This window comes from Triticum aestivum, chromosome 7B (genome assembly GCF_018294505.1).
Source record: "Triticum aestivum cultivar Chinese Spring chromosome 7B, IWGSC CS RefSeq v2.1, whole genome shotgun sequence".
NCBI classification, from domain to species: Eukaryota; Viridiplantae; Streptophyta; class Magnoliopsida; order Poales; family Poaceae; genus Triticum; species Triticum aestivum.
In genome coordinates, this window is record NC_057813.1 from 612,576,504 (window position 1) to 612,648,592 (window position 72,089).

The following is a 72,089-nucleotide window of genomic DNA, read 5'->3' on the forward strand; positions in this document are numbered from 1 at the left end:
ATGAACATTTTAAAAGCCATTTGGACTTACTGAAAATATTTTAGGTGAACCTAGTGAATTCCTTTAATGCTAGGGTTTAGGCAATCCCCATTTCAACTTTAAAAGAATTTGAACATGATGCAACACATGGCTATCTAGCTCAGAGCAAACCAGAAGCTAGGGATGTGACATTTAGAGGCCACCATTATGGAACACTCTTGAAAGTAGTGTCACAGCTTCTGGGATGCCATGAACACCGCATACGCTATCTTTTGATAGTGTGGGTACCGGGACTTGCATGGAGTTAAGACAGTGGATACGTAATACACTGGTTTTTGAAGAGGGAATTTGTGCCCTTCTGTTTCTCGTTCGACGACGAGTGCGGCACTGACAACTTGATGTGTTGCCATGATGTATAATAACATAGGTTTGCACAGGTTGGGCGCGGCCAGGACTGGATTTGTTGCCAATATGGTCTTAATTTCTTCGAGTCCGGCCGTGGCAGCATCCGTCCATTCAAAGTGTTCGGTGCACCGAAGGAGGCGATAGAGGGGCAGCACCTTTTCTCCCAATCGGGAGATGAAGCGTCTTAGAGCCGCCACGCATCCAGTTAGTTTTTGTATTTGCTTGAGGTTTTTTGGGATATCCAATTGCGACAGAGCCCGGATCTTGGCTGGGTTTGTTTCAATTCCTCTGCCGGATACAATGAAGCCCAAGAGCTTTCTGGCTGGTACGCCGAAAACACATTTTTCTGGGTTGAGCTTATTGTCGTATGCTCGGAGGTTGTCAAATGTAAGCCTCAAATCGTCTACTAGAGTTTCGACGTGTTTGGTCTTGACGACCACGTCGTCTACGTATGCCTCCACTGTTTTGCCTATCTGGATAGCCAGACATGTCTGAATCATGCGCTGATATGTTGCGCCGGCATTTTTTAGTCCGAAGGGCATTGTGTTGAAGCAGAATGGTCCGTATGGAGTAATGAATGCCGTTGCGGCCTGGTATTTTTCCGCCATCTTGATTTGATGGTATCCGGAGTATGCGTCGAGGAAGCACAATGAATCGTGCCCTCCGGTGGCGTCGATAATTTGGTCGATGCGAGGGAGAGGGAAAGGGTCTTTTGGACAGGCCTTGTTAAGGTCTTTGAAATCGACACAAAGGCGCCAGGATCTGTCCTTTTTTGGTACCATTACCAGGTTGGCTAGCCAGTCTGGATGTTTTATATCTCTGATGAATCCGGCTTCTAAGAGTTTGGCTAGCTCCTCTCCCATTGCCTGTCTTTTTGGTTCGGAAAATCGCCGAAGGGCCTGTTTGACTGGCTTGAATCCTTTTAGGATATTTAGGTTGTGTTCTACCAGCCTGCGTGGGATTCCTGGCATATCTGAAGGGTGCCAGGCGAAAATGTCCCAATTTTCCCGAAGGAATTCTCGTAGTGCGGCTTCTACATCAGGATTTAACTGTGCCCCAATGGAGGCCGTCTTTGTGGGGTCCGTTGGATAGACCTGGAATTTGACTATTTCATCTGCTGGTTTAAAGGAGGTGGACTTAGACCTCTTATCAAGTATCACATCGTCCCTATCCACCGTGGAGCGCAGCGCAATGAGTTCCTCTACCGCTAGGTCTTCGAATAATGCCTCTAGGGCCAGTGCGGCTGTCTTATTTTCAGCGCGGAGTGCTATATCTGGATCACTGACAAGAGTGATTATTCCATTGGGCTCGGGCATTTTGAGCTTCATGTACCCGTAATGGGGTATAGCTTGGAAGATTGTGAATGCCTCTTGCCCTAACAAGGCGTGATATCCGCTGCCGAATGGGGCCACTTGGAACGTGACCTCTTCGGACCTGTAATTGTCCGGCGAGCTGAACACTACGTCTAGTGTGATTTTTCCTGTGCAGCATACTTCTCGACTAGGGATTATTCCCCTGAAGGTTGTGCTGCTTCGCTCAATGCGGCTCCAGTCAATTTCCATTTTTTGAAAGGTTTCCTCGTAGATGAGGTTTAATCTGCTGCCGCCATCCATGAGTACCTTGGTAAGACGAAAGCCGTCCACTATCGGACTGAGGACCAATGCGGCTGGTGCTCGAGCTGTTCGGAATTTAGGTTCATCGCTGGCATTGAAGGTGATAGCCGTGTCGCTCCATGGATTTGTTGTTGCTACTTGGTAGACTTCGGCGAGGCTGCGGATTGTTCGCTTCCGCATGCTGTTTGATGCGAAAGTCTCCAAGACTGTTAATACCGTACTGGTACTACTGGGCTGGTTGCCCGGGGCTAGAAAGCCTTCGCCACTTTTGGCCACCTGCTGTAGTATCCAACATGCTCGAAGGCTATGTGTTGGCGTGGTGCCCTCCGTACTGTGGATTTTGCAGGGTATGTTGAGCCATCCCTCCAGTACGGTTCCGTGCCCTTTAGGGGGTTTTTGCTTTTTGGTTTTGAATCCAGGTGCTTGAGTATGACGCACCCTTTTATTTCAGACTAGGGTTGTATTCAGGGCCGGATTGTCCCAAAACCTGGTTTTGGTTTTTCAGGCACTCTCCATCGCACAGTATTTTTGTACAATGGTCGCTAGGTCGGCGAAGCGTGTAACTTCGCGACGACTTATGGCGTTTATGATTCCCTTGTCCGTGCAATTGTTGCAGAAAATTGAAATCGCGCTTTCTTCACGGCAGTCCTTTATCCTGTTCATAACCAAGAGGAATCTGGCCCAGTAATGATGTACTGTTTCATCGGGCTCTTGCTGTATTTGAGATAGATTGCTTATGTTTGGGTGGGCGGGTGGAATTATGTTCGGAACCCCGCCCGATCTGAGGCTCAAAGGCCAAGAAGTTTCTGGATTTGGAAGCTTGGTTGGTTGGATGCTTTCCAACAAATCTGGTCTGATGCCTGACTTTAGGTTCAGTATTTGATTGACGTCCGTCCCTCCGCGTGAATCCGGCATGGAGGGATCGGGAATCGGGACATAGCTGGTTTTTAACATAGAATAAGAGTCGCCGCATTTTCCTCTACCACAACAACGTGGTGGGTAGCCTGGGGAGAGTTAATTTCTCTCAGATCGGTTTTAAGCTCAATCTGCTCGTAGTCTGTAGCGACTCCCAGGGCGGCGATGCGATCCAAGAGCTCGTTTACGGAGGAGAGCTCCATCCGATCTAGCTGCTCGGCGAATTCCGAGCTGACGTGAAGATCGCTTTTGATGACCTGAGAGGTCATTGTCGGAGCGGTGGCCGAACAGGCGGTCATAAGAAAACCACCTAGCCGGATAGTTTGGCCGGCAGCCAAAGCTCCCTTGACGACAGCGCTGTCTTTAAAGACGGGAAAAGGCATCCTTCCTGATTGCGACGGCACAGAGGAACTCTCAATGAAAGCACAAATGTCGGTGTCAAAACCGGCGGATCTCGGGTAGGGGATCCCGAACTGTGCATCTAGGCGGATGGTAACAGGAGACAAGGGACACGATGTTTTACCCAGGTTCGGGACCTCTTGATGGAGGTAAAACCCTACGTCCTGCTTGATTAATATTGATGATGTGTGTTACAAGAGTAGATCTACCACGAGATCAAGGAGGCTAAACCCTAGAAGTTAGCCTATGGTATGATTGTTGTTCGTCCTACGGACTAGAGCCATCCGGTTTATATAGACACCGGAGAGGGCTAGGGTTACACAGAGTCGGTTACAATGGTAGGAGATCTACATATCCTTATCGCCAAGCTTGCCTTCCACGCCAAGGAAAGTCCCATCCGGACACGGGACGAAGTCTTCAATCTTGTATCTTCATAGTCTTGGAGTCCGGCCGATGATGATAGTTCGGCTATCCGGACACCCCCTAGTCCAGGACTCCCTCAGCGACAATTAAAACTACTGTACCCAGACGGCCCTGGATGCATAGGCGCATTCGAATTTCGGTCACTTACGATTTTTCCAGGGGCTGGGCCCTGGGATTCCACTCCGGGCTGTTATCGGCAGCCGTGGTGGACGCCTCTGGGTGGGAACCTCTCCCCCTTTTGGGGGATTCGGCCTCCAGGGACGGGGAAGCCGCCCGCTTCTTCCCACCTTCAGAGTGAGGCTCATCCTCCTCTGCTTCCTCCTCTTCGTCTTCGGAAGAAGGAGCATCATTGGAGTCTTCGAATTTTGTGTCCGAAGCCTCGCGGCGACGGAGGCCACTTCGGGTCTTCTTGACCTTCTTGGAGGCCTCCTTTTTTGGCGCCTCATTAGGCGCAGGGGACCAACATCTTCGTCAGAAGAGGTCCGGCCGGTTCCTCCGACAGCGGAGCCGGACAATGCGTCTGCTCCACCTTATTTATCCACCCCTTAAGTCATGAAACACGATTAAAATGTCTCCCTCGCGACATGCCAACTAAAGCATGGAGGGACAGAGCGTGGCTGTAACTTACCGGGCTTGCAGAATGGGATAATTGGTACCCGCGGTCTTCGGCGGGACCCGGCCATGATTTGCCGAACTTAAAGAACACCTTCCATATATCCTCATGGGAGGATTCGTAGAGCTCCTGAAGGGTTTGGTGCTCGGTTGGGTCAAACTCCCACAATGTGCAGGCTCGGCGCTGGCAAGGGAGAACCAGGCGGACTAACATCACCTGGACTACGTCAATGAGTTTGACGTCCTTGTCGACCATGCTCTGAACGCGCGTCTGGAGCAGTGACAGCTTATCAGACGAGCACCAGTTCGGGACCTTCTTGGGCCAGGACGTGAGCCGCAGTGGGGCTCCGGATCTGAATTCAGGAGCTGCAGCCCACTTTTTGCCATGTGGTTCGGTGATATAGAACAACTGCTGCTGCCACTCCTTGACGGAGTCGTTGAAGGCGCCTTTCGGCCAAGCGACCTTAGGCATCTTGCTCACCATGGCGCCGCCGCACTTGGCGTGTTCGCCGCTCACCACCTTGGGCTTCACATTGAAAATCTTCGGCCACAGGCCGAAGTGAGGCGTAATCCGGAGAAAGGCCTCACACACGATGATGAATGTCGAGATATTGAGGAAAAAGTTAGGGGAAAGATCATGAAAGTCAATCCCATAGTAATACATGACTCCGTGAACGAAGGGGTGAAGTTGAAACCCAAGCCTGTGGACAAAATGGGGAAGGAACACGACTCTCTTGAAGGGCTCCGGAGTATGGACAATCTGTCCCGCCGGTGGGAGACGGTGGCCAATCTTCTTGGCCAGATACCCAGCTTCCCGGAGCTTCTTAATATCGTTCTCCCGGATGGTAGAGGCCATCCATCTGCCTCTCGCTTCGGATCCGGACATCTTCGGAAAACCTCTCTTCGATGGGAGAGAAGAGTGTTTGGGCATTAGGGCTCGAACAGAGGGGAATGAGCTAGCGGAAGGAGAAGGCGTGGGTAAAGAGGAAGATACCTTGTCTCTTTATAGAGATGGTAAAAGCTTTTGCGCCTCCCCACTTGCCTGGTGGAACCCGCTCATCTCCCGCTCGCCGCGATTAGCGGTGCGGTTGGATTAGCCATACCCATATTGACGAGAATCCCATAATGAGGGGACACGATCTCTGCTTTGACAAAACGTGTCAAGGAAACCGCCTTGCAATATGCGTTGTGGCTGGTCGAAGGAAACCGGTTCGAGTAATGACCCGACCATAATGACATATCACGTCGTCTAAAAAGTTGTCAGCTGAAGTATCATTCTCTCTACGGTGATATGTGAAGATCATTTTGCAGATCCGGACACGGTCTACGTGTTCGATAATAACCTTGGAGTATTCGGAAGGAGGAACCCGCCTTGCAATGCCGAAGACAAGACTGCACGCCGGACTCATCGTCATTGAAGCCTGGTTCAGGGGCTACTGAGGGAGTCCTGGATTAGGGGGTATTAGGACAGCCGGACTATATACATCGTCCGGACTATTGAAGCGTGAACATACAAGACTTAGGACTCCAGCCCGTGTCCGGATGGGACTCTCCTTTGCGTGGAAGACAAGCTTGGCGATCCAGATATTATATTTCCTTCCTTGTAACTGACTCCGTGTAAACCCTAGCCCTCTCCGGTGTCTATATAAACCGGAGAGGATGGTCCTTAGAAGGCCGATCACATTTACAATCATACCATCATAGGCTAGCTCCTAGGGTTTAGCCTCTACAATCTCGTGGTAGATCGACTCTTGTACTACTCATATCTTCAATATTAATCAAGTAGGAAGTAGGGTTTTACCTCCATCGAGAGGGCCCGAACCTGGGTAAACATTGTGTCCCTTGCTTCCTTTTACCATCAGCCTAAGACGCACAGATCGGGATCCCCTACCCGAGATCCGCCGGTTTTGACACCGACAGTCGCCGCAGTTCAGCTGGCCCGCATGTCATGCACATAAAGGCAAAGGAGCGATGGGGCCGAGAGGGATGAGGGGCACGTTGGGTCGATGAGGATCCCCTGACGCGAACAATCCTACCATTCTATCACTGACATGTGGGACCCATAAGCATGGGTCCCACCTGTCAGCGAAGGAAAGGCACGGCAAGGAAGTGATAGCCACATCAGAGGATCCATGTCCACGTCGGGGGACGTCATGCCGTGGGTTGGAGCGGCGTCGTGGGAATCGCGTGTGGGAAACCAGGAAACTGAAGGCAGCCCATCAGCAACTAGAAGAACAGCAACGCCAGGGTCGCCACAGCAAGAGTTTTCTTCATTCCAGCCTCGCAACATTGATCTTCCACAGAAAGATAAGGACGATTAATTGTCTTACATAATTAGAAAGATAATTAAAAAAGCCACATGCGGCTACGCCCAAAATACACAAGGGCAAAAGAAGAAGGAAGACAAGGATCTGGCTCGCTGATCTCTACTTTCTTGATGCGTTGCTGCAGGCCGCGGGAACTAGTCACCGCGGCGAGCGGCGATGAGCTCTTTCGTGTCCTTAAGACGCTGCTTGAGAACATCCACGGATTCCTCCACCAGCCTTTGGCCCTCGTTGTGGAGCATGTCATTCTCGTCCATAAGTTTCTTGACGATGACGACGGTCCTCTTCAACAAGGCACTGGTCTCCTCCTGCTGGTCTGCACTTCGGACGATCTTCTCCCTCAGCAGGTCGCGCTTGGCCCGGAGCCTCTCATTGCCCTCCCTTAGTTGCCGGATGACGCTGGTAGCCTGTTCAAACAAGGTTTCACGTCGTCTTGCAACCTCGCCAAGCCGGAGATTTGATCCATCTGGCTATGGACGATCGCATGCATGCGCCTGTAACAGTCGTCGCCTGCCCGCGAGAAATTTTCCCAGGCCGCCGCGGCGCGGCGGGACATCTCTGCTGCATTCGTGGCATGGCGGGACATCTTTGCTGCTTCCGCGGTGCGGCCGGACCAGTCTGCTGCATCGACGGTGCAGCGGGACCCCCGTGCTGCTTCAGCGGCGCGGCGGGACCTTTGTGCTGCTACTTCCGTGCGGTGGGACATGTCGGCTGCTCTCCCAGCGAGGCAGGACGTCTCTCATGCTTCTGCTTCCATGCTCGCCTCTCCCTGGTGGCAATCTCTCGACCCAGAACTCATGCTGCCATGGCAGACGCAAGGGAAGGATGCTGAATGACTTGTTTGTTTTTGTGGATGAGGAGTTGAGGAGGAATGTGCAGTCATCTTGGCATACTAGTATTTATAACCGAGTACTAATACGCTCCTAAGTGGGAAACCCTTTAGGTTGTGATCGGTGTGAACAGGTTTGGAATTCAATATAGCGTGGTACTAATACGCTCCGAAGTGGGAAACCGTTTAGGTTGTGATCGGTGTGAATAGGTTTGCAATTCAATATAGCGTGGAGTAATTTGGAAAATGTGACGCACTAAACCTATCTCTCGGGACTTCTCGCACGCACCATCGTGCCACTCACAAAAACTTGTACTCTGAGTTTAGTAGTACGTTATACAGGAAGAGAAGAGGTGCACGCACGCACTCGTCCTCTCACACACGCGTCTGTTTTTTTCGAAAAGGAGGATGATGACCCCCGGCCTCTGCATCTGGGAGTCACACACGCATATGTAGCTACGAATTGTAGTGTTCTCAACCATCCGATTGGCTCTATCAAGGATGTACCTATATACTAAAACATGTCTAGGTACATCTATATTTTGACAAATGGAAGGCATGTATTGTGGAATAGAGGGAGTGCTTGTCATCAAAATGGATAAAAAGGGACGTATCTAGAACTAAAATACGTCTAGATACATCTCCTTTTATCCATTTTGATGACAAGTAGTACTTCTTACCCAAAGGAACTTTATATCCAACAGACACAAAATATCCGTTCGACTGTTGGAAATTACTGATCTGATGTCGAAGTAATTGCTGCATCGCCGCCAACACCCACCATTTCTTAAGCTAAAGTAGACCAAGGTAATCCCTATATTAGCATATTACTAAGATAAACAGAAGGCACTGTAGAAACATTTAGGACATGAGCTTGTCAATCTGAATGTGGAGGGACACAAGCTTAGCCCCGGCCAGCAGCTTGGGCGGGACTGTCAAGAAGGTCAGCTCCTGCACGTCGACGTTGCCGGGATCCTTGCTGCTTGTCACCTCCATTTCCACCTTGACAGTGTCGCTCGTGCCTTTGGGCTCCCCCGGCAGGCCGTTCGCCCACTGCTTGGCCAAGTAGTGCGGCAGTGGGGACGCCACCGCTCTGATGTAGACGACCGACACTGTGATAGGCGCGCCAATGTCGAGCACGCCGCCGACCAAGAAAAACGCGCGGCGGTCCTCCTCCGTGAACAGAAAGAGTCGTGGCTCCGACAGTCGCACTTGCAGCTGGAGCACCTTGTCGTACTGGATCCTATGCACGGGCATGGGATGTGTGGTGCTGATGTGGTGGTAGAGCGCCGGCGGCGGGCCTTCGTAGCTGCAGACAGGCACGGGGCATTTGCAGGGCGCGAGCGGACACACGCTCTAGTGATCGGTGAGCTTGTGGTAAGTGACGTAGAGCCCACAGCCTTCGTGCGGGCACTCCACCCTCAGCGACGAAACGACGGCGTCCACTGCGGTGTTCCGCACGTCGAAGCCACCGCCACGCTCGCACTTCTGACACTGCCGCTGGTTCCCGGGGCGCTCGACGTGGCAGTCCGTGCAGGCCAGGTGCCCTCCCTTGCACTTTAGAAATCAATCGAACAGCACATCAATCAAGAAAAATGCACCTTGCTCAATCAGCCGAATGGACGAGGTGTATTCGAACCTCATACACTGGAGGCTTCAAGGGGCAGAGGCACAAGGGGCAGTGGAGCACGGTGAGGTCCATCGAGACCTTAGTGAGCTCCCTCGTCGGTTCCTATTCCGTCTGCATGATCTCGCCCTCCTCGTGCACAACCATCTCTCACTTGGGCCGGGGCATTACAAAGCTTTACCGTCACATATTTTATACTCTGCGCATAACTGTCCTCCCGCATACCAAGGAAGGCAGTAGTTTGAGTTTTCTGGACAAATTTGCCCCTGCGCATGAGTAAGCTGCATAAATATCGACAGTAAATGCGCATGCAACGGTTGGCTGGTCCTCCTTCCTTTTCACTTGAGTTGGCTTCCTCAGGCGGTCAAGCCGCATCCGGCGCTACATGCGTTTGCCTGTAGCCATTTTCTGCTTTGGAAACTGGTGCGATTAATGGGGGCAGAACTAATCGAGCGGGGGCATAGATGGAAACCAACGCGGACGCATGGACAAATCTGAGAAAAACAAGAAAAAGTTATACGCAAAGTAAAAGGAATCGGAGGGAGTACTGCTTCATGGTGCATTAAATCAACACATGCAAGTATCAAAAGGAGAGTCACGACATGCATGCATGCATTGTAATTAATGCATCGGTAACCCTAAATTATTGAAATATATCGAGTGCAGTGCTTTGATGTGTCGTGTCAACTCGTACATCAACGAGAAGTTTGATTATCCTCTCCCTCGCGGACTTAACTGCACCTGCCTTTGGCTGTATGACAGGTTGGCCACACACCTGTCGTGCCCACCTGTCATACACGCAAAGACAGGAGCGTCCCTCCCTCTCCCATGAGCGTGGTGGCTGGCAAGACTAGGAGAAGCTTTCGCTACACGCTCTCCCTCCCGCACGTGGTGGACATGCAGCAGTTCAATTGGTGTCAGATGGCCAGAAGCGTATTGTAGTACTCCTCTAGTGCAGTAGTACACCATCATTGTTTGACTTCCCGAAGAGGCGAAGAGCCAAGTGCAGCCCGGACACTCGTGTGGCAGTTTCATGTGTAGAGTACTCTAGATAGCGTGTACCGTGCGTGTAAGCTTAAAATCGTTGGGGTCGGCTCCATGCTATGTGGTCGTCTCGAAGTTTTTTTTTAAATTAAAATAGTCTTCTGGCCATACCTGTCACCCTGGTGATTGTAGCTATGTGGCACGCTCATCTGGTCAAGACAGGAATATATATTTTAATATATATATATTTTTGAAAAGGGGGGACTCCCTGGCCTCTGCATTAGAACGATGCATACAGCCACATATATTTTAATTTGTGGTGGGTAAATGTTAGAGGTTGCAGCAAATATATTGTACACTGCGGGTCTTTCAGCCAAGTTTAGAGGCAAGCATGTGGGGCCAGTGCTATGATGTGTCGCGTCAACTCGTAGAACGAGGAGAAGCTTGATTTTACTACACGCCTTCTCCCTCGCCCATGCGCGATGTTGCTCGCAAATGAGGACAGGCTTTTGCTTAGTAGTACTTCTACAACAAGCTATCCGTCCCGCTCGCGATGGACGGACATGCAGCAGTGGATTCGACACTGTAGAAGCAGTAGTAGTAACATCATTGTTCGTCTTCTCGAAGAGGCGAAGAGCCAAGCGCAAACCAAACGTTGCAGTTGCGAGCATATAGCCAGGCTCTTGCATGAGACAAAATTGCTATGTGATCCCACTATTGTACTAGTACGTACAACTACTTGCTAGTATAGCCCTGTAAACCAGAAAGGAGTATTTGCCCTTCTAGAGATTTCAACAAGTGACTAGACTACACCGATATGGAGTACATATGGAGCAAAATGAGTGAATCTGCACCGTAAATAAATACGTACTAGTTCTATCGTTTTCCTCTCCGAGGTGCACAATATTGAGTATACTGACTAGTCTCTTTTTGACACGCATTTACGTTTTTTTTGACACAGTACAGATGCAAGCGCTCATATACACGCGCATACAATCACACCTATGAACGCACACACGCACAGCACTATCATCTTGAAATTTACGAAGTCACCATAGGCACCTCGTCGTCGATGGGTCCATAGGTGCTTGAATGCCAAGGAGGAAGAGGGTAGCGGTTCCCGAGACGTTGAACGGTCAGATGCATCCTCAATTACATGCAGAGGGAATTAATTGGAGAAGCAGACTAGAGCCAGCATGATGTGAATGCAACAGAGTTTGGACTCTCATATAATAACGGCGCCCCACCACTCCAATCCATCTACTGCCAAGTCTCTGCGCAACACTGCTCACTCCAATCCAAGACCAAGTGACCAGAAGCCACAAGCACCTATGGAGGCGATGGACGCGAGCGGCAGTCGGATGTGCCAAATCATCCAAGGCGCCGTCCTGCGGCCCCACACCATGCAGTGTTTCCAGACGGTGCTGGCGACTGCGGGCATCGTAGCCCTCGCCGATGCCGGCTTCGCCTCTCGCATGGACGACATGATGGTCAACTCCATCCGCTAGTTCACCGCAGTCAAGAAGCGCGCGGACGACCTTGCCGTACTGCTCCAGCCTGCGCACCCAGGCTCCTTGTTGCCTGCCTCCCTCATCGGCATACATGGTGACGAACTCTTTCAAGCCCTGGTGGCCCTGCAGGTGCCGGAGGTCACGATGAAGAATGTGCACCTCGAGGACGCGCTCGCCGCGCAGCGCCTCTCCATGCAAGAAACCGTTGACCTGCACATCCACGTCTACGAGGAAATCGTCTACATAGGCCACTACAAGGCAAGCGAGGACAGAATGATGTTGGCCTTCTTTCAGCGGCTGGAATCTTTGGATGCCATTGTTCAGAAGCACGTCGACCTGGCCACGAAAGCCGCTACTACTTAGGCGCCGTTCGGTGGGCCGACGCCCTGAGTCGAGGAGGTGGACATCATCGATGGATGCATCTCTTCTTCTTGCCTCCTGTAACCAGCACTGCATCGCCTTGTGGCCTTAATGTTTTATTAGTATATTACTCCCTCCGTTCCCAAATATAAGTCTTTCTAAAGATTCTAGCAAGTGACTACTACATATGGAGCAAAATGAGTGAATCTACACTCTAAACTATGTATTCATACATCTGTATGCTATATTCCATTTGAACTAGTATCTAAAAAGGCTTATACTTCCTTCGTCCGGAAATACTTGTCATCAAAATGAAAAAAAAGGGATGTATCTAGATGTATTTTAGTTCTAGATATGTCTCTTTTTATCCATTTTGATGACAAGTATTTTCGTACGGAGGGAGTATTTATGAACGAAGGGAGTATATGGCATTTTTTATTCCAGTCGTAACGTTTTCACTGTGAGGTGGGGCCGCAGTTGAGCAAACTCACCCCACCCACCGGGCGTCGGCCGAGTTTAGAATTAGAAGAGAGAAACAAGGGAGGAGAGCTAGCTGTAGCACGGACGCTGTTGTCAGATGGGACTCATGTTTATAGAATAGGAGTACTAAGCACTCGTGCCTCTTTTTTTTGAGGGAAAAATTAGTCGTATGTCTAGTACCACTAGTTGGGTGCGTGCGACCTATAGCTGTCATCACTTTAGGTCTCCTTTTCGAACCATGGCTACGCTTCACAGTACATATTTTGTCACGCATTTATCCTCCTATAAGTACTCCTAGGCTATTTCCACGTGCTCCTATTCACCGACATGTGGGACATAGAGCATCTGGGTCGTAGTGCATGCACGACTCGGAGCATATGCCGGGGTACTTTACATTTCAGACCTCACAAATTACATGCAAACCCCCCGTAGAAGAATAAATAAATCAATTAATTACTACATGAAACCGAATTATTTTCGTGGAAACTGGAGCACGTTCATTAAATTTTGGACATAACGCGTTTATAAAAAATGACCGGACCTAAACCAGTCTAAGGGCCTCTTTGATTTTACCCGAAAAAAGGGCCTCTTTGATTCACAGGATACTGAAAACACAGGAATGGGGAAAGTATGATGGCGATGAACCGAGACGAGGAGAACTCTAACTCAGTTAGAGGTTAGAGTTAGATTCTAACCCTGAACTAACTCTAAACCAAAGAGGTGTATGGATGTCAGGGTTAGATTGACAATAAATGCTCTATCTCAATCATTTGACTACTTTGGACCCTATTTTTAGTCAGACTAAAATAAGTCCCTTGGATCCAAGCACCCTCTTGGTGTGGCCGGCTCTTCTGTGGCCTCCTCCCGCTCATAATTGACATAAACGAACCATCTATACAAATCAAGCATGCAAAACATGATAATTTTTACTTTGTCCATACAAATGAGATATCCCACTTAAACATACAAGTCGTCAATCAAGCTTCACAAAATAAAAAAACACTTCATGAAACAAAGACTGAGCTAACTCGTCACAGAAGTCGTTCACGATAGGGAGGGAGCCCGGAGCCCCTCACGCACCGAGGGAGGAGCTCGCCATCGTCGCTCTGGAGGAAGGCTCTGTAGAGCCCAAGCCCCGGGAACCCCTCTGACGCTGGCCCTTGCGAGTTGAGGTTGACACCGGCATGGGTAGCAGGGCCGCTTGCCGCCGACTGGGAACCTAATCTTTGGGCCTCTAGAAATAATGCAAGCCTGTAACTAAAATACCTAGAAAGGTGAACTGAATCTTTGGGCCTCTAGAAATAATGCAAGCCTGAAACTGAAATACCTAGAAAGGTGAACTGACTCTTTGGGCCTCTAGAAATAATGCAAGCCTGAAACTTAAGTACCTAGAAAGGTGAACTGAATCTTTGGGCCTCTAGAAATAATGCAAGCCTGAAACTAAAATACCTAGAAAGGTGAACTGAATCATTGGGCCTCTAGAAATAATGCAAGCCTAAAATTGAAATACCTAGAAAGGTGAACTGAATCTTTGTGCCTCTAGAAATAATGCAAGCCTGAAACTCAAATACCTAGAATGGTGAACTGAATCTTTGGGCCTCTAGAAACAATGCAAGCCTGAAATTGAAATACCTAGAAAGGTGAACTGAATCTTTGGGCCTCTACAAATAATGCAAGCCTGAAATTGAAATACCTAGAAAGGTGACATGAATCTTTGGGCCTCTAGAAAGATTTATTACCTCCTCAAGCAGCATCAAACAATTCCATGCGTGCACCGCAAATCTATAGCAAGTTTGATCAGGATCTACTTTTCCAAATCAGAATTAGCGCTAGAGCAAGCAAGATCAATGATATGGTCGTGAGACAGAGAAGGAACGAACAAACTCACCCCTCTCGCAACCTCCCTGGTAGATGCGCCGCCGCCGCGCACGACAGAGGGACAAAAACGACTGGTGAAGGGGGAGCGGGGCGACCTTGGAAGGTCGGAGGGAGAGGACGGCCAGAGTAGGGCAGCGGAGGCCGGAAGGAGAGGGCGGTCGGAGGAGAGAGAGGGCGAGCGGCGCTTGGGCGGGCGGCCCTATGGGGAACAGAGAGGAGTCGTGCGAGAGGGGGGAGCGATCTGGTGCGGGCAGGTGAGATTTTTTAAGGGAGCGATCTGGTACAGGCGGATGAGATTTTTTTAGTTCTCTTTTAGTGGGCCCGAGGATAACTAACCCAATTAGAACCTCTCCACCTGCCTAGTTTTTTTAGCTGGGTTAGAGCAAACTAGCTCAAACTAACCCCTCTTGTTTCGATAATTTGAGTCTATTTCAACCCAAACTAGCTCTAACTCGGGGATCCAAACAAAGAGGAGTGTTACTGTACATGCTATATTGTGGACCGTAGCCCATTGTTTTTTATGGCCATATCACCACATTGTTTTCTACTGCTGGTTCACTGGGCTACCGTGGTTCGCACGGCTGGTTCACTGGGCTGCCGTGGTTCGCACTCCTCCGACCTGAGCAGTACTCCCTCCGTTCCTAAATATAAGTCTTCGTAGATATTTCACTGTGGACCACATACGGATGTATATAGATGCATTTTATGTGTAGATTCACTCATTTTTCTCCGTATGCTGTCCATAGTGAAATCTCTCCAAAGACTTATATTTAGGAACGGAGGGAGTATTATAGTACTAGTATATACCGCGTCATTCTTTGCTCCTTCTTAAGACTATGACATGTGGGAGAACCAACATCCGGGTCGACGTGTCATGCACCATATTAGAGCGCGGAACGGAAGGGGGGCATCACCCCGGTCAGAGCGCCAGTAATACATCACTATAGTGAGTGGTCATATCACAAATCTTTCCAGCAGTAACACGCCGTCAAATCGCACAGCCCCACTCGCCCACGCTCCTCGCCTCTTTGTCAAACCGCCTACCCGAAAACTATCACGCGTACTACTCGGGAAAAGCCCCGCCCTCAACTTTTAACTATGCGAAAATAGTTTGAGCTTGTTCATTCTGTATAAATACAGTACTTACTGTATATTTATTCACCCGTGGGGTTGTTCAATGAACGGAGGGGCGGGGAGCACAAGTGAACAATACTGTAGTACTACCTCCGTCCTGGTTTATATGTCCCTTTCATAGTTTGTGCCAAACTTTGACCAAAGATTTAACTAACAAAATATTAATGCATGTCAATAAAAATTATATCGCCGGATTCGTATTTGAACATAGTTTCTAATGATATAATTTTTTGTGACATGCAAGAACATTTTGCTAGTTCAATCTATGGTCAAAATTTGACACGAAATACAATGGGGACCAATAAACTAGGACGGAGGTAGTAGTAAGTAGGAGTCGTAGAGTAGTCACCTTAAATAGAGAGTTTCTTTTCTTTAATGCCACGTACACAAATTGAAACGCTTGTTGTGGAGAGAAAAAAGATAATCACTCCACTATATATGGACGCAGGGGCCTGAGCGCTTGCTTTACTAGGGTTGCTCTCTTCATTCTCTCATCCTCTCTAGATATAAACAAGACATTGGTAGCGACATTTTCTCTCTGCTCACCGCTGGTCACAGATCCAGCCGGATCCCTTTGGCCGGTGTGTGCAGAGGACTAAAATATGCATCATTCATGCGGTCATCACCGCCGAGGGAGGAAACCCACAGCTACCAGAGGGGCCCGATCCTCTGCCCATGCCGTTCTCTCTGACACAGCACCGGCTCGAGAGGTCCTCCGACCCTTCTTCGTCCCTGCCGTATTGTCCGCAGATCCGACCTGCCGCCGCCGACATCCCGGCGACCCTCAGGTATAAGTTCTTCGAAAGCGGCCTTGCTCTACTTCCCTAGCTCCCCACGTGTCTACATGTGCATATTTTTCTACTCCCATCAGCTCTTCCAAAGCCACCTAAATTTTTATTATTATTAGAGGTAAAGCTACTTCATGCATTCGAATCTAGGGCTTTGTTCAAACAACGAAGAAAGGGGGGAAAGTTGTAGCATGAATCTAGGACTTGATTCAAAGAGGAAATAATATGGTGAAACTAGTAGAGACCGGATACCCAACCGGACTCTTGGTTGAAAAGGGAAATAATGGGAAAACGCAATACAAACTGGATAAGGAACAGATCTATTATTGGTTGAAAAAAGGATAGAAAGTGGCGGCTGGTGGACAAGTCAACAGAGTATGTCCAGGATTAGATTTGCTTCCATCACATAGTAAAAGGTCTCTAGGATTAGATTTGCTGCCCTCACATAGTAAAAGGTCTCAGGATTAGATTTGCTGCACTCACATAGTAAAAGGTCTCAGGATTAGATTTGCTGCCCTCACATAGTAAAAGGTATCAAGATTAGATTTGCTGCCCTCACATAGTAAAAGGTCTCCAGGATTAGATTTGCTGCCCTCACGTAGTAAAAGGTCTCCAGGATTAGGTTTGCTGCCCTCACATAGCATGAACAAGCTCGGATCACCACTTTATGCCTCCTTGTAGGTACATTGTGCTGATGCGTCCACTGTCGCATGTTCTTATACCAACCTTTTGTTGTTGTTAATGTAAGGGCGCATGTAAAATGAAGCGATCACACTGTTACCTTAGGGACATGTCTAACCGGTGTTATTGTTAATCTAATGCCTCCAGTGATAAGATACAATTAAACTGTGTTACAAATGGCACTCCTGCTGTTTTCCCCAGTATGATAAGTAAGTTGATCCTTTACGCTGCTGAGTGTCCTGGTGTCCCCATGGTCCCATGCCCTTAAACCAACTCTTTAGCTGTTGTTGATTTACCATGTCTGGTAAACAAGCAATGCCACCATCAAAGTAATCCCATATCTGAGGAATCTCATTGTTGATCGTAATGCTTCTGGTAACATGAAGCATTGCTGACATTTTAAAATTTCTAATGTCCTTGCATGATTGCCATGAACATAATTAAGATGCTTCTTTTCATTTTGTATATGTTTCGTATATTCTTATTGACCAGCAACTGTTTACTTTCTATCATTTTGTGCAGATAGGGATATCCATTTCACCTTGTTGCTATTGTGACCTTTTGGTGAACTGCACAAAACACTTTTTTTGGAATGAGTGTCTTGTGCAGTTCAACTAAAATGTCACATGGGCAACATCTCTCAATTTTGGTGGAACTGCACAAAATGGTGATTGGAGTTTCCAAAATCTCCGTCAAGTTCTGCTGGTAATCTCGTGCAACATTTTATTAGCCTTTGCAAGATGGAGCCGTCACTGTCACCACAATGGCACTTCATTTTAGTGGAACTGCACAAAAGGGTAAGAAAATTATACTCCCTCTGTCCAGGTGCATAGGGCACCTAAGAAATGGCACTGTGAACTAGGCATACGTTGATTGGACGCTCATCACGTTTTTCTCTCCCTCTAGTTAATCCTGCATTAAGTGTAATGATGGTAGGACTAACCATGCATAAGCTAACGAATTGTTTAATGCAATTCTTTAGGTCCAGCATGCATGCATGCAAAGAAAAAGTAAATGGTAGAGGCGGCTGATTGGTTTGCATATGGAAGGGAGATAAATGTGAAGCTGAAAACGCTAAGTGTGTTGGGGTAGGCATACAAGTCATTAGTGCTAACTAATGAAGGGCGACTAATATACTTGAAAATCCTAAATTCTCTTAGACTAGCCATAATGGGTAGTAACATACACTAGTAACATACACATGTCCCTAGACTATGTTACTACCTTCATAGTGGGTAGTAACATAAGTATGGTAACATGCAAAGCTTCATTTATTAGGTTATAGAGTCATATTGCATTAGGACATGTGATGTTACAGTAACTAGCTAAGTTACTATCACTATCTCTCTCCTCATTAACTCACTGCCACATAAGCAAATTTGCTGAGTTGGACTCGATGTTACTGTTGAAGTTGCTCCCACTGTGGCTAGTCTTAGGTGCCTAATGCACTTGGACGGAGGGAGTAGTTGCACCTTACATGAGCCGGACAGCCAACCTTAATGTTCCTCAATTTTAGTGCAACTACTAAAGAAGAACCTGCCAGCTCACAAGAGTAAGTACTTCTTGCTAGCTGAATGATGCAATCTTTGCTTCATTTCAGGTGAACCACAAAAAAGGCGCACGAATTGAATCATGGAACTCCAGGTAGACCTCATCCTAGTGGATCTGGAGGTTGAGTTCAAGGAGGCCGCTATTAAAGCGAAATCATGCTCTCCTGTCTCATTGTTTGTGCTATGCAAACATGATGTGCAAACGGGAATACTCAACTACAGATGTTGTGACGGTCAAGAGCATTCGCCAAGTTCTTCGATTGTATGACATGGCTAGCCAAGATGGATTTAATCCCGATATTCACTTTATCAAAAGGCTCTAATGGGTTGGTTCTGAATCTTGCAAGATGGGAATCAATGAGATGTGTAGGCATCTTTGTTGTACTTATTATTTGAATCTTATTTGTTGGTTCTGAATCTTGCAAGCTGGGAATCAATGAGATGTGTAGGCATCTTTGTTGTACTTATTATTTGGATCTTATTTATTGGTTCTGAATCTTGCAAGCTGGGAATCAATGAGATGTGTAGGCATCTTTGGTGTACTTATTATTTAGATCTTATTTGTTGGTTCTGAATCTTGCAAGCTGGGAAACACGGCATGATGATGCAGAGGACAGCAACCATAACAAACAGTTCAAACTTGGTAGTATTATCTTTGTGAAAGTGCGATAAATGTGTTGATCGTGTGCGTCCTGAGAATAATAATTCTAATTGTTGTGCATGTTGATCCCATGGCACTAATAGAACGAGCCAATGCATTGCTTGTTTTAAGTATAAATTTCTATTAAAGCTAATTAAATTTAAGTAAAGTGACCACTAACTCCTGTTATTACAATACCAATACACAGACCCGCTCGTGAACCGATGTGTGGCCGGAGTAGTTTTCTTAATGGAGGCGTTTGAATGCGCCGAGGGTGCATCTTCTGCTGGGCGTGCAGCGGACGAGGGAGGGGTAGTAACTGTTGTCGCCTGTACACACTCAACTTACTGTTGAATCCAGTTCCCCAAGAGCTGAAAAACGAACTGCTGCCGCCGCCTACACACTCGTTCACTCGAAGAGACTCCAATGGCGATCCGAGGGGTGAACCTGCTGGATATGGACTTCAGCAAGGAGTTAGTTCACTGTTTAGTCCTATGGCTGCACCAAGTTGAATGTGATGTACACCAACGATACGGACTCGGTGAAGCTCTGCCTCGCCTCAGTCCTATGGCTGCACCAGGTTCTGCAGCATTCGCCCGTTTCATCGGCAGCGCCGACTGCACCTTCGCTACGGTGGAGAGAAGGAAGAACACGACGATTCGCCCATCTGGTCCAACAAGCTTGTCGACATCCAGAAGCAATACAAGATCATCAGCAACGGGCAGGAGAAGGACTCCATGGTTAACCTCGCTGAGACCATCATCAACCCCTGATACGCCAACATGAATGAAGATGACCTGAACACGTGGGAGGTACCTCTGAATCTAGCCTACATAACCTACGCGGCCAAGGACGCATACGCATGCTACGACATGTACAGGCAGATCTTGGACATGAGGGCGTGTCTGCTTCCCGTAACCGACGAGTACACGGACAGCCGCAGCGTCATGATCAAGCATGCCAGGAAGGTCTAGATGTTGTACTTTATCTATTTATAAGCACCTTTATCATCTGAGTGTTTCATGCATTAGCCTATGTGTCGTAATTATCTATTTTGTCTGAAATATTTCTTTTAAGAACCCATTAACCTGATTGCTTTTTTAGTGGCTATTTGCTTATGTATGTAAACTAGTTCACTTGTCCATAAAAAAAACTAGTTCACTCGGCTGCCGTGCTTTGAATATCCTTCCTCCCAACATATTCCTCTCCTCAGGTGGACCCAGCAGGTCTCTGAATTTTCTCCCACTTTCTTTTTCGATGTAAACTGAGTTTTCTCCCAGTACTTTCTCCTAGAACCAACTCAACTGTCCCACGTCTAGCCTAAAAAATAATAATACCCCATGTACTATTAAATCATCGAATTAAAATGATTTTTTTTGTAAGTCGAAAGTTCTTACAAAATAATAATAATAATACTTTATATATAACTTGCCAAGTTAACTCCTAGTGATTGCGTATATAAGCTTGCAAAGATTTTACTGGCGTGCAATCATGTGTTTATGTTTTTATAACATTTCTCCGTCTAGCCCAACATGATATTTTCACCCAGCCCAGCAAGTCCACGGATTTCGAGAAAAATGCAAATGGGGTTTAAACGGGCTGCATAGATGCTACATCATTGTTTCACCTAGCCCACCAAATGGACTAAAAAAACAAATGGACTGGCTGACATGTGGGCCAGTAGGTCGAAGCTTAAGAAGGCGTTGGATTTACATCCAACGGCCGGCATTCTTCTTCAATCTCTCGTCTTCTTCCCCCAGCGCTGTCGGAACCGCCTGCTCCAGCCTTCGGCGTCCAGCGGCGTTGTTTTGCGCTCCTCAGCGAAACGCTACCCCGCCGACGGCCAGGCCATCCCTCCACTCCGCACCTCCTGTTATTCTCTGCCAAGTGTAGGCCCACCCCGCACCCGAACCAGTCAAGTTTCCCATTCCTCTCCGTCTGCGAGTCCACTGCCGTGTCTTCCCCATCTCCGGGTCGTTCCAGTCTGGGGCCTTACCATCGTCCACCGCCTCGGTGTGCTCGGCGCGGCATGGTCAACATACGAGAGTCATCGGAAGAGGACTGTACGTGGTGAGCCTGACGGCTGGGACCCACGAGGTCCATGGTCGCACGCAAGGAAAGTTCCTCCTTATTACGCACTGTACGTGCACTGTACGTGGGAAGGCCTTCTGGATTTCGTGAAAAAAACATTCCCCCCGCTGACAGGTCGGAGCCACCAGCTATATCTTCGCACGCAAGGAAGTGCCTCCTTATTACGCACCAAAAAATGAATACCCCCTACTAGCTAGGACCCACCATAGTGGGTGGCTGACTTGTGGGCCTGCTAAGTTGACGAGGACGGAGGGCTTTGTCAACTGAGTCAATATGAATGATTCTAGCTCCAGTGACCATACGATGTCCATCCAACAGCCATAGTGCTTCTTCAACCTCTGGTCTTCTTGCTCCAGCCGCCCAAAGCAGCGCCGGTCGTGCCACGTGCTCCTGCCTCTCGTGGCCGGTTGTGATGCCGCGGAGGCCTCACCGCCCCCTACTACTCCCACCGCTGGCCCAGGGTATCCCTCTACTCACCCACAGCCCCTGTTATTCTGCGGCGACAGCAGCCTCATACCGCAGCCGAACGAGTGAACCCTCGTAGTCCTCTCCGCGTGGGCATCCACTGCCGCGTCTTCCCCGGCTCCGGGTCGTCCCCTTCCTAGGCCTCGTCGTCGTCCACCGCCTTGGTGCTCTCGGCGCGGCGTGGTAAATGTGGTCAACGACCGACTTCCATCGGAAGAGTACTATACGTGGAGAGGCTGACAGCTGGGTCCAAAGCCACAGCCTAGTTTTTTTGTGATTTGCCAAGTAAGTCGCTTTGTCCAGCCTGTTGGGCTGCAAATCTTTCAAGACAAGAAGAGATTCATTCGGCTGGCCGAGAAAATGTCCTATCAGTAATGAGAAATGGGTTGTACATTTTTTAAACACATCAAACCGGCAATTAGTTTCAAATATCTTTTTTTCATTTCGAGATTTTAAATTACATTAATTTTTATGCATGGAGAATTTGTTGGATTTTATATTTATATACATTTATTTTTAAAATCAGTTTGAATGTGAGTCGAAATTTCGGGATTAAAAACAGTTCGGACCACACCGAAATATGCAAAATTTCGTATAATTTTTTAACCGTGGCCACAATATGGGCTGTAAAGCTAACAAAAAGAATATGGGCTCCAAAAAACCTTCAGAATTAGCAAATGGGCTATAAATTATTAGAAAATATGGCAGATGGGTTGTATGCTGTTTTCCACAGATTTGAGGCTTTCCTAAAAAAGGTTGACGCACAAGCAATGACTGTTGGATGTCCATCCAACGGCCGTCGTGCTTCTTCAATCTCTGCTCTTCCTGCTCCAGCCGCTCAAACAAGCACCGGCGGGACTGCCTGCTCCCTCCTCCCCGCGGCCGGCTATGCTGCCGCGCAGGCCTCACCGCCCCACCGTACTCCCATCGCTGGCCTAGCCATCCCTCTACTCACCCACACCTACTGTTATTCTCCGGCGACGGCAGACGAACGAGTAAACCCTCGTATAGTCGTACTCCCCTCCGCGTGGGAAACAACTGTCGAGTCTTCCCTGCTTCCATGTCGTTCCCTTCCTAGGCCTCGCCGTCGTCCACCGCCCTGGTGCTCTCGTGGCGGCCTGGTCAACATGGTCAATGACCGACATGCATCTGAAGTGGACTATACGTGGAGAGGCCGACAACTGGGTCAACGGCCACACGCAAGGAAATGCCTCCTTATTACGCGCAAAATAATGATTCCTCCACCTGACATCAGGGAACCACCAAAAGGGCCTCTGTATTTCGTGAAAAAAACATTACCGCCACTGACAGCTCGGACCCACCAGCTGTATCTTCGCATGCAAGGAAGTGCCTCCTTATTACGCACAAAAAATGAATACTCCCCTTGTTAGCTGGGACCCAGTATAGTGGCAGGCTGACTTGTGGGCCTACTAAGTTGACGGGGACGGAGAGCTTTGTCAACTTAGTCAATATGCACGATTCTAGCTCCAGTGACCGTACGATGTCCATCCAACGGCCGTAGTGCTTCTTCAACCTCTGGTCTTCTTGCTCCAGCCGCCCAAACGAGCCCCGGTCGTGCCTCGTGCTCCTGCCTCCCATAGCCGGCTGCGATGCGGCGGAGGCCTCACCTCCCCCTACTACTCCCACCGCTGGCCAGGCCATCCATCTACTCACGCACACCCCCTATTATTCTGCGGCGATGGCAGCCTCACACCGCAGCGAACCAGTGAACCCTCGTACTCCTCTATGCGTGGGCATCCACTGCCGCGTCTTCCCCGGCTCCGCGTCGTCCCCTTCCTAGGCCTCACCGTCATCCACCGCCCTGGTGCTCTTGGCGCGGTGTGGTCAATGTGGTCAAGGAATGGCTTCCATCGGACATGGACTGTACGTGGAGAGGCTGACAGCTGGGTCCATGGCCGCAGCAAGGAGGTGCCTCCTTATTACGCGCAAAATAATTATTCCTCCACCTGACAGCGGGGACCCACCGGACGGGCCACCGTATTTCGTGAAAAAAATGTTTCCCCCTGACTGCTGGGACCCACCAGCTACATCTTCGCACACAAGGAAGTGCGTCCAGGCAAAAAAGAACGATTCACCCCCCTGACTGCTGGGACCCAGCAGCTACATCTTCGCAGGCAAGGAAGTGCCTGACAGTTGGGACCCACCTGGTTGAAGCGTACGTAGGGTTGTCATTCTGGTCGCGAACGTGTACGTACATACTGGTCATTGTAGAGGCGTGCATGTGTCGTAGTAGAGGCGCGCACGTAGCATGTACACGTACGTACACCGGTGAGGGTGCAAGAAAGAAAATACGGCCACGTACTTACATACAGGCAGGGTCTCGAACGGCTACTCGTGCATACGTACATGGCTGGGTCGGAATGGAGAAACAACGTCGTCGTCGTGTTCATGGGGAGCCAACCGACTGGGTCGGAACGGAATGCGTGGTCGTGTTCATCGGGAGGGCTTGGACGGAACATGCGATGGAAACGAGGCCTGGCGTACCGCACAACGGAGGAAACGGGCCTCCTACATTTGAAATGGGGTCCTGTTGATTGGGAGGGGTGTGGCGTCCCGCAAAACAGAGGAAACGGACCTCCTACGGTCGAAACGGGGGTCCTGTTGATCGGGAGGGGTGTGGCGTACCGCAATACGGAGGAAACGGACCTCCTACGGTCGAAACGGGGGTCCTGTTGATCGGGAGGGGTGTGGCGTACCGCAAAACGGACGAAACGGACCTCCTACAGTCGAAACGGGGGTCCTGTTCATCGCGAGGGGTGTGGCATACCGCAAAACGGGACTCCACGGGATACTGTTCATCTCCACCGTTGACCTCCTCCAGCCTCCACGGGCTTAGTCGACCTCCTCCAGCCTCCATGGGCTCCTGTTCATCTAGCCTCCACCGCGCGCTACTCCACCGTCTACTGTTCAACCACCCCTCCACCGTCTAGTCTTGATCCAGCCCTCCACTGTCTACTGTTCATCTAGCCCTCCACACACGGGGTCCTGTTCAACCACCCCTCCACGGCCACCCCTCCACCGTCTACTGTTCATCTAGCCCTCCACACCATGGGGTCCTGTTCAACCAGAGGCAACGCCACCGCTCACTGTTCATCCAACCCCCCCCCCACAACACTCACTGTTCATCCAATCGATCGGCTTAAGTAAGCAGCAGTAGCGAAGGAATCACTCCATTGGGTTCAGTTAACAGCCATCGATCGATCGCTCGGGTTCAGTAACGCATAGCCTGCAGTGCAATCGCTCGGGTTCAGTTAGAGCCCAACGCCTCGCTCGGGTTCAGTTAGAGCCAACGCCTCGCACACACGCGCGTAAGTGTACGAGAGAAACGTGCATCGCTCGGCCCCCGACCTCCCACCGTAACCGGCAACTCCCCGAAATTTTCCTCCCCCTCGCTTCTACCATGGTTTTTTCCGTCATGGACGGCCCAAAGAATGTCATGCAGATGCGTCTCCGGCCGCCCAGGACGAAAAGCCCATTTACTGCCATGATTTTTTGTCATAGAAGTAGGAGCCCACCACATCTATGATGATACCGGGTTTTGTCACAATTATCGTCACAGAAGTGTCATATGTATGACACAAAAAAAATCGTTTGGCCCAAAATGTCACGGATGTGTCTTTTTTTTGTAGTGAGGCTTGATGGCTCCTTCAATCATCTGTAACGATGTGATCCAGGATGAGGTTTTCCTCCCCGGACAGATCTTCGTATTCGGCGGCTTCATATTGCGGGCCAACTCGCTTGGCCATCTGGAGCAGATCGATAGCTACGCCCCTGGCCATCAGGTCAGGTTTGGAAACTTGAACTACACTGCCGACATCCGCGGAGACTTGATCTTTGACGGATTCTAGCCCACGTCAGGTGCGCCGGACAGCCACGACGAGCATGACTTAGATCTACCCTCAGACGGTGTTCGGGAGATTACACCTGTGGCTGCCCCGGCCCTTATTCTGGAGCAGATCGTACCATCCGAGGACAGGTGGATAGGCCCCGCCCCGGAAACCGTGCACTCATCGGCGATAGTGCCGAACATAGACTTCACCTCCAAAGAGATCTCTATCAGCGGACCCTTGGAATCGTCTCCGGCCATAGGTTCCGAACCGCGTGCGTCCATGCCTATCGAATCTGATTGGGCACTGATCATGGAGTTTACCTCCGCGGATATCTTTCAGCACTCACCCTTGGGAGACGTGCTAAATTCATTGAGGTCTCTCTCTCTATCAGGAGACTCTTGGCCGAACTATGTTCGGCTTGAGTGGGAAACGATTGATGAAGAGATTCGTTCCCCACCCACCACCCACTTAATAGCCACTATCGATGACTTAACTGACACGCTTGACTTGGACTCCGAAGACATCGACGGTATGGACGACGATGCTAGAGATGAACAGGAACCACCGCCCATGGGACGCTGGACAGCCACCTCATCATACGATATATATACATGGTAGATACACCCAAAGAAAATAGCAACGAGGAACAGAAGGATGCAACAGAGGATAATCCCCTCGAGAAGAAACCAAAGCGACGATGCAGGTGCCGCTCTAAATCCCTCCACAGCAAGAACAACGATAACAGCGCAAGAAAGAACAACACCCCGGTCTTCTCCAAAGGAAACAACGACCCCATGGACCCAGCGATGGAGCAGGATGCACCAGGGGACGGTGAACAGAGTCCGGAGCCGATGTCTGATGACGGTGATCCCAAGGGTAAAACTCATCAACCTGTCTCCGGAGAGAAGATCAGTCCGGACGACGATGCACTCATCATCCCAGAAAAACACTTGGAATAAGAGAACCTCCATCGAAGGCTTATTGCCACCATGAGGAGCTTGAGGAAGCAGAAGCAAAGGCTTAAGGCTGTGCAGGATACGCTCAACCGCAGATGGAACAAAGTGCTCGACACTAAAGAAAAATACGGCGGTGATCGCCACACAAAGAGCTACCCAAAGCGCAAGCTGCTACCCGAATTCGATGACGAGGCTACAGAGCCAATTCAGCCAAAAAATGAAATGGCCGATCAGTCAGACCGACCACCCTGTGGCCGCGACAGGGCGGCAGATGATGCCACACACAAGTCAGCACATGATTTACATGAGCTCCTGGACAAAAAAGCCGGTATGGCTAGGTCCATCTATGGATCTAGGAAGCGTGCTTCGGCGCAAGAGAACAACCACCAAAACGATCATATTGATCGAATACCAGCTCGGAATCAACACCGAACACAACAATCGTCGACAACATGCCATGACACATCAAAATATAGGGGTGCCGCACACCCCCTGTGCTTCACTGATGAGGTGCTGGATCATGAATTTCCAGAGGGATTTAAACCCGTGAATATAGAGGCATATGACGGAACGACAGACCGGGGGTCTGGATTGAGGACTTTATCCTTCACATCCACATGGCTCGCGGAGATGATCTCCACACCATAAAATACCTGCCCCTCAAGTTGAAACGACCAGCTCGGCACTAGTTGAAAAGCCTCCCCGAAAACTCAATTGGAAGTTGGGAGGAACTTGAGGACGCTTTCAGGGCCAATTTTCAAGGGACCTATGTCCGACCTCCGGATGCAGACGATTTAAGTCATATAATCCAACAACCCGGAGAGTCAGCTCGTAAGCTTTGGAACAGATTTTTCACTAAGAAGAATCAAATCGTCGACTGCCCGGATGCCGAAGCCTTAGCGGCTTTCAAGCACGGTATCAGAGACGAATGGCTTGCCAGACACCTCGGCCAAGAAAAGCCGAGGACAATGGCAGCCCTAACAAGCCTTATGACCCGCTTCTGCGCGGGCGAGGACAGATGGTTGGCCCGTAGCGGCACTAGCGATCCAGGCACATCCGAAGTCAGGGATGGCAGCGGGAAGCCGCGACGCAATAAAAACAAGCATTGAAACAATGAAGACATCCCAGATAACACGGCGGTCAACACCGGATTTAGGGGCTCTTGACCCGGTCAACGGAAAAAGACATTTAAAGGCAGCAGAGATGGACCGTCCAGCCTAAATAAGATTCTAGAGAGATTATGTCAGATTCATGGCACCCCCGAAAAACCTGCAAATCACACCCACAGAGAATGCTGGGTTTTCAAGCAGGTCGGCAAGCTAAACACCAAACACAAAGGGAGGGAGACGCCAAGTGAAGACGAGGATGAGCCTCACCAGCCGAACACTGAGGGACAGGAAAAGTTCCCACCAGAAGTCAAAACAGTGAATATGATTTACGCAACTCACATACCGAAGAGAAGGCGAAAATGCGCACTCTGAGACATATACACTGTAGAGCCCGTCGCCCCCAAATTCAATCCTTGGTCGGCCTGTCCGATCACTTTTGATTGCAGGGATCATCCGACTAGTATCCGACATGGAGGATCGGCTGCCTTGGTGCTCAACCCAATAATTGACGGATACCATCTCACCCGAGTCCTTATGGACGGCGGTAGTAGTCTTAATCTGATATATCAGGACACTATCCGCAAAATGGGGATAGACCCATCAAGAATCAGCCAAAGCAATACTACATTTAAAGGAGTAATACCAGGCATCGAGGCCCGCTACATGGGTTGTCTATTACTAGAGGTTGTATTTGGTTCTCCCGACAACTTCAGAAGCGAAGAATTAATCTTCAACATCGCTCCATTCTGAAGCGGATATCACGCACTACTCGGAAGAACGGCCTTCGGTCGTTTCATTGCAGTACCGCACTACGCTTATCTTAAACTCAAGATGCCCGGTCCACGTGGCGTCATCACAGTTAGCGGAAACATAGAGCGTTCCTTACGTGCGTAAGAATATGTGGCGGCTCTAGCAGCCAAACACTGAACGGCCTCTCCAACCAAAATGATCGGTTGTCAAGGCCACGAACATGGTTAGACGAGTCTGGCGCACCACCAGCTGTAATAACCGAGATAAACTTGAGCTTGGGTCGACGGATATACCCCCATAGGTGGTTCTAGGGGCTGCCCGCATGTAAAAAAGCCCATAGTTTGGCTTGACCCTATTAATACAGTAATAGATTGCATTTTCATGGTTCAATAAGAATAACCAACGTTTCGCACGAAGTCTTTCACCTGGATTTTTCCTTTTTTATAGATGATCATCGTGCTACACCCTTCCAGGATACGGCACAACGGAGACAAAGGTGCAGACGTGCAGCAGGGACCCGCTCAAAGGTTTCTTTTTAGATTAAAAGCCTGCATAAACCTTTTTAATGTCTCTTGTTGCTTCACACCCTCCGGGCACTCAACGCAACCGAGAGGGAAGCTGGCGTTATTGGCATTCTGTCACGCCAGACCTATGCATGTATCTAGAAATTCAGGGCTCATTATCGAGGGCGTTACTCAGCCCAGTATATGTTGTAAAGTCTGAATACCTTAGGGAGTGTTCGGCGTCGCAAGTTTGGCCTTATATGCATCAGCTCGAATCATGTCTTGGGTCAATAGTTGGGTTTGCCCGGCTCCCGTGTTTTGCTACCTTACGTTCCGCTCTATCGGCTAAGGTGGCACCGAGAGAACTACTGCAATTGTGCTCTGGTTCCTCTGGATGAGCACCTCAGTAGAGAAAGCCAAAAACTGACTGTCATGATATAGCATGAGACTGGACAACCACTCGATGACTCAGCGGAATCTTCGCGATTCCTCCACATTAACGAAGGACCGGTTTCCTGGTCATGTACGTACGCGCACCGTATTCGGATGCACGCGGAAGTACCAGGGGCTATATAGTAGCCCCACCGTCAAACTCCTATGGCTAAGTGAAAGTGTTAAAGCTATATAGTCTGATTGCCTAGTTCGCTGCGCTATCACCTCCTTAATGGACCAAGACGTTGGATCAAGTGTGATTACGCGCTTTTCCGAACACCCCCGCATTATATGTGTGGGGGCTGAAGCCGACGACTGCAAACTTTCAGGTTATATACATACATAAACGGCCGCACAGGAGGCACTATAATACTTTCGGGCAGAAGTATAAACACAGCCTTTATAATCAAAATAGCATTGTTTTTACAACTGAGATACATGTCACTCGAACATGGCACTCTTCAAGCATTGTGCCTCTATTAAACGGGCACCTTCTAGGACTTCTTAGAAATAGTACTCGGTCGCATCCTGGCCTCCCGCCGGACCCCGGGTTGCAATAGTGGTGGCCTCCATCCCTGCCCAGTATGTTTTAACACGGGCAAGAGCCATCCGCGCACCCTCTATGCACGCCAACCTCTTCACAGCGTCGATATGCGACACAACTCCAAGGAATTGTTGCACTAAACCAAAATAACTGTCCGACCTTGGTCCCTTCGGCCAAAGATGATCCACGACAGACCTCATAGCAAGCTCGGACAACCTATGGAGCTCGGCCCATGCGGCAATCTTTTCATTCAACGGTAGCGGACGCGTCGGGGCACTGAACTGCAACCAGAATAGCCTTTCCACCTCACGATCTTTCCGATCTTTGAAAAACTCCGTCGCATCAGCAACACTCTTTGCCAGGTCCGCATACGCGTTTGCAGCACTCCATAACTGATCCAGAGGGGCATACTTCGGATCTCCGAACTTCATCCGCAACAAAAAGGGCCTCCCATCCGTGATATCTCCGGCTTCACGAAGCTCCTCCCTTATCCCTCTAATTTCAGAGCGAGTTTCCTTGGTTGCTTCCAAAGCCTTCTTTAAGTCGTCCACTTTCGCTTGGCCTTCCTTTTCAAGGAGCTCATATCGGCTGGCGGCATCTTTCAGCTCAACAGCCATCTTGGCTATCTTATCTTTGCTCCGGCGATGAGCAGCCTTTTCGGCTTTTAACTCTTCGGCCGCCTTTAGGGCAGCCGCATCGCTTCTCCTGGCTTGTTCCTTGGCTCGGGCAAGTTCCGGCCGAAGGGTCTCCATGGCAGCAGCTCCATTTGCAGTCACAACAAATTATAGATACTAGCATCATGCTCCTCTTAATATTTGTTGACAATCCGAAAATACATACCCTGTGCCTCATCAAGCCGCTTGTTCACAAGCGCGATGTCGACATCCACCATGTCAAGATGCCACTTCAGTTCGGCAAAATCAGTAGTCTGGTCAGCCGCTGGACCCTCAGCCGCCTACACATAACGTAGTGCGATCATTACCTGGGACTATGATCCACTGTTCGCCGCCTCGTGACGGCAACCAGAGTCTCAGGGGCTACTATCTATATGGAGCACACCTGGTGTGTGCGGTACAGCCAAAAATATACATATTACTTTGCGTACCTCAAAGCCTTTGAGTAGGCTCATAAAAGCTTCATTCAACCCTCTTTTGGCGGATGAAATCCTCTCAAACACCGTACCCATTAAGGTACGATGCGCCTCTGAGATAGCCGCTTGCTCCAGAAGACCCCGTCAGTGTATCCAGCTATGTGCCAGACAATCCCGGACTCTTCCTGTTTCTCTCCTTGGGAGCCGAATACTCCGGGCTTCGGGCGGCCGAAGTGTTAACTTCTGGCCTTGGTGGATTAGGAGAAATCCTCCATGACGACAACTCGGGGTTGTTCGCCCCTTGGGGCAGGGAGGCAGGAGGAGGCGTTTCGCTCTCCATCATCTCTGGAAGAAGATCCCCCAAAGACGAACTCTGTTGAGAAGGGCTACGAGCCGGACTGCAAGAGATAGGTCTCGGTTATTATCCTCAGAGATAAAGCAGGATATATTTACCAAAGTACTTTTGATTCACTTACAGCTCGGTGGAGGGTTGGCCCCCTTGCGGGCGCTGTGCGGTGAAGACGCCCTCCGGGGCAGGCCCCCCTGGCGAAGGTTTCTTCCCTTGTTTAGACACCTCTGTTTCCAAGTCTTTAGAGGCGGCCCTTTTCTTCCCATGGGGAGAGGGAATTCTAGATTCACCTCCCCGATTATCCTCCTTAGTAGGGGCACTTACTCCCCCGGTCTGGATGTGTATGGTATGGAGCCCGCCTGTGGCTTCTCTATTCCTCCCCTCCTCTTCTCCTGATGGCACCTGATATGGTGCACGCTCAAGCATCCTAGTTAATAAAGGATCTGGTGAGCCTTCGGGAAGGGGGGCCGAACACCTGATCCTCTCCGCCTTTCTTATCCAACCCTAGCCGAGAGCAATGTTTCAGAATGATGTTGTAACAAATATAAAAGATGGCATGTTCGGTTGCGGAATTACTTACCTAGGTATCCGGACGATTGCAATTAAGACCCGCATCCTTGGTGGTGTCCGGACACTTTATTCGTGATTCGAAGAACAATCCATACATCCCTTCGAGCGTCACGCCGAAGAATTGTTGAATAGTTCGCGGTCCTTCCGGGTTGAACTCCCACATACGGAGAGATCGACGTTGGCACGGCAGGACCCGACGAACTAGCATTACTTGTATTACCTCGACGAGACTGACATCCCTCTCGAGGAGATCTCGGATGCAGATTTGCAATGTCAGCACGTCATCAACTGGCCCCCAGTCTAGCCCCTTGTTGACCCATGACGCCAGTTGAGGCGAAGGGCCCGGGCGGAAGACAGGGGGCCGCCCGCTTTGTACCTCGTGGAGCTGTGATGTAAAACCACTCCCGTTGCCATAAGTCGGACACCTCTGGGAAGGAACCCTTAGGCCACAGGGCGTCGGTGCCTTTGCTTATTACAGCGCCTCCGCACTCCGCGTGTCGCCCGTCGATCATCTTCGGCTTCACACTGAAGGTCTTGAGCCATGAGCCGAAGTGTGGGGTAATGCGGAGGAAGGCCTCACACACGATGATAAACGACGAGATGTGAAGGATGGAATCTGGAGCTAGATCATGGAAATCTAGCCTGTAATAGAACACGAGTCCTCTCACAAAGGGATCAAGACTAAAACCTAGCCCTCGGAGGAAGTGGGAAACAAATACGACACTCTCGTTGGGTTCAGGAGTGGGGATGACCTGCCCTTGAGCAGGAAGCCTGTGCGGGATTTCGGCGGTGAGATACCTGGTCTCCCCAAGCTTCTTGATGTCCTCCTCTGTGATAGAGGAGGCCATCCACCGGCCTTGAAGGTTGGATACGGACATGTTGAAGGTCCGAAGTGCTTAGTTTGAGCCTTGGGTATTGGAATTCGAGGTGGGGAAGGGAAGGATCGAGCGCGGGAAGAAAAGGACAGGCCTTGGCCCCTTAATAAAGAGGACGAATATCAAGCGTCCTCCGCGTGGCCGTTTGGAACTTGCCTAAAATCAAGGAGTCATACTAACAAGCGCGGTTGGGTTACCCTCACCCGTATTGATGATAATCCCGTGATAAGGGGAACACAATCTCTGCTTCGACAAGACGTGCCAATAAAACCGCCTCGCAACACGTGTAGTGGTAGGCTGGGAAAATGGTTCGTAATGACCGAGCATTGGTGTGATGTCATGCTATGAAAAGTTGTCAGCATATTAGATTTGTGGAATATTGTGCTCTCTACGGTGGTGTGTGTAAATTATTTTGCAGGGCCGGACACGATCCTCATGTTCAAATTCTTCTATGGAGTATTCGGAGAAGGAACCCGCCTTGCAGTGCCGAAGACAATCTGCACGCCGGACTCATCGTCATTGAAGCCTGGTCCAGGGGCTACTGAGGGAGTCCTGGATTAGGGGGTCCTTGGACAGCCGGACTATATACTTTGGCCGGACTGTCGGACTATGAAGATACAAGATTGAAGACTTCGTCCCGTGTCCGGGTGGGACTCTCCTTTGCATGGAAGGCAAGCTTGGCAATTCGGATATGTAGATCTCCTTCTCTATAACCGACTCTGTGTAACCCTAGCCTCCTCCCGTGTCTATATAAACAGGAGGGTTTAGTCCGTAGGACAACAACAATCATAATCATAGGCTAGCTTCTAGGGTTTAGCCTCTACGATCTCGTGGTAGATCAACTCTTGTAGTACTCATATCGAGAGGGCCCGAACCTGGGTAAACATCGAGTCCCCCGCCTCCTGTTACCATTAGCCTTAGACGCACAGTTTGGGACCCCCTACCCGAGATCCGCCGGTTTTGACACCGACAGTCGGGACCCACCTGGTCGAAGCGTATGTAGCATTGTCATTCTGGTCGTGAATGTGTACGTACATACTGGTCGATGTAGAGGCGCGCACATGTAGTAGTAGAGGCGCGCACGTAGCATGTACACGTACGTACAACGGTTAGGTTGCAAGAAAGTAAATACGGCCACGTACGTACATACGGGCGGGGTCTCGAACGCCTACTCGCGCATACGTACGGCCAGGGCTCGTGTACATGGTTGGGTCAGAACGGAGAAACTAGGTCGTCGTCGTGTCCATGGGGGGCAATAGAATGCGTCGTGTTCATGGGGAGGCAGCGGAATGCGTTGTGTTCATCGGGAGGCAACAGAACACGTGGGAGCCAACCGGCTTGGATGAAACAAGCGATGGAAACGAGGCCTAGCGTACCGCAGAACGGAGAAAACGGCCTTGTGTTCGACCGGCCACGTTCGAAATGGGATCCTGTTCATCGGGAGGGGTCTGGCGTACCGCAAAACGGAGGAAACGGACTTGTGTTGGACCTCCTATGGTCGAAACAGGGTCCTGTTGATCGGGAGGGGTGTGGCGTACCGCAAAACGGATGAAACATACTTGTGTTGGAGCGCTACGGTCGAAACGGGGGTCCTGTTCATCGGGAGGGGTGTGGGGTACCGCAAAACAGGACTCCACGAGATACTGATCATCTCCACCGTCGACCTCCTCCAGCCTCCACAGGCAACTGTTCATCCACCGTCAACCTCCTCCAGCCTCCACGGGCTCCTGTTCATCCAGCCTCCACCGCGCGCTACTCCACCGGCTACTGTTCAACCACCCCTCTCCATGGGCTCCTATTCAACCACCCCTCCACGGGCTACTGTTCATCCACCCCTCCACCATCTACTGTTCATCCAGCCCTCCACGGGGTCGTCCTGTTCATCCAGCCCTCCACGGGATCCTATTCATCCAGCCCCAACCGGCTCGATTGATCGGGGTCCTGTTCATCCAAAGGCAATGCCACGGGGTCCTGTTCATCCACCCCCATCGCTCACTGTTCATCCAACCCCCCCCCCCACAATGCTCACTGTTCATCCAACCCCCCTTGCAACACTCACTGTTCATCCAGAGGCAGCATCAATCAGCTTCAGTTAGCAGCAGTAGTGAAGGAATCGCTTGATCGCTTGGGTTCAGTAACGCGTAGCCTGTAGTGTAATCGCTCGGTTTCAGTTAGGCGATGCCTCACTCGGGTTCAGTTAGAGCCCAACGCCTCTCGCACACACACGCGTATGTGTACGAGAGAAACGCACATCACTCGGCCTCCGACCACCCACCGTAACCGGGAACTCCCCGAAAGTTTCCTCGCCCTCGCTTCTACCATGGTTTTTTCCGTCATGGACGGCCCAAAGAATGTCATGCAACTGCGTCTCCGGCCCGCCCAAGACGAAAAGCCCATTTTCTGTCATGATTTTTTGTCATAGAAGTAGGAGCCCACCACATCTATGACGATACCGGGTTTTGTCACAATTATCATCATAGAAGTGTCATAAGTATGACAGAAAAAATTCGTTCAGCCCAAAATGTCATGGATGTGTCTTTTTTGTAGTGATGATTATGATTGTTGTTGTCCTATGGACTAAACCCTCCGGTTTATATAGACACCGAAGGGGGCTAGGGTTACACAGAGTCGGTTACAGAGAAGGAAATCTACATATCCGAATTGCCAAGCTTGCCTTCCACACAAAGGAGAGTCCCACCCGGACACGGGACGAAGTCTTCAATCTTGTATCTTCATAGTCCAACAGTTCGGCACAAGTACATAGTCCGGCTGTCGGAGGACCCCCTAATCCAGGACTCCCTCACTAGCCCCCAAACCAGGCTTCAATGACGATGAGTCCGGCATGCAGATTATCTTCGGCATTGCAAGGCGGGTTCTTCTCCAAGTCCTTGTGTACCTGTTGCAAGGAGCAGTGTACGGCTTCCCATTAATGTTGCACTCCTCGGCTTCTGTACCTTAAGAATGGCAGTCTCCACGTGTCGAGCGAATGTGAGAAGAAAGGGGGGCTCTCTTGTCACGCCCATTGTGCGATACTATCCTAAAGAGACTCAAAGGTCCCACCAAGGATAGAACCGCATATTGGAACGCTTTTGCAAGGTGGATATCATTACATCAACATTACATAATAGATGGGGATACATACAAGAGGCATAGAATGCCACACGAATACAACATCACAATACATAATAGCATCATCCAACTTCAGATGAAACACAAACAGAAACTCAAACAACATCCACCCTGCTAAAACCCAGGCTACCGACCTGGAACCTATCCCCTGATCGAAGAAGCAGAAGAAGAACTCAACGCACGCAAGCATCGCTCTCGCGTCATGATCATCGCATAACCTGTACCTGCAACTGTTGTTGTAGTAATCTGTGAGCCACGAGGACTCAGCAATCCCATCACCATGGGTAACATGACTAGCAAAGCTTAAAGGGAAAGGAAGGGGTAAAGTGGTGAGGTTGCAGCAGCGACTAAGCATGATATGGTGGCTAACATACGCAAATAAGAGCAAGAAGAGAACAAATGGAACGGTCATGAAACTAGCAATGATCAAGAAGTGATCTGAACTCCTACTTACGTCAATCATAACCCAAAATCGTGTTCACTTCTCGGACTCCGCCGAAAAGAGACCATCACGGCTACACACGAGGTTGATGCGTTTTAATTCAGATCTGGTGTCAAGTTATCTACAACCGGACATTAACAAATTCCCATCTGCCCATAACCGTGGGCACGGCTTTCGAAAGTTTATACCCTGCAGGGGTGTCCCAACTTAGCCCATGATAAGCTCTCGCGATCAACGAAGGATATACCTTCTCCCAGGAAGACCCGATCAGACTCGGAATCCCGGTTTACAAGACATTTCGACAATGGTAAAACAAGACCAGCAAGACCGCCCGATGCACCGACAATCCCGATAGGAGCTGCACATATCTCGTTCTCAGGGCAACACCGGATGAGACAGACTACGAGTAAAACTAGAGTTCGAGTTTCCCCGAGGTGGCCCCGCAGACGGCTCGGTTCGGACCAACACTTAGACAAGCACTGGCCCGGGGGGGCTAAAATAAAGACGACCCTCGAGAGAGCGACTCCCAAGGGAAAAAGTAGGTGGTGGTGAGGCAAATGGTAAAACCAATGTTGGGCCTTGCTGGAGGAGTTTTATTCAAAGCGAACTGTCAAGGGGGTCCCATAAATCACCCAACCGCGTAAGGAACGCAAAATCCGGGAACATAACACCGGTATGACGAAAACTAGGGCGGCAAGAGTGGAACAAAACACCAGGCATAAGGCCGAGTCTTCCACCCTTTACCAAGTATATAGATGCATTAAATAATATAAGAGATATTGTGATATCACAACACAATCCTGTCCACCATGGAGCAATCTTCAACTTCACCTGCAACTAGCAACGCTATAAGAGGGGCTGAGCAAGGCGGTACCATAGCCAAGCAACGGTTTGCTAGGAAGGGTGTCAAAGGTTAGAGGTTCATGGCAATTTGGGGAGGCTTGATAAACACGTGATAGGTAGCGCAGCATAGCGATAGAACGAAGCAACTAGCATAGCAATGATAGTAGTGAGATCCAGGGTAGCGGTCATCTTGCCTGAAATCCCGCTAGGAAGAAGAACGAGTCCATGAAGAAGACGAACGGATGAAGCCGAACCAAGCGTAGACGAACGAATCCTCACGATCGCAACGAAACAGGAACTATCGAAAAGAAGCACGCAACAAGGTAAACACACCACACATGAACAAGGCATGATGCACAACAAGCATGATGCATGACAAGGCTACATGAAGCTACTCATGGCAAGAAATGATGCAAACAAGAGTAACACATCAAGGCAAGTTTAAATGAGGCCGGAAACAACATATAACAATTCCGGTAAGTCCTCATATGCATACTTCGAAATTGGTCCAGATCTGAATAAATCTTATGTTCAAGTTGTTAAACAGCAAGTTAAGATGCACCAAGATTATCTACACGAGATTCTAGTCAAGTTACATATAAAGTTCATTTTGTTTGGAGCTACGGCCTAGAAGATATGAGCAAAACAAGTTAAACATGTCATTGATGCAAAATGCACCCAAACATCAAGAAACACCTCAAAACAAGTATGCAACATGATAATATGAAACTACATGCAAAATCAAGCAAGTTACATATAGAGCACACTCAAAACGGAGCAACGGTTCAACACACACACATGAAACAAGTTATAGCAACAATCTGTCCAAAACAGCAACTAGGCATATTGCAAGCATCAAAACAACATGCTACAGGACCTCAACAAGAAAACAAAAGGCATGGACATGATTTACAGGTAATGCATAACAAAACATGAACACTGAGCTATCTCCAGAAATCACTAGCACATGCTCAAACACACATGGAAAGATTGCAAATAATAACAGTTCAGACTTTGCAGAAAATAACATCAGGTTGCAATGTTCAGAGCTATCAAACAATATGTTACAGGAACTTATCATGGCAAACAAAGGCATGACATGAATCTACTAATTGCATAGAACAAAAGTCATTTACTGACCATGAACCAAAAAGGATCAGAAGATATGATGGCACCCACGTAAACATGGCAAGTTATATGACAGATTCATACATGGCAGGAACAACGATAAGTAGGCATGTTGATGAGCTTGTAGCACTCACCACAGAGCAATACATGGCATGGCAAGGCAACCAACAGTAAGAATACATGTTTATGAAGCCAAGAATGGCAAGAGCAAGTTCATAGGGTGCATGGATCACTAACAACAATCATGGCAACAACTGAAATTAATGTTAACAGGCTGACAAACATTATTTAGCAACTTTGGAGCAAGATTACAACAAGCTATAGCAGGGTATAAATGCAACCAGGCGCATGAATGGATAGAGAATGACATGTATAACAAAACACCCTTAGTGAACATCTCCAGATTATGCATAGACTGACTTGTAGCAGCAGGTTTACATAGCATCACGAAATAACAGATTCAGCCTAGCAAAACAGCAACAGCAAGTACCCTACTCAACAAGCTTGATTCACTCACCACAAGTCATTGCATGACAAGATAAGCATAGCATCAGCAACAAGACATGTTCATGAAACTAACCAAGGCAAGAACAAGTTCATATCATGCAAGGATCAACTACAACAACCTTGGCAAAATTGAATAACATGTAAACAATCTGCCAGGAAACATTTTGTAGCAAAAGTAGAGCATGAAAATGACATGCTAGACTACTCCATAATTGCAAACAGGGGCATGAATGGATAGAGCAAAATTATATGTTCAAAACATCCTTACTGAAGTATCACAAAATCTGCATGGATCTCTCTGTAGCATCAAGTTTACATGGCATCAAAATAACAGCAGAACAGGGATTAAATCAGCAACATCGCGAAGCCTAGTTTGCATGCTTGTGCTAGTCACCACATTGATCATAAAAATACATGGTAAGCACCTCTATAAAGAAGACATGGCATAGTTCAAAACACATGTAGACATCAACCTCATAGGATGCACACATCAATCATGGCAAAAATGACAAATGAGCATGTTCTGTTAAGAAACAGGAACTAACATTATGAAGCACTCTTGCAACGATGATACAGGCATCAAGATGGACTCAAATAAACATGATGCAATGGAATGAAATGAAGTACTCGTTGAGACGAACAATTTGACATATTACATGCACGAAACGGAGCAGTGTGCATGGAGTTATGATGCGATGAACAGGATAACATTATGCAAAATATTTCGGGGACTTAGACGAAAATCACCTCCGGATCTAAGGGTTGACCCGAGCGCGGATGACGAGGACGGCCGGGGTTCTCGCCGGAGATGTGGCCGGAGATGGAGGAAGAGGTCACCGGAGGCTCAGGGAGGCGCAGGGAGGCGGCCCCGGACCGGATCTGGCCGGATCCGGCCGGTGGCGGGCGCGGAAGGCGGCGGGCGACAGGGGCGCGGTGGCGGGCTGCGGCTCCGCGAGAGGAGCTGGGCGGCGAGGGTGGCAGAGGCGGGCCCGAGGCGGAGGGAGACCGAGGCGGCGGCGGCGGGGCGCCGGCCGGCGGAGGCGGCGGTGGAAGGAAGGCGGCCGGCGCCGGAGAGGAGGCGCGCCGGCGACCTCGGGTGCGGGCGGCGGAGCACTACCGCGGGCTCAGGCGCGGGCATCCCGCGGGCTGGCGGCGGCGGTGCGTCGGGCCGGGCGGGCCTCGCTCGGGCCCCGGCGGGCCAGCGCGAGTGGCGGCGAAGGCGGACGCAGGCGCGGGTGACGTGGCGACGAGCGGTTGGCGGAGGCGCGCGGCGGGGTGACGTGGCAGCGTGCCATTGGTCGGCCCGACGTGGCTGGCGGCGATGGACACGTCCTGCGCGGAGGCAGACATGTCCGGCGGCGGGGAGGAGTTGGGTAGGGTTTGGACTGCGCGGAAAATCGGGGAGGGGCACATATATATATAGGTAGAGGGAGCTAGGAGTGTCCAAATGAGGAGCGGTTTTCGCCCACACGATCGTGATCGAACGACCGAGAGCATGGAGGGGGTTTGGATGGGTTTTTGGGCCACTTTGGAGGTGTGTTGGGCTGCAAGACAAAAGAGGCTTTTGCGGTTACCCGGTTAACCATTGGAGTATCAAACGGACTCCAAATGGCACGAAACTTGACAGGCGGTCTACCGGTGCTATACCAAGGCCACTTGGCAAGCCTCGGGCCATTCTGAGAAAATTTAACACCCGCACACAAAACAAGGTCTGAGAGGGGCGACGGGGCACGCGGGAGAGGTCTGGACTTCGAACGGACAACGGAGAGAACCGGGAGAATCCGAACGGATGCAAGTTTTGAAAAACATGCAGATGAAATGCAGATGATGACATAGCAAAATGCAACACGCAAGAAAATGACATGGCAACGACAGCCAATAACTAGCAGACACCTGGCGCAACGAATCCGGGCCATTACATCTCTCCCCCTTGCTTCCGGTGGCGCCGGAACGCCGCTGGGGGCCATCATCATCACCGCGATCTTCACCAACACCTCCACCATCTTCACCAACATCTCCATCACCTTCCCCCCTCTATCTACAGCGGTCCACTCTCCCGCAGCCCGATGTACCCTCTACTTGAACATGGTGCTTTATGCTTCATATTATTATCCAATGATGTGTTGCCATCCTATGATGTCTGAGTAGATTTTTGTTGTCCTGTTGGTGGTTGATGAATTGCTATGATTGATTTAATTTGCTTGTGGTTATGTTGCTGTCCTTTGGTGCCCATCATATGAGCGCGCGCGTGGGTCACACTATAGGGTTAGTTGTATGTTGATAGGACTATGTATTGGAGGGCTAGAGTGACAGAAGCTTCAACCTAGCATAGAAATTCATGCATACGGGATTGAAGGGGGACCAATATATCTTAATGCTACGGTTGGGTTTTAACTTAATGAACGTTAGTAGTTGCGGATGCTTGCTAATAGTTCCAATCATAAGTCCATAGAATTCCAAGTCAGGGATGACATGCTAGCAGTGGCCTCTCCCACATAATACTTGCTATCGGTCTAGTAAAGTAGTCAATTGCTTAGGGAAAATTTCATAACTCCTACCACCACTTTTCCACACTCGCTATATTTACTTTATTGCATCTTTATATAAACAGCACCTACTTTTTATTTACGTGTTCTTTATTATCTTGCAAACCTATCCTATCACACCTACAAAGTACCTCTAGTTTCATACTTGTTCTAGGTAAAGCGAATGTCAAGCGTGCGTAGAGTCGTATCAATGGCCGATAGGACTTGAGAGAGTATTTGTTCTACCTTTAGATCCTCGTTGGGTTCGACACTCTTACTTATCGAAAGAGGCTACAACTATCCCGTATACTTGCGGGTTATCAAGACCTTTTCTGGCGTTGTTGCCGGGGAGTCATCGCGTGGGGTGAATATTCTCGTGTGTCTTGTTTGCTTTATCACTAAGTAATTTTTATTTAGTATTCTAAGTTGTTCTCTATCTTTAGTTATGGATATGGAACATGAAATACCAAAAAAATTAGGTGTAGATGCTACTCATGGAGATGGGGAACCTCCTAAAACCCTCGATGCTCGTTATGTGAAAGAAATTATGTACTACTTTAATAATCCTGAGAAAACCCCATTCAACTTTGTTATGGGAGACACGTAGGATCAATGTGAATACTTTAGGGATTATCGCTTAACACAAAAAGGTAAATTATTATGGGATCAAAATTCTATGTTGCGTTGGTATGCTCGTCAACTATGCGTGATACATGATTATACTTGTTGCTCTAGGATGAAGGCTCCACACCTTCCCTTTTCATGCAAATTCAATGATAATGAAACCTTAGCTTCTTATGCTAATGGTAGATATGATTACTATGATGTGGAACAAATATAAGAATTTGTTGCTTTTATGGGTGCTTATGAGATTGAATCTATGTTTAAAGCGTTTGACAATTTTGATGATTCAGTTTATAGACCAGAAAACTTTGCTATACTTAGATATTGCTATGAAAATTATGAATACAATTACAATATTAATGCATTTATTAAGAAAGTCTCCGCTGTCCAAGAAGAGACTAATATTTTGCAGGAAGCTATGGAAGAAGAAATTGATGAAACTGTGAGCTCATTGGATGAAAAAGATGATGAGGAGAGCAAAGAACAAAACGAGGAAGAGCGGATTGATCACCCCTGCCCCCCTTATAATGAGAGTAACTCTTTAACTCATACATTGTTTAATTCCCCTTCGTGCTTACCGAAGTATGATTGCTATGATGATTGTTATGATCCTGTTGATTCTCTTGAAATATCCCTTTTTGATGATGCTTGCTATGCTTGTGGCCAAGATGCCAATATGAATTATGCTTATGGAGATGAACTTGATATAGTTCCTTATGTTAAACATGAAATTATTTCTATTGCACCCACGCATGATAGTCCTATTATCTTTTTGAATTCTCCAAACTACACTATATCGGAGAAGTTTGTGCTTATTAAGGATTATGTTGATGGGTTGCCTTTTACCGTCGCACATGATTATTTTGATAGATATAATATGCATGTGCTTGCTGCTCCTACTTGAAATTATTATGAAAGAGGAACTATATCTCCACCTCTCTATGTTTCCAATATGATAAAATTGCAAGAAACTGCTTATACTATGCATTGGCCTTTACTTAGTGTGCATGAATTGTTCTTTTATGACATGTCGATGCATAGGAAGAGAGTTAGACTTCGTCATTGATTGATATATGTTACTTTGTGCTCACTACTAAATTACAAATCATTTTTAATTAAAATTGGCTTTAATATACCTTGGGATCCGGATGGATTCATTACTTGAGCACTATATGCCTAGCTTAATGGCTTTAAAGAAAGCGCTGCCAGGGAGACAACCCGGAAGTTTTAGAGAGTCATTTATTTCTGTGGAGTGCTTTTATATAGTCTAAAAACAAAAAAATAAAGAGGGGAACCTAGAAATTTTTCAAAAAGGAAAGTGAAAGTGAGAAAGACAAGCATTGTTGAAGTGGGAGCTAGCCTTGGATTTTGTTCATGCTCATGGAAACTTTGTGAATCTTGATTACAGAAACTTTTCAAAAAAAATTATCCCCTTGTACAATTCCATTGTATTATAAAAATAATGTGCCAAGGTTTGCCTTCAGGATGTTTACAATGCTTGTTGGTATGTACGGTGCAGGACAGAAACTTTGGCTGTAGTGCGCGATTTTACATTTTTAACTGGAACAACAAATGGTTCGGATTATTTTTGCAATGTCTTGATATACAACTTTTTTATTTTACTAATTTTGGTAGAATGTTTGTGGTACCAGAAGCATGGTGAATGTTCATATTGCTACAGACTGTTCTGTTTTTGACAGATTCTGTTTTTGATGCATAGTTTGCCTGTTTAGATGAATCTATCAATTTATATCAGTGGATTAAGCCATGGAAAAAGTTATATTACAGTAGAAGAAATGCAAAAATAAAATATGAATTGGTTTGCAATAGTACTTAGAGTGGTGATTTGCTTTATTATACTAACGGATCATACCGAGTTTTCTGTTGAAGTTTTGTGTGGATGAAGTGTCTAATCGAGGATGTCTCGATATGAGGAAAAGGAAGACAGGCAAGAGCTCAAGCTTGGGGATGCCCGAGGAACCCCAAGTAAATATTCAAGGAGACTCAAGCGTCTAAGTTTGGGGATGCCCCGGAAGGCATTCGCTCTTTCTTCAACAAGTATCGGTATGTTTTCGTATTCGTTTCGTTCGTGCAGTATGTGCGAATCTTGGAGCGCCTTTTGCATTTAGTTTTTATTTTTCTTTTATGCACCATGCTGGTATGAGATAGTCCTTGGTTGATTCATAGAATGCTCATTGCACTTCACTTAAATCTTTTGAGTATGGCTTTATAGAATGCTTCATGTGCTTCACTTATATCATTCGAAGTCTGGGTTGCCTGTTTCTCTTCATATAGAAAACCGCCATTTGTAGAATGCTCTTTTGCTTCACTTATATTTGTTAGAGTGTGGGCATATCTTTTGTAGAAAGAATTAAACTCTCTTGCTTTAATTATGTCTATTTATAGAGATGACAAGAATTGGTCATTCACATGGTTAGTCATAAAATCCTACATAAAACTTGTAGATCACTGAATATGATATGTTTGATTCCTTGCAATAGTTTTGTGATATAAAGGTGGTGATATTAGAGTCATGCTAGTTGAGGAATTGTGAAATTGAGAAATACTTGTGTTGAGGTTTGCAAGTCCCATAGCATGCACGTATGGTGAACCGTTATGTAACAAAGTTGGAGCATGAGGTGTTTTTTTATTGTCTTCCTTATGAGTGGCAGTCGGGGACGAGCGATGGTCTTTTCCTACCAATATATCCCTCTAGGGGCATGCGTAGTCATACTTTGCTTCGAGGGCTAAGTAGACTTTTGCAATAAGTATATGAGTTTTTTATGACTAATGTAAGTCCATGGATATACGCACACTCACCCTTCCACTTTGCTAGCCTCTATTATGCCGCGCAACTTTCACCGGTATCATGAACTCATTATTTACCTTACTCAAAACAGCCATCATACCTACCAATCATGGCATTTTCATAGCCATTCCGAGATATATTGCCATGCAACTCCCATCATCATCATATACATGACTTGATCAGTCATTGTCATATTGCTTTGCATGATCGTAAGATAGCTAGCATGATGTTTTCATGGCTTGTCCATTTTTTGATGTCATTGCTATGCTAGATCATTGCACATCCCGGTACACCGCCAGAAGCATTCATATAGAGTCATATCTTTGTTCGAGATATCGAGTTGTAATATTGATTTGTAAGTAAATAAAAGTGTGATGATCATCATTATTAGAGCATTGCCCCAGTGAGGAAAGGATGATGGAGACTATGGTTCCCCCACAAGTCGGGATGAGACTCTGGACTTTATGAAAAATAAAAGAGGCCAAAGAAGCCCAAATAAAAAAAGAGGCCAAAGAAGCCCACCAAAAAGAAAAAAAGAAAAAAAAAGAAAATAAAAGAAAAAAATGAGAGAAAAGAGAGAAGGGGCAATGTTACTATCCTTTTATCACACTTGTGCTTCAGAGTAGCACCATGTTCTTCATATAGAGAGTCTCTTGAGTTATCACTTTCATATACTAGTGGGAATTTTCATTATAGAACTTGGCTTGTATATTCCGATGATGGGCTTCCTCAAACGCCCGAGGTCTTCATGAGCAAGCAAGTTGGATGCACACCCACTTAGTTTCCAGTCTGAGCTTTCATACACTTATAGCTCTTAGTGCATTGGTTGCATGGCAATCCCTACTCACTCACATTGATAACTATTGATGGGCATCTCCATAGCCCGTTAATATGCCTAGTTGATGTGAGACTATCTTCTCCCTTTTTGTCCTCACAACCACCACCATATACCACCATAGTGCTATGTCCATGGCTTGCGCTCATGTATTGCGTAAGAGTTGAAAAAGCTGAAGCGCGTTAAGAAGTATGAACCAATTTCTCGGCTCGTCGTCGGGGGTGTGCATGATGGGAGCATTTTGTATGACGAAGATGGAGCATAGCCAGACTATATGATTTTGTAGGGATGAGCTTTCTTTGGCTATGTTATTTCGATAAGACATAATTGCTTGGTTGTTATGCTTGAAGTATTATTGTTTTTATATCAAATGATAGACTATTGCCTTGAATCACTCGTGTCTTAATATTCATGCCATGAATAGACATATGATCAAGATTATGCTAGGTAGCATTCCACATCAAAAATTATCTTTTTTAACATTTACCTACTCGAGGACGAGCAGGAATTAAGCTTGGGGATGCTGATACATCTCCATCGTATCTATAATTTTTGATTGTTCCATGCCAATATTCTTCAACTTTCATATACTTTTGGCAACTTTTTATACTATTTTTGGGACTAACATATTGATCCAGTGCCCAGTGCATGTTCCTGTTTGTAGCATGTTTTATGTTTGGCAGAAAACACATATCAAACGGAATCCAAACGGGATAAAAACAGACGGAGAATTATTTTGGAATATTTGGGATTTTCCGGAGGAAGAATCAACGTGAAACGGTGTCCGAGGTGGCCACGAGACATTGGGGCGCGCCCACCCCCCTAGGCGCCTGGCACCCTCGTGGGCCACCCGTAAGGCGGTTGATGCCCTTCCTTTGCCGCAAGAAAGCTAATTTTATGAGAAAAATCTGGGCGAAAGATTCACCCCAATCGGAGTTACGGATCTCCGGATATAAAAGAAATGGTGAAGGGGAAGGATCTGGGAACGCAGAAACACAGAGAGACAGAGAGATAGATCCAATCTCAGAGGGGCTCTCGCCCCTCCCAAGCCATGGGAGCCAAGGACCAGAGGGTAAACCCTTCTCCCATCTAGGGAGAAGGTCAAGGAAGAAGAAGAAGAAGGGGGGCTCTCTCCCCCTTGCTTCTGGTGGCGTCGAAACGCTGCCGGGGGCCATCATCATCACCGCAATCTTCACCAACACCTCCGCCATCTTCACCAACATCTCCATCACCTTCCCCCCCCCCCCTCTGTCTACAGCGGTCCACTCTCCTGCAACCCGCTGTACCCTCTACTTGAACATGGTGCTTTATGCTTCATATTATTATCCAATGATGTGTTGCCATCCTATGATGTCTGAGTAGATTTTCGTTGTCCTATTGGTGGTTGATGAATTGCTATGATTGATTTAATTTGCTTGTGGTTATGTTGCTGTCCTTTGGTGCCCATCATATGAGTGCGCACGTGGATCACACCATAGGGTTAGTTGTATGTTGATAGGACTATGTATTGGAGGGCTAGAGTGACAGAAGCTTCAACCTAGCATAGAAATTGATGCATACGGGATTGAAGGGGGAACAATATATCTTAATGCTATGGTTGGGTTTTACCTTAATGAACGTTAGTAGTTCCGGATACTTGCTAATAGTTCCAATCATAAGAGCATAGAATACCAAGTCAGGGATGACATGCTAGTAGTGGCCTCTCCCACATAATACTTGCTATCGGTCTAGTAAAGTAGTCAATTGCTTAGGGACAATTTCACAACTCCTACCACCACTTTTCCACACTCGCTATATTTACTTTGTTGCATCTTTATCTAAACAGCCCCTACTTTTTATTTACATGTTCTTTATTATCTTGCAAACCTATCCTATCACACCTACAAAGTACCTCTAGTTTCATACTTGTTCTAGGTAAAGCGAACGCCAAGCATGCGTAGAGTCGTATCAGTGGCCGATAGGACTTGAGAGAGTATTTGTTCTACCTTTAGCTCCTCATTGGGTTCGACACTCTTACTTATCGAATGAGGCTACAACTATCCCGTATACTTGCGGGTTATTAGCCTTCGGAGTGGTTTTATATGGAGGGCGTCCCCCTTCCGGACCCTATCCGGATGGGCCTTCCTGAGTTTACCAATGCCCCATTGAAGAAACGCCACAGTTGGCGTCCTCGGAGCCCCCAGGAGGAATATAACAGAGAGGTCATTTATCTGATGGGCAGAATAAAAACGCTGGCCAAATCTGGATTGACAATAATCGAGGTTATGTCAATATGCATAATGCGGGGGGTGGAGCCACTCCAGTATCAGGAGCATCCCATGTGGCACTTTAACGGATAGGACAATGCCACCCGCTGTGGTTGGAAAGGTCTGGACTCCGCCACCGCCCTGGCGAAAATATTTTTCGACTTGTATATAGGAGAAGAAGAGGAGTTTATCCGCATTAAGCCACGGGATGGATTTTCCATGTACAACCCCCCTAGCTGGGTGAGCTGCTATCTTTTACTCAACTCTATTCATTCCCGCATTCCTTCATCACGAATATTTACCTTGGTAATTCATAGTAGGAACTACGAAAAGCTATGAGGGTGGTCCACAGCCCGTTTCCACAGCCAGAGGACCACGACCGGGCCCTCGACCCCGGACTTGAAGAAGATCCGGACGTATTTGTGGAGCTCGTCGACAGGATGTTTTACCAGGCAAGCCGTGACGGTGCCTTGGTGGCCATCATAGCCGACTATCCTGGCCTACTCCCTGCATCACATGTAAGTAAAACTGGAGTCCTAACTTCCGAGAAGGATCCCTTCTTTACACCTTACCCACCGCATATGTATTGCACTTTATAGGGAAGGCCATTGGGGCGCCGTGCCAGACCCGCGGCGACTCGCCAATAAGGGGCACCCAAGCCGGGTAGGCTTAAAAGGAAGGCGGTCAGGACCGAGATGCCATTGCAGAGGTATGATCTAAAACCTGCTCCGTGATTATCATCTTTTAAAATATAACAATGTCCATGGTCCCCTGGCAGAAAGAGTGCTCGTCGGACTGTGTCCGGAGATCCTGCCGGCCACGCCTCCACCAGCCGAACTCCAGAACCAGCCTCATGGATGGAGGCTAACGTGGGGACAACGCCGGACGGACCTCCTATAGTGGATGCGGATAGAATATCCGCTACGAATTCTGAAGTGGAGAGGGCTATGAATCACCGGTGGCGACCCTAACTTCTCCGAGGAGGCGTTCAATGCCTTCAACTCGGGAGACGCACACATTCGAGCTGCTCAAGATGGGCTTGCTAGAGCCACAGACCAGTATTTAAAGGATATACTGGTAAGAAAAATCTGATAATTATGTATATCAGTAGCCCCTGAGACTTGAAACAGTTGGCACAACTGATTTAAGGATCATTGTATGAATAGGTTCTTACAGAGAAGAACACCCATTTGTCTCAAGAGCCGGAGGAGTGCAAAGCCCACCTAAGGGCCGCAGTTGCCGGAATGAAGGAATCCAAGAAGGCCTCATCTAGTAATACTTCTCTCGATCAAAAAGAATGTAATTACGTGTACCAGTTAGTATTCGGCATGCCTGCAAATCTAACAATAGATTCTGCAGACAATCCCGGAGTGGATCCGGATATCGTACAAGAGGATGAGCAATGATCTCAATGACAGCTAGAGGCTGGCGAGCGCGTGCTTACACGGGTTAGGCGAGAGAAAAATGATCTCCAGGATGCCAATACCCGGCTGGGCGTTGAATTGGAAGATGTTCGGGCCCAGCTTGCTGACTCCGTGAAGGAGAATAAGAGGCTTCGACGCGGCATTTTTAGTATGTGCTTAAACGAACCTTTATACAGTTCGGCGAAGAAACAGGCTAAGAGAGTTATATTTTTAGGTATGCTGACAGGTCGTCCCGAAGACGAGATGCCCGGATCTGCAGGTGATCTTCTGCACGAGCTTTCACAACTGCACGAACAAGTTCAGCAAGTGATGTAGGGTATTGCCCAGGCCTTGTGGCCGTCCGCCTTCCTGCCAGGCAGCATGGGTGAGCTTGTAGAGATGCTCAAGGGAGCACGGTGGCGCTTCCGATTATGGAAGATATCGGCCTGCCGACAAGGTGCGAGGGAAGCCTGGGCCATGGTAAAAACTTGGTACACCAAGGTTGATCCGAATCACATGGCCATGGTCGGACATGTAGGGTCAGATGGGAAGGAGATTCCCGTTAGTCTAGTATATGACTAGGTAGGATTAGCCGCAAAGTATTCCCAATAGGATTGTAGGCTAGACAGCCTGTTGGATGGTATAGAAGAGGAATTTAATCAGTCTAAGTGATTGTGTACTTCAATTGACATGTTTTGTCCCTAGCCAGATTGTAAATCATTTGTCATGGCGGACCTTTTCGCTTCAACCTCCGGACCCGACAATCCGGAGTGTATCCGAATACCCGCTCAGTTATGTAAACCGGGGTACGCGTGGAAACCAGGTGTAGGGGTCATAAGTGCTTGAACAGACAAGTACCCAACTAGCTAAGTTATATTACATGGATAGTAAGAAACATCTTCCAGGGAGAATAATTCCGTTAAGGGTTCCTTTCCCTGGGTACGCATGCATTAGTGTGCATGTCTGAACTGTGAACAGAGACACAGGATATAAAACATCTGGGTTTTTTTATTGTAATAGGTAAGAAACATCTTTTGTTCACCGATCGAATATTCCCTTAAGAACGCTAGCTTTAAGATTCACCCAGTCTAAGGTATACATCCGGCGGACCCGACAGTAACAATCGCAGAGGTGCTCCCCTTATGCCCTAGCCGAACTAACAGGAACGTAGGGCATAAACACAGGAGCCAGGCAACCCAGCTTGGCCAAAACTTAAGTCATATCGATGCATATAATGGCGAAGAAAAGGTACATATGGAAAAGTGACTCATATGTAGTGGGCATGAAGCCCGGAAGATAATTGTATTAAGCTTCTGTATAAGAAGCCCCCAGGTATAGTGAGCGCGCATAGCGCGTCAAGATTGTGTAGTCGAGTCACACTTGAAGCTTTTTAGGGCCATAAAAAAGAAAGAAAGAGGATATAATTAAAAAAAGGGTAGAGGTAAGGAGACGAACACAGAGTTCGGCGCTAGGCGTAGAATCTTCGGAGTCTGGCCGCATTCCAGGGGTTCGGCTCGAGTCAATTATCTGATGCATCACGCAGGCGGTACGCTCCTCCAGTGAGAACTTTATCAATGATGAAGGGACCCTCCCACTTGGGCTTGAGCTTGTCCTGTTTCTTCTTCGGTAGGCGTACAACGAGTTCTCCAACATTATAAGTTTTGCTCGTACTTCTCTACTTTGATACCTTTGAGCCTGTTGTTGATAGAATGCGGAACGGGCTTTTGCGACGTCGCGCTCCTTGAGAGAGTCCTAGACTAGGGGGTGTCTGGATAGCCGAACTATCATCATCGGCCGGACTCCAAGACTATGAAGATACAAGATTGAAGACTTCGTCCTGTGTCCGGATGGGACTTTCCTTGGCGTAGAAGGCAAGCTTGGCGATACGGATATGTAGATCTCCTACCATTGTAACCGACTCTGTGTAACCCTAGCCCTCTCCGGTGTCTATATAAACCGGATGGCTTTAGTCCGTAGGACGGAAAAGAACAATCATACCATAGGCTAGCTTCTAGGGTTTAGCCTCCTTGATCTCGTGGTAGATCTACTCTTGTAACACACATCATCAATATTAATCAAGCAGGACGTAGGGTTTTACCTCCATCAAGAGGGCCCGAACCTGGGTAAAACATCGTGTCCCTCGTCCCCTGTTACCATCCGCCTAGACGCACAGTTCGGGACCCCCTACCCGAGATCCGCCGGTTTTGACACCGACATTGGTGCTTTCATTGAGAGTTCCTCTGTGTCGTCGCCGATAGGCTCGATGGCTTCTTCGATCATCATCAACGACGCAGTCCAGGGTGAGACCTTCCTCCCCGGACAGATCTTCGTATTCGGCGGCTTTGCACTGCGGGCCAATTCGCTTGGCCATCTAGAGCAGATCGAAAGTTACGCCCCTGGCCGTCAGGTCAGATTTGGAAGTTTGAACTTCACGGCTGACATCCGTGGGGACTTGATCCTCGATGGATTCGAGCCACAGCCGAGCGTGCCACACTGTCACGACGAGCATGATTTAGCTCTGCGGCCGGACAGTACCCTGGAGGCCACACTTGAGCCCGCTCCGATCTTCAATTCCGAGCTGGCTGCGCAGATCGAGGACAGATGGTTAGACGCCGCCTCAGGGGCTGCAACCTCTACGGCGATAGAGCCGAACACTGACCTTGTCCCTCATGAAGCTCGTGACTCCGAGGCACCGGACTCCTTGCCAGACTCCGAACCTCCCGCGCCCCCATCAATCGAATCCGGTTGGGCACCGATCATGGAGTTTACTGCCTCGGACATCTTTCAACACTCACCTTTTGGCGACATCCTGAGTTTGCTAAGGTATCTCTCATTATCAGGAGAGCCCTGGCTGGACTGCGGCCAGGACGGTTGGGATGCGGACAACGAAGAAATTCAAAACCCACCCACCACCCACTTGGTAGCCACTGTCGATGATCTAACCGACATGCTAGACTACGACTCCGAAGACATCAACGGTATGGACGACGATGCCGGAGACGACCAAGAACCAACGCCTACCGGGCACTGGAAAGCCACCTCATCATATGATATATACATGGTGGATATCCCAAAGGATGGGAATGGCGAAGGGGCAGCGGAGGATGACCCCTCCAAGAAACAGCCCAACCGCCGGCGTCAGCGGCGCGGCTCTAAATCCCGCCATAGCAAGAATGAAGATTCCGGCACTGGAGATAATAACACCCCAGATAGTGCCGAAGACAACCCACTCCAGCAAGATTGAGCACAGGAGGACGGGGACGCCAGCCCTCATGAGAGAGCGGCAGAAGAAGAGGTAGAGGACTACATGCCTCCCTCCGGAGACGAGGCAAGCCTCGACGACGACGAATTCGTCGTGCCTGAGGATCCCGTCGAACAAGAGAGTTTTAAATGCAGGCTTATGGCCACGGCAAACAGCCTAAAGAAAAAGCAGCAACAGCTTAGAGCTAATCAAGATCTGCTAGCCAACAGATGGACTGAAGTCCTCGCGGTCGAAGAGCATGAGCTCGAACGCCCCTCCAAAAGTTACCCTAAATGCAAGCTGCTCCCCCGATTAGAGGAGGAGGCGTATGAACCTGCATCACCAGCAGACAATACGGCTGACCGACCACCCCGTGGTCGCGACAGAGAGGCCCCTAGGCCCTTCACTAGAACCGTACCCCGGCATCGCTCGAAGAGCACAAAGCCACAGGGGAACGATCCGGACTTGCGAGATATATTGGAGGATAAGGCAAGACAATCAAGATCGATCTATGGATCGCGTGGGCGCCCCATGATACGTGACGACAACCGTCGTGCCGGACACAGTAAGTCCGGCCGGGCCGAACAAAATAGACAAAGCTCTTTCGAGCTCCGTCGTGATATCGCCTAGTACTGAGGCGCCGCACACCCACTATGCTTCACAGACGAAGTAATGGATCATCAAATCCCCGAAGTGTTTAAACTCGTGAACATTGAATCCTACGATGGCACAACAGACCCCGCGGTTTGGATCGAAGACTATCTCCTCCATATCCACATGGCCCGCGGTGATGATCTTCACGCCATCAAATATCTCCCACTCAAACTTAAAGGACCAGCCCGGCATTGGCTTAACTGCTTGCCAGCAGAGTCAATCGGGAGTTGGGAGGACCTGGAAACCGCATTCCTCGATAACTTCCAAGGCACGTATGTGCGACCACCAGACGCCGATGATCTAAGCCACATAATTCAGCAGCCAGACGAATCGGCCAGACAATTCTGGACACGGTTCCTAACAAAGAAGAACCAAATCGTCGACTGTCCGGATGCAGAGGCCCTAGCGGCCTTCAAGCACAACATCCGCGACGAGTGGCTGGCCCGGCACCTAGGACAGGAAAAGCCGAAATCAATGGCAGCCCTCACATCACTCATGACCCGCTTCTGCGCGGGTGAGGACAGCTGGCTAGCACGCAGCAATAACCTCAGCAAAAATTCTGGCAGTCCGGATTTCAAGGACCGTAATGGCAGGTCGCGTCGCAACAAAAACAAACGCCGCATTAACGGCGACAACAGTGAAGATACGGCAGTCAATGCCGGATTCAGAGGCTCTAAACCCGGTCAGCGGAAAAAGCCATTCAAAAGAACTACTCCGGGTCCGTCCAATTTGGACCGAATACTCGACCGCTTGTGCCAGATACATGGCACCCCGAAAAGCCAGCCAACCACACCAACAGGGACTGTTGGGTATTCAAACAGGCAGGCAAGTTAATTGCCGAAAACAATGACAAGGGGCTGCATAGCGATGACGAGGAAGAGACCCGACCGCCGAACAATAGAGGACAGAAGGGTTTCCCCCCACAGGTGCGGACGGTGAACATGATATACGCAACGCACATACCCAAAAGGGAGCGGAAGCGTGCACTCAGGGATGTATACGCGATGGAGCCAGTTGCCCCGAAGTTCAATCCATGGTCCTCCTGCCCGATCACTTTTGACCGGAGGGACCACCCCACCAGCATCCGCCATGGCGGATTCGCCGCATTGGTTCTAGACCCAATCGTCGATGGATTTCACCTCACCAGAGTCCTGATGGACGGCGGCAGCAGCCTGAACCTGCTTTATCAGGACATAGTGCGCAAAATGGGCATAGACCCCTCAAGGATTAAACCTACCAAGACGACCTTTAAAGGCGTCATACCAGGTGTAGAAGCCAATTGTACAGGCTCAGTTACACTGGAAGTGGTCTTCGGATCCCCGGATAACTTCCGGAGCGAGGAATTAATCTTTGACATAGCTCCGTTCCGCGGCGGCTATCATGCTCTGCTCGGACGTACCACGTTCGCAACGTTCAACATGGTGCCGCACTACGCATACCTCAAGCTCAAGATGCCAGGCCTTCGAGGAGTCATCACGGTCAATGGAAACACTGAACGTTCTCTCCGCACGGAGGAACATACAGCGGCTCTCGCGGCAGAAGTACAATGCAGCCTCTTAAGGCAATTCTCGAGTCCGGCCGTTAAGCGGCCGGACACAGCTAAGCGCGCCCGGAGTAACCTACAACAAGACCACCTGGCACGTGCCGAGCACGCGTAGCAGTGCGGCCCCAACCCCAGCCCCTGTAAAACGTCAAGACAGGTCCTTCGCGTACACCATTACGCTCTGAAGATACCTTGGGCATGGGGAGAGGGGCACGACCACGATAGGCCCAGACTGCGGCTCAACCACACCAGGGGCTCTCAAGTGTGTCGTTCTTTTTTTTCTTTTTCCTTTTTTATTTTTACCCACAGGACTCCGTTCGTCAGAGGCCCTGTCCGGCAGTAGACCTGCCGAACTCACGATGCAACAGCCAGGGAAGAAGAAAGGCTACAGCGAATATCCAGGTGGTCTCCATTACGAGCATTAAATCTGTTTTATGCACCATTCCGCAGCCTACCCCTGGAGGGGGACATGTTTAACAGTCCCATCCCTTGCTTATCGCACCATTTGTATCGTTCTGCACTTACAGCAGTTTTTCTTGAATAAGTAATGCAGCACCTTTTTGCTTGCAATTGCATTTCTTTTCTTACATATGTTCATTTGTGACATTACGCATCCGTACGTTTTGGTACGGCTAAATACACCAGGGGCTTATGTTTCCCGCATCATGGTGTGATAAGTCCGAACACTTTCACAAGTGCGGCACCCCGAACTTATAGCATTATATGCATCAGCTCCGAATCATGTCTTGGGTCAATAGTTGGGTTTGCCCGGCTCCCATGTTTTGGTACCTTACGTTCCGTTGTATCGGCTAAGGTAGCACTGGGAGAACCACTGCGATTGCGCCCCAGTTGAGCTGGGTTAACGCCTCAGTGGAGAAAGCTAAAACTGACCGTCATGATGAGGCGAGAGCTGGTCGCTGTTCGAGAGGTTTTTTGCGAGTCCCTAAAGACTTATGCCGCTTAGAGCGAGGAGCCGGTCTTTGTCCGGCCCAGGCGTGGATAGCGCCCCAAATTCGGCCTTCCGAAGACTAGGGGCTTCGCCGAAATTTAAAATTATAGAATTCTATGGCTAAGTGAGAGTGTTCAAGCATTATAAGTCCGGTTGCCTTGTTCGTTGTGTTGAGCGCCTCCCTAGATGGACCCAAATATGGGAACAAGAGTGCTCAAGTTTATCCCGAACACCCCAGCACTCGTGGCATGGGGGCTGAAGCCGACGACTTGCCATCTCTCAGATTTGATAAACAGCCGCACAGAAGGTAATATTTTAAATTAAAAGCGTTGCTTAGCGCAAATGAACTAAGTTTTCAGCGCACAGGATAACAAAATGCGAGTCTACTCAAATATTACATCTTTGGAGCACTCACCCGCAATAGTGCGGGCGCCCTTCAGCACACTCTTATAATACATCTCGGGCGTGCGATGCTCCTTGCCCTCCGGTGGTGGGTCCGTCACGAGCTTCTGGGCATCCATCTTGCCCCAGTGCACCTTTGCGCGGGCAAGGGCCCGACGGGCACCTTCAATACAGGCGGAGTGCTTGATGACTTCAACCCACGGGCACGCATCCACCAGCCGCCGCACCAGGCCGAAGTAGCTCCCAGGCATGGCCTCCTTAGGCCACAGCCGAACTATGAGGCCCTTCATGGCCTGTTCGGCCGCCTTGTGGAGCTCGACCAGCTGCTTTAGCTGGTCGCTAAGGGGCACCGGATGTCCGGCCTCAGCATACTGAGACCAGAAGACCTTCTCCGTCGAGCTCCCCTCCTCGGCCCGGTAGAACGCGGCAGCATCGGACACGCTGCGAGGAAGATCTGCGAACGCTCCTGGAGAGCTCCGAATTCGGGTAAGCAACAGGTAATTAACACTCACATGCTTACTTTGCATGAAAAATGCCTTACCCGCTGCTATTTTCTTCAAACGCCTCGATTTCCTGGAGGGCCTTGTAGGCTTCGGCCTTAGCGGCTTTGGCACTCTCAAGAGCCGTTGCAAGCTCAGACTCTCGAGTCTTCGAGTCACGCTCCAGGCTCTCATGTTTTTTCACGAGATCCTGGAGCTCTTGCTGTACCTCTGCCACCCGCGCCTCCTGCTTCTCTCGCTCGGTGCGCTCCGCGGCCGCATTGCGTTCGGCCGCGGCCACCGCCTCTTTCAGGGTTGCCACTTCGTTAGTGGCCCCTGCAATACCCATGTTATCCTTGTCTTTCATTTTGCAACCAAAATCCTTTTCTGTAAGGTACAATTTTAAAAAGGTGTTACTCACCTTCCTTGTCCTCGAGCTGCTTCTTGGCACGGCCGAGCTTGTTCCCGGACCTCTCGAGGCCTTCCTTCAAAGTATTGACCTCCGCAGTCAGTGCGGCAGAGGTCAGCAGCGCAGCCTACAATCCCATATCAACATATTTTTTATGACTCCTGCGTATATCTTCTTAGATCCTCAGCCCGGCTTTTCTTTCCAAACACCGAACCGAGCATCAGGGGCTACTGTCTATGCGGTACTATTTTACATATATCAAAATTCTTACCTCAAAGCCTGTTAGAAGGCTGCTGCAGGCTTCGGTCAGCCCGCTCTTGGCGAGCTGCACCTTCTGAATCACCGCACTCATGACAGTGCGGTGTTCCTCTTTGATGGAGGCGCCATTGAGTGCCTCCAGCAAGCTATTCGGCGCCTCCGGTTGGACGGAGGCTGCCAGTGTCACGGTCTTGCCCTTCTTACGAAGGGGCCGCCCGCCGGACTCCGGAGCCACTATGGGATCCGGAGCCGAGTCGGGTGCAAAGTCCGGGAGGTTGTCCTACGACACCTCCGGGGCCTCCTCCTCCTGGCGGGTCCCTTCCCGGGATCCCACCTCGGCATCGTCCGTATCACGGGGGGTGGAGGCGGTCGGAAGAGAATCCATATCCGACACACCTAAGGACTCGCTCGATGAAGCGAGAAGATCGTCCTTGGGTGGACTGCAGGGTTATATGCAGCATTAGAAAGACATTGTGTGGCAAAAAAGATAAACCATGAAGTTATTCGGGAGTCCGGATACTCACGATCTTGCCAGGGGCTTGGCCCTTGGAGGCCAGTCCTCGTCGTCATCATTGGCGTTGGCAGAGCAGTCCGGGGGAAGAGTTTTTCCCTTATTGGACCCTTCGGCCTCCCTCATTGGGGAGGCCTTCCTTTTCTTCTCTTCCCCCGCTGGGGAAGAGGCTTTCTTCTTCTCCTCCTCACCTTGGTGAGAGGAGTCGGCCTCGGAGTCGTCATCCGATAGCACATGAAAGCGGGAACTCTTCCGAGTCCCCGTGGCCTTCTTCTTGGCCTTCTTCTCCGGCACCACATGGGGTGCCGGAGCCAGCAGCCCCGTCAAACGGGCATCCGCTGGGTCCTTTGGCAATGGGGCCGGACAGATAGCCTGTTCGGCCTCCTTCAGCCAGTCCTGTCAAAGGAAAGGGAGTTTAGATCCTGCATAGAGTCAAACTATGGAAAACAAGCGTTCCTTAAAGGACAAAATCACTTACCTCATCAGCTGGACGCTCCGAGCTGAATCCGCGATCTTCGGTAGCGGATGCGGGAGCCTCGACGCCCTTGAACAGCACCTTCCATACATCTTCGTACGTAGTGTCGAAGAGCCCATTCAAAGTCTGGTGCTGCCCCGGATCGAACTCCCACATGTTGAAGCCCCGTCGTTGGCACGGGAGAATTTGGCGGATGAGCATGACCTGGACTACGTTGACAAGCTTGAGCTTCTTGTCCACTAGCTTTTGGATACAAGCTTGGAGTCCGGTCAGCTCCTCCGAATCACCCCATGTCCGGCCGCTCTCTTTCCAGGAGGTGAGCCGTGTGGGGATGCCAGATCTGAATTCGGGGACCGCTGCCCATTCGGGGTCATGCGGCTCGGTGATGTAGAACCACCCCGATTGCCACCCCTTGATGGTTTCCACGAAAGTGCCCTCGAGCCAAGTAACGTGGGACATCCTACCCACCATGGCGCCACCGCACTCCGCTTGGCTTCCCTTCACAACCTTCGGCTTGACACTGAAGGTCTTGAGCCACAAGCCGAAGTGGGGCTGGATGCAGAGGAAGGCCTCACACACAACGATAAACGCCGAGATGTTGAGGATGAAATTCTGGGCAAAATCATGGAAATCCAGGCCGTAGTAGAACATGAGCCCCCGGACAAAGGGATGGAGTGGGAAGCCCAGTCCGCGGAGGAAATGGGGAAGGAATACTACCCTCTCATGGGGCTTGGGGGTGGGGATGAGCTCTCCCTCGTTGGGGAGCCGGTGCGCGATGTCGCTGGACAAGTATCCGGCGTTGCGCAGCTTCTGGATCTGCCCCTCCATGACGGAGGAGGCCATCCACTTGCCTCCTGCTCCGGACATAGTTGGAGAAGGTTGAGGTGAGATGTGCAGGCTTGGGCGCTGGAGCTCGGGTTCACAGAGATGGGTAAGCCAAGGAGGAAGAAGCCGCGGGTAATAGGGTTGGATCTTTATCCCCTTATATGGGCGGATGAAAACATGCGTCCCCACCGGCCTGATAAAACTCGCTTATCCCCCAAGCGCCGCAATCAATGGCGCGGTCGGGTTACCCATGTCCGTATTGATGGGAATCCCGGAATAAGGGGAACACGATCTCTGCTTCGACAAGACGTGCCAAGGAAACCGCTTCGCTAAACGCACTGAGGTGGTACAATAAAAACGATTTAAGTAAAGGCTTGGTAGTGGTGTGACGTCACGCCATCAAATACGTCAGCAGATTGAACTTGTGTAAATATTATTCTCTCTACGGTGGTATGTGGAAATTATTTTTGCAGAGCCGGACACTATCCTGGTGTTCACAATCTTCTATAAATTATTCGGAGGAGGAACCCGCCTTGCAATGCCGAAGACAATATGCGAGCCGGACTCGTCATCATTGAAGCCTGGTTCAGGGGCTACTGAGGGAGTCCTGGACTAGGGGGTGTCCGGATAGCCGAACTATCATCATCGGCCGGACTCCAAGACTATGAAGATACAAGATTGAAGACTTCGTCCCGTGTCCGGATGGGACTTTCCTTGGCGTAGAAGGCAAGCTTGGCGATACGGATATGTAGATCTCCTACCATTGTAACCGACTCTGTGTAACCCTAGCCCTCTCCGTGTCTATATAAACCGGATGGCTTTAGTCCGTAGGATGGAAAAGAACAATCATACCATAGGCTAGCTTCTAGGGTTTAGCCTCCTTGATCTCGTGGTAGATCTACTCTTGTAACACACATCATCAATATTAATCAAGCAGGACGTAGGGTTTTACCTCCATCAAGAGGGCCCGAACCTGGGTCAAACATCGTGTCTCTCGTCTCCTGTTACCATCCGCTTAGACGCACAGTTCGGGACCCCCTACCCGAGATCCGCCGGTTTTGACACCGACACTCCTCCTCCAGGGCATCTAGACTGTCCTGCCGATCCAGCTCGGCTTCTCTCTCTTCATACATGCGCACTCGAGGTGAGTCATGAATGATATCACAAGGCAATACCGCCTCTGTGCCATACACCATGAAGAATGGTGTGTATCCGGTAGTGCGATTTGGCATGGTTCGCACTCCCCATAGTACGAAGTCGAGCTCCTCGGCCCAGTGCGTATCTGATTCTTTCAAGGACCGCACTAGTATGGGTTTGATGCCGCTCATAATAAGACCATTTGCTCGTTCGACTTGGCCGTTTGTTTGGGGGTGATAGACGGAGGTGTATCGAGCTTAATGCCCATGTTGCCGCACCAAGTTTTCACCTCGTCGGCTGTGAAGTTGGAGCCATTATCGGTGATGATGCTGTGGGGGACACCGTAACAGTGTATGACCCCTGATATGAAGTCTATCACTGGTCCGGATTCGGCCGTTTTAACTGGTTTGGCTTCTATCCATTTGGTGAATTTTTCTACCATGACCAATAGGTATTTTTTTCTTATGGCTTCCTCCTTTAAGGGGTCCGACCATATCGAGCCCCCAGACCGCAAAGTGCCAAGTTATGGGGATTGTTTGGAGAGCGGTAGGTGGCATATGGCTCTGGTTTGCGAAAAGCTGGCAACCGATGCAGTGTTGGACAAGGTCCTGTGCGTCTGCTCTGGCTGCCGGCTAGTAAAAACCTCTGCGGAAGGCCTTGCTTACAAGGGCCCGAGCTGCGGCGTGGTGGCCACCGAGTCTAGCATGAATTTTGGCCAAAAGCTGCCACACTTCCTCTTCGGAGATGCACCTTTGGAGTACTCTGGTAGCGCTTTTCTTATAAAGCTCTCCATCGTGGACCTTGTAGGCTTTAGAGCGCCGCACAATGCAATGTGCCTCATTTTGGTCCTTGGGGAGTTCTTGCCTATTTAGGTAGGCTAAGAAGGGTTCTGTCCACGGGGCAATGATAGCCATGATCACGTGGGCTGATGGTGTTATTTCGGTGGCGGAGCCTCCGATTATGTCAGTGTGTTCGGGATCTAGGGTTGTGGTCGGATCCGGACTAGTATTGTCGGTCTCCCCTTGCCACACCAGGGATGGCTTGAACAGCCTTTCCAAGAAGATATTAGGTGGGACGGGGTCGCGCTTAGCGCCGATGCAGGCGAGGATATCCGCTGCTTGGTTGTTTTCTCGGACCACATGATGGAATTCGAGCCCCTCGAACCGAGCTGACATCTTGAGGACGGCATTGCGGTAAGCCGCCATTTTCGGGTCCTTGGCATCAATGTCTCCATTTATTTCAGATATTGTGAGATTCGAATCCCCACACACTTCTAGGCGTTTAATGCCCATGGAGACTGCTGAGGGAGTCCCGGATTAGGGGATGTCCGGATGACCGTACTATGACCTTTGGCCGTACTCCTGGACTATGAAGATACAGATTGAAGACTTCCTCCCGTGTCCGGATGGGACATTCCTTGGCGTGGAAGGCAAGCTTGGCAATACAGATATGTAGATCTCCTCCCATTGTGACTGACTCTGTGTAACCCTAGCCCTCTCCGGTGTCTATATAAACCGGAGAGTTTTAGTCCATAGGATGAACAACAATCATACCATAGGCTAGCTTATAGGGTTTAGCCTCTCTGATCTCGTGGTAGATCTACTCTTGTACTACCCATATCATCAATATTAATCAAGAAGGAGTAGGGTTTTACCTCCATCGAGAGGGCCCGAACCTGGGTAAAAACATCGTGTCCCTTGTCTCTTGTTACCATCCACCTAGACGCACAGTTCGGGACCCCCTACCCGAGATCCGCTAGTTTTGACACCGACATTGGTGCTTTCATTGAGAGTTCCTCTGTGTCATCATCTTTAGGCCCGATGGCTCCTCCGATCATCAACAACAATGCGGTCCAGGGTGAGACTTTTCTCCCCGGACAGATCTTCGTATTCGGCGGCTTTGCACTGCGGGCCAATTCGCTTGGCCATCTGGAGCAGATCGAAAGCCACGCCCCTGGCCATCAGGTCAGATTTGGAAGTTTCAACTACATGGCTGACATCCGTGGACACTTGATATTCGACGGATTCGAGCCACGGCCAAGCGCGCCGCACTGTCACGGTGGGCATGATATAGCTCTACCGCCGAACAGTGCCCAGGAGGTCGCCCCAGTGTCCGCTCCGACCCTTAGTTTGGAGCCGACTGCGCCAATTGAGGATGAGTGGCTGGACACCGCCTCGGGGGTTGCAATCTCCACGGCGATCGAGCCGAACACCAGCCTTGTCCTTTGCAAAGCTCGTGGCTCTAAGGTGCCGTACTCCTCCCCGGACTCCGAACCTTCCGCGCCCCTGCCGATCAAACCCGATTGGCCGCCGATCATGGAGTTCGCCGCCGCGTACATCTTTTAGCACTCACCCTTTGGCGACATTCTAAATTCACTAAAGTCTCTCTCTTTATCAGGAGAGCCCTGGACGAACTATGGCCAGCAAGGTTGGGATGCGGACTACGAAGAAATTCAAAGCCCACCCACCACCCACTTCGTAGCCACTGTCGATGATTTAACCGACATGCTCGACTTCGACTCCGAAGACATCGACGGTATGGACACCGATGCCGGAGACGACCAAGACCCAGCGCCTCTAGGGCACTGGAAGGCCACGTCGTCATACGACATGTACATGGTGGACACCCCGAAAGAAGGGGATGGCAATGGAACAACGGAGGATGACCCCTCCAAGAAGCAGCCTAAGAACCAGCGTCAGCGGCGCCGCTCTAAATCCCGCCAAAGCAAAAACAGCGATTCCGGCACGGGAAATAATAACACCCCGGACAGTGCCGAAGACAACCTCCTCCAGCTGGATTCAGCACAGGAGGATGGAGAGACCAGCCCTCATGAGAAAGCGGTAGACAGAGAGGTAGAGGATGATAATTACATGCTTCCCTCCGAAGACGAGGCAAGCCTAGACGACGACGAATTTGTCGTGCCTGAGGATCCCGTTGAATAAGAGCGTTTCAAACGCAGGCATATGGCCACGGCGAGCAGCCTCAAGAAAAAACAGCAGCAGCTTAGAGCTGACTAAGACTTGCTAGCCGACAGATGGACTGAAATCCTGGCAGCCGAGGAATACGAACTCGAACACCCCTCCAAGAGCTACCCAAACCGCAAGCTGCTACCCCTATTAGATGAGGAAGCACCTAAACCTACATCACCAGCGCATGACGCGGCCGGCCGGCCACCTCGTGGCCGCGACAGAGAGGCCTCTCGGCCATCAATTCAAGTCGCAGCCCGGCGCCGCTATACCAAGGCACGGGGAAATGCACCGGTCCTGCGAGACATATTGGAGGACAAGGCAAGGCAAACAAGATCGATCTATGGATCGCGTGGGTGCCCCACGGCACGAAATGATAGCTGTCACGCCGGATATGGCAAATACGGCCAGGCCGAACACAGCAGACAAAGCTCATTTGAGCTACGTCATGATATAGCCCAGTACAGAGGCGCCGCACACCCACTATGATTCACAGATGAAGTAATGGATCATCAAATCCCCGAGGGTTTTAAACTCGTAAACATCGAATCGTACGATGGCACAGCAGATCCTGTGGTATGGATCGAGGACTATCTTCTTCATATCCACATGGCATGTGGTGATGATCTACACGCTATCAAATACCTCCCACTCAAGCTTAAAGGACCAGCTCGACATTGGCTTAACAGCTTGCTAGCAGAGTCAATTGGTTGCTGGGAGGACCTGGAAGCCGCATTCCTTGACAATTTCCAAGGAACCTATGTGCGACCACCAGACGCCGATGACCTAAGCCACATCATTCAGCAGCCAGATGAATCGGCCAGACAATTCTGGACACGGTTCCTAACCAAGAAAAATCAAATAGTCGACTGTCCGGACGCGGAGGCCCTCGCAGCCTTCAAACATAACATCCATGACGAATGGCTTGCCCGGCACCTAGGACAGGAAAAGCCAAAATCCATGGCAGCCCTCACAACACTCATGACCCGCTTTTGCGCGGGAGAAGACAGCTGGCTAGCTCGTAGTAATAACATGACCAAGAGCCCTAGTAATTCGGATACCAAGGACAACAATGGCAGGTCGCGTCGCAACAAACACAAGCGCCGCATTAACGGCGACAATGTAGAGGATACGGTAGTTAATGCCGGATTCCGAGGCCCTAAACCCGGTCAGCGGAAAAAGCCATTCAAAAGAAGTACTCCGGGCCCGTCCAATTTGGACTGAATACTCGATCGCTTGTGCCAGATACACGGCACCCCCGAAAAACCAGCCAATCACACTAACAGGGATTGTTGGGTGTTCAAGCAGGCAGGCAAGTTAAGCGCCGAAAACAGAGACAAGGGGCTGCATAGCAAGGACGAGGAGGAGCCCCGGCCGCCAAATAATAGGGGACAGAAGGGCTTTCCCCCACAAGTGCGGACGATGAACATGATCTATGCAACCCACATCCCTAAAAGGGAACGGAAGCGTGCACTTAGGGATGTATATGCGTTGGAGCCAGTCACCCCAAAGTTCAACCCATGGTCCTCCTGCCCGATCACTTTCGATCGAAGGGACCACCCCACTAGCATCCGCCACGGCGGACTCGCCGTATTGGTTCTAGACCCAATCATTGATGGATTTCACCTCACTAGTGTCCTTATGGGCGGCGGTAACAGCCTGAACCTGCTTTATCAGGATACAGTGCGAAAAATGGGAATAAATCCCTCAAGGATTAAACCCACAAAGACGACCTTTAAAGGCGTCATACCAGGTGTAGAGGCCAACTATACAGGCTCAGTTACACTGGAAGTGGTCTTCGGATCCCCGGATAATTTCCGAAGCGAGGAGTTAATCTTCGACATAGTCCCATTCTGCAGTGGCTATCACGCCCTCCTCGGACAAACCGCATTTGCAAAGTTCAATGTGGTGCCGCACTATGCATACCTCAAGCTCAAGATGCCAGGCCCTCGAGGAGTCATTACGGTCAACGGAAACACCGAATGCTCTCTCCGAATGGAGGAGCATACGGCGGCCCTAGCGGCGGAAGTACAAAGTAGCCTCTCAAGGCAATTCTCCAGTCCGGCTATTAAATGTCCACACACCGTCAAGCGCGCCCGGAGTAACCTACAAAAAGACCGCCTGGCACGTTCCGAGCAAGTGTAGCAGTGCGGCCCCAACCCCAGCCCTCGGGAAATTGTGAAACCAGTGTTACGCGTACATAATTATGCTCTGGAAGTACCATGGGCATAAGGGGAGGGGCACAACCACAGCATGCCCAACACGCGGCTCAACCGCACCAGGGGCTCCAAATTTTGTCATTTCTTTTTTCTTACTTTCAGGACTCCACTATCCAGAAGGCCTGTCCGGCAGTATAATTGCCGAACACACGATGCAACAGCTAGGGAAGCAGCAAGCTACGTCGAACGTTCAGGTGGTCTCTATAACGAGCTAAATACCTGTCTTACATAAAGTATCACAGCTTGCCCCTGGAGGGGGACATGTCAAACAATCCCATCTCTTGCTTATCACACTATTTGTATCCTTCTGCTTTTATAGCGGCCTTTTAATAAACAATACATAGCTCTTGTCTATTATTGCATTCATTTTTTTAAATATGTTCAGTTATGACATTACGCAACCGCACACTTTGGTACGGCTAATACACCAGGGGCTTAAGTACCCCAGAATATGGTGTGAGAAGTCCGAACACTCTCACGAGTGCGGCACCCCGAACTTATAGCATTATATGCATCGGCTCTGAATCATGTCTTGGGTCAATAGTTGGGTTTGCCCGGCTCCCATGTTTTGGTACCTTACATTCCGTTATATTGGCTAAGGTAGCGCTGGGAGAACTACTGCAATTGTGCCCCAGTTGAGCTGGGTTAAGCACCTCAGTAGAGAAAGCTAAAACTGACCGTCATGATAGGGCAAGAGTCGGTCGCTGTTCAGAGGTTTTCGAGTCCCTGAAGACTTATGCCGCTTAGAGCGAGGAGCTGGCTTTGTCCGGCCTAGGCGTGGATAGCGCCCCGAACTCGGTCTTCCGAATACTAGGGGCTCCGCCAAAATTTAAAATTATAGAATTCTATGGCTAAGTGAGAGTGATAAAGCATTATAGTCCGAATGCCTTGTTCGTTGTGCTGAGCGCCTCCCTCGAAGGACCCAAGAATGGGAACAAGAGCGCACAGGTTTATCCCGAACACCCCAGCACTCATGGCATGGGGGCAGAAGCCGATGACTCGCATCTCTCAGATTTAATAAACGGCCGCACAGAAGGTAATATTTTAAATTCAAAAAGCGTTGCTTAGCGCATATGAACAAGTTTTCAGCGCACAGGATAAACACGAGCGAGTTTACTCAAAAATTAAATCCTTGGAACATTCATTCACCACAAGGCGGGCACCCTTCAGGACGCCCTCATAATACATCTCGGGCCTGCGATGCTCCTTCCCCTCCGGTGGCCCATCTGTCACCAGCTTCTTAGCATCCAGCTTGCCGCAGTGTACCTTAGCACGAGCAAGGGCCCTATGGGCGCCTTCGATGCATACGGAGCGCTTGATGACTTCAAGCCATGGACAGGCATCCACCAGCCGCCTCACCAGCCAAAAGTAGCTCCCGGCCACGACCTCGCCAGGCCATAGCCGGACTATAAGGCCCTTCATGGCCTGTTCGGCTACCTTATGGAGCTTGACCAGCTGCTTCTGCTGGTCGCTCAAGGGCACCGGGTGTCTGGCCTCAGCATACTGGGACCAGAACACCTTCTCCGTCGAGCTCCCTTCCTCGGCTCGGTAGAATGCGGCAGCATCGGACACACTGCAGGGCAGATCTGCGAATGCTCCTGGAGAGCTCCGGATTCGGGTAAGTAACAAGTAACTTACTTTCACATGCTTGCTTTGCATAAAGAATGCCTTACCTGTCGCTATCTTCTTCATCGCCTCAATTTCCTGGAGGGCTTTTTGGGCTTCGGCCTTGGCGAATTTGGTGCTCTCAAGGGCCGAGGCAAGCTCGGACTCTCGAGCCTTTGAGTCAAGCTCCAATCTTTCGTGTTTCTTCACAAGAGTATGGAGCTCTTGCCGCACCTCCGCCACCCGCGCCTCCTACTTTTCTTGCTCGGTGCGCTCCACGGCCGCATTGTCTTCGGCCTTGGACAGTGCTTCCTTCAGGGTCGCCACCTCGGTTGTGGCCCCTGTAACACTCACGTTGGTCCTGTCATTTTTTGCAACCAGGTATTTTTTATATACTAACATCAGGTACTACTTATCGTCCTTGTCCTTGAGCTGCTTCTTGGCAAGGGCGAGCTCGTTCTCGGACCGCTCGATGCTCTGCTTCAATGCATCGACCTCCGCAGTCAGTGCAGTAGAGGTCAGCAGCGCAGCCTGCATTCCCATATTGACATATTTATGTTAGACTCCTGCGTATATCTTTTTAGATCCTCAGTCCGCCTTTTCTTCCTGAACACCAAACTGAGCATCAGGGGCTACTGTCTATGCGGTAATATTTTTACATATCTTAATACATACCTCGAAGCCTGTTAGAAGGCTGGCACAGGCTTCTGTCAGCCCGCTCTTGGCGGACTGAACCTTCTTGACCACCGCACTCATAATAGTGTGGTGCTCCTCGTCGATGGAGGCGCCTTTAAGCACCTCCAGCAAATTGTTCGGTGCCTCCGGTTGGACGGGGGTCACCGGCGTCGTAGGCTTGCCCTTCTTACGAGGGGGGCGCCTGCCGGACTCCGGAACCACTGAAGGTTCCGGTGCGGCGTCCGGTCCAGGGCCGGACTTAGAGCCCTTTGGGGTTTTATCCCCTTGGCGCCTGGAATTCGGAAGGTCGCCTTGCGGCGCCTCCGGGGCTACCTCCTCCTGGCTCGTCCCCTTTTGGTACTCCACCTCGGCGTCGTCCGTAGGGCGAGGGGAGGTAGCGGTCGGAAGTGAAAGACTGTTCACATCCGACGAATCCAGGGATCCGCTCGACGAAGCGTTGAGCTGGGCCTTGGGCGGACTGCATGATTATGTTCGGCGTTAGAAGATACTGTGCCGTAAAGGAACACCGTGAGTTATTTTGATATCCGGATACTTACGATTTCGCCAGGGGCTTGGCCCTGGATGGCCACACCTCTTCACCGTCTTCAGCGTTCGTGGAGTAGTCCGGGAGAAGGGGTTTTCCCTTCTTGGACCCTCCGGCCCCCCTAGTCGGGGTGGCCTTCCTTTTCTTTCCTCCCCCCGTTGGAGGGGGAGAGGCCTCTTCTTCCTCCTCCTCGCCTTTGTGGGAGGAGTGTGCTTCGGAGTCCTCGGACGAGGAATCCGACACTACCAGGCGCCGGGAACTCTTTCGAGTTCCCGTGGCCTTCTTCTGGGCCTTCTTCTCCGGCACCACATGAGGTGCCGGGACCAGCAGCTTTGCCAAGCGGGCATCTGCCGGACCTTCGGGCAAAGGAGACGGACAGTCAATCTGTCCGGACTTCTTCTGCCAGTCTTGTCAAAGGAACGGGAGCTTAGATCCCGCATAGAGTCAAACTATGAAAAACAAATATCCTGTGATGGACAAAATAAACTTACCGTGCTGGTTTGGCGCTTCGTGCAGAATCCGCGATCCTCGGTAGTGGGAGGGTGAACCTCGGAGCCCTTGAATAGCACCTTCCAAGCATCTTCGTGCGTTGTGTCAAAAAGCCTGGAAAAAGTTTGGTGCTGGGCCGGGTCGAATTCCCACAGGTTAAAAGCCCGTCGTTGACACGGGAGGATGCGGCGGAAGAGCATGACCTGGACTACGGTGACGAGTATAACCTTCTTGTCCATCAGGTTTTGGACGCAGGTTTGGAGTCCAGTCGCCTCTTCTGAATTACCCCACGACAGGCCTGTCTCTTTCCAAGAGGTGAGCCGTGTGGGGATGCCAGATCGGAATTCGGGGGCCGCTGCCCATTCAGGGTTGCGTGGCTCGGTGATGTAGAACCACCCTGATTGCCACCCCTTGATGGTTTCCACAAAGGAGCCCTCAAGCCATGTGACATTGGGCATTTTGCCCACCATGGCGCCTCCGCACTCCGCTTGCCGGCCGCCTACTACCTTTGGCTTGACATTGAAGGTCTTTAGCCATAAGCCGAAGTGGGGCTTAATGCGGAGGAAGACCTCGCACACGACGATAAACGCCGAGATGTTGAGGATGAAGTCCGGGGCCAGATCGTGGAAGTCCAGGCCGTAGTAGAACATGAGCCCCTGGACAAATGGGTGGAGTGGGAAGCCCAGTCCACGGAGGAAATGGGGGAGGAACACCACCCTCTCATGGGGCCTAGGGGTGGGGATGAGCTGCCCCTCATCTGGGAGCCGGTGCGCGATGTCATTGGACAACTATCCGGCCTTCCTCAACTTTTTGATGTGCCCCTCCGTGACGGAGGAGGCCATCCACCTACGTCCCGCTCCGGACATGACTGGAGAAGGTTGAGGTGGGAAGTGCGGGCTTGGGCGTTGGAGCTCGAGTGCACGGAGATGGATAAGCAAAGGAGGAAGAAGGCGTAAATGGAAAGAGTGGATCCTTATCCCCTTATATGGGCGGACGAAGATATGTACCCCCACCAGCCTAGTAAAACTCGCTTATCTCCCAAACGCCGTGATTAATGGCGCGGTTGGGTTACCCACACCCGTATTGATGAGAATCCCGGAATAAGGGGACACGATCTCTGCTTTGACAAGACGTGCCAAGGAAACCGCCTCGCTAAACGCGTTGAGGTGGGACAATAAAACGATTCGAATGAAGGCTTGGCCGTGGCATGATGTCACGCTGCGGAATACGTCAGCAGATTAGATTTGTTCAAATGTTATTCTCTCTACGGTGGTATGTGGAACTTATTTTGCAGAGCCGGACACTATCCTTGTGTTCAACATCTTCTATGAAGTATTCGGAGGAGGAACCCGCCTTGCAATGCCGAAGAGAATTGGCGCGTCGGACTCGTCGTCATTGAAGCCTGGTTCAGGGGCTACTGAGGGAGTCCCGGATTAGGGGGTGTCCGGATGACCGGACTATGACCTTTGGCCGGACTCCTGGACTATGAAGATACAAGATTGAAGACTTCGTCCCGTGTCCGGATGGGACATTCCTTGGCGTGGAAGGCAAGCTTGGCGATACGGATATGTAGATCTCCTCCCATTGTAACCGACTCTGTGTAACCCTAGCCCTCTCCGGTGTCTATATAAACCAGAGAGTTTTAGTCCATAGGACGAACAACAATCATACCATAGGCTAGCTTCTAGGGTTTAGCCTCTCTGATCTCGTGGTAGATCTACTCTTGTACTACCCATATCATCAATATTAATCAAGCAGGAGTAGGGTTTTACCTCCATCGAGAGGGCCCGAACCTGGGTAAAAACATCGTGTCCCATGTCTCCTGTTACCATCCGCCTAGACGCATAGTTCGGGACCCCCTACCCGAGATCCGCCGATTTTGACACTGACAACTGCCATCCGAAGACCATGCAACAAAGCCTCGTATTCAGCTGCATTGTTGGAGTCTTTGTATAATATTTGGAGTATGTATTGGACTGTATCTCCGGTGGGGGATGTCAGGACAACGCCCGCTCCCAGACCAGCCAGCATTTTAGAGCCGTCAAAGTGCATGATCCAATTGGACTATGCGCCGTACTCTTTAGGGAGTTAGGCTTTTGTCCATTCGGCGATGAAGTCAGCCAGTACTTGTGACTTAATGGCTTGTCGTGGTTTATATATGATGTCGAACGGGATGAGCTCGATGGCCCACTTAGCAATCCAGCTCGTGGCATCGTGGTTGTTTATTATATCGTTGAGTGGTACTTCGGAGGCCACCGTGATTGAACACTCTTGAAAGTAGTGTCATAGTTTCCGGGATGCCATGAAGACCGCGTTGTCAGGACCCCGATCCTAAGTCACACCGATCTAGCATGTAACACATCATATCACTTTGCGGCCTCACGCACGGTATTCCCACGGGTTCCACCTTACCTGGCCCGGGACCGTCTGCGCCTTTTGGCTCATGTGTATGATAGTGCTGCAAGCATCCATATTACAAAGAACCCGGGCTGACATGACTAGTCATGAACCCAAAGTGGCACTAACTTACAGGGACAGGCATACATGACCCAGCAACGAACGTGTCGATCATCAGCGAGTGAATCCAGGCTGTAGCAATTGGCCTAGCAGGACTCCGGTAAACCGGGCTGTAGCAGGCTAACAGGACTCCGGTAGACACCGCGTGACATTTCCCCGAAGGGACAGACACAGGAACGAAGAAGGACACACGCCGGCTAGCCTCAGTGTTCCGGAGCAGTAGCAAGCTACCAAGGCTCAGTGGAAGCACTAGGAGACATTTCCCTATAAGAGAGGCTACCAAGGATAAACAACTAGATAGTCAGTTCCCACACATACCAAGCATTTCAATAACATTCACACAATATGCTCGATATGTGCAAATACAACATGGCATCACAACATGACTCTACAACTTAAGTATTTATTCAATAGGCTCTGAGGAGCGAGATATTACAAACATGTGTCTCATGACCCAACACTCAGAGCATACAAGTCAAAGCACAAGCGGAAGCTTAACATGTCTGAGTACAGACATCTACAAATGAAAAAGGCTGAGAAGCCTGACTATCTACCAGATCCTGCCGAGGGCACAAGATCGTAGCTCCGGTAACAAGCTAAACATTGAAGTCCACGTGGAACTACTAGTGAGACTGAAGTCTCTTTGCAAAAACATAAATTAAGCAACGTGAGTACAAATGTACCCAGCAAGACTTACATCAGAACTAACTACATATCCATCATTATCAACAAAGGGGATGGTGGGGTTTAACTGCAGCAAGCCAGCTTTGACTCGGTGGCTAACCTGAACTACGACTGCAAGTAACTCTTTTGAGGTGGCGCACGCGAGTCCACATATTCACCATATCAATACACCACTATGGATCCGCTCCCGTCTCCCTACGAGAACGCCATCCATAGCACTCACGCTTATCTTGCGTATTTTAGAGTATCCACTTTCACTTGTCTATGAACTGTACAGGCAACCCAGAAGTCCTTTATCG